General features: G+C 38.7%; 2 protein-coding genes across 2 annotated transcripts; one reads left to right on the forward strand and one right to left on the reverse strand.

Annotated features, from left to right (window-relative positions):
- Nucleotides 1-4116: 4116 nt before the first annotated feature.
- LOC145116649 (uncharacterized) lies at nucleotides 4117-6616 on the forward strand. The gene is made up of 3 exons (XM_079052971.1): nucleotides 4117-4424; nucleotides 4509-6292; nucleotides 6385-6616. Exons 1-3 carry the CDS (start codon nucleotides 4244-4246, stop codon nucleotides 6439-6441), a joined length of 2022 nt encoding a protein of 673 aa, XP_078909097.1. The 5' UTR covers nucleotides 4117-4243; the 3' UTR covers nucleotides 6442-6616.
- Nucleotides 6617-20091: 13475 nt separating this feature from the next.
- On the reverse strand, nucleotides 20092-22920 carry LOC145117113 (amino acid permease 6-like). The gene is made up of 7 exons (XM_079053421.1): nucleotides 22793-22920; nucleotides 22444-22677; nucleotides 21715-21808; nucleotides 21410-21624; nucleotides 20901-21043; nucleotides 20577-20804; nucleotides 20092-20502 (listed from the first exon to the last, which is right to left on the reverse strand). The coding sequence occupies exons 1-7, from the start codon at nucleotides 22872-22874 to the stop codon at nucleotides 20092-20094; spliced, it is 1407 nt and encodes a 468-aa protein (XP_078909547.1). The 5' UTR covers nucleotides 22875-22920.
- Nucleotides 22921-72089: the final 49169 nt, after the last annotated feature.

Below are 72089 nucleotides of genomic sequence, written 5' to 3' on the forward strand. Positions count from 1 at the left end.
TGGATAACATTTGTTACTGTCCCATTAATATAATACTTTATTTTTACTAAGTATTTTATCTATCTATAATATCTCTGTTTATATGTTATATGACAAATATATTGTATATATAATTTATATTTTATACATGTAATATAATTACAAACAAAGAAAAAAAAATATGAATTTGAAGTTTAGGCTTAGATCATTTAAAACATATTTTGATATATTAACATTATTTTTATATAGTTACACGTTTAAATTTATAATTATTTTATTTTACTAATTGAACTTTTAAAATTTCACACCTGATTTAGTAATATTTTTTAAATTTTTGAAAAATATCCATTTTTTTTGCATGCGTTATTATGATTTTTTTTCTTTAAATTAGAGAGTTCTTTATTTTTTATTGAGTAAATTGCAAAAATTGGTCCTTATGGTTTTTACCAAAAAACTACAGTTTTAGGCAAAAAAAAAAAATTCCATGCAAGGATGGTCCAAAATTGAAACTTCGATGCAAAATTGGTACCTTGAGTTAACTGGCCATCCAAAACATTTGTTAAGTCTCACATCTCTTTAAAAGTCAAGGCATTTTCGTTCTATCAGGTATTGTTCCTTTTTTTATTATTTTATTTTTTTAATTCTCACCCACATCCCTCTTTTATGAGACTCTTTCTCACTTTCTCTCACACACACACTGCTCTCTCTCTCTCTCTGTCTCTCTCTCTCTCTTCTCTATCTCTCTCTCTCTCGCTCTCTTCTCTCTTCACACTAAGTCGAAGTAATTCAAAGAAGGCAGAGCATTCTCCCTACAGAAGGAATCCGGTGGCTGAGATTGATACCAACATTGCTAGATCCGATCAACCAAAAAAAAGCCACAACCACCGCTATTGCTTCCAATGTGGCTACAACATCACCACCACTTGGGTTTTTCCCTTCCAGCTTGTGTCAGCAATACATGCTCCATTATTTAAGCTGTATTGGACCTCAATTATGCCAATAACTCTCGTGATCTTCAATGCAAGAAGAAAGACAAGCTTGTGGAGTCGGAGATGGTGGTTGATGTTGATGATGATCTGAGGAGCCAAGCTTGCCAATAACTGAGGAGCTCCAGCGAAAAGGTAGAGAGAGAGAGAGAGAGTAAGATAGAATGAGTGAGAGAGAGAGAGAGAGTCATAGAAGAGGGATATGGGGATTTCCTTTGTTGATGAGATTATCGAGTGGAACATTTTGGGTATTTCCTCTGTTTCTTCTTGAAACTGCATCAAAATGGAAAACCAGAACAATGATTTCTATGAAGAAAACGACTTTAAAACTCATTTTTATTGGATCTGAAATTTGAATAGGTATCGGTATGACTATGCTCATCTCCTACAACAACCATATAATGGTGTACCAGTTCGGTAGTGCGAGGAAACCCACTACTGGACCGCTACTCACCAGGTTGGCTTTACAAGCATTCCCACTTGTTATAAATATGTATTCGAATACATCGTACGAAAGCATCAGAATCGTATCCCAGAAAATATGCCAAATAGTACAAAGCAAATAAAATAAACAAGGAGAGGACAGGAAGTGCGACCGCTCGTAGACAGGGTAATGGGTTGAGGACCGGTCTAAGAAGTGGACTTTACTAACTACGGACAACCTATAAATATCGTCGGGAGGCATGCTAACTAGGTAAGTAAGAAGAACACATATTCCTTGACACAAAAGCAATACCAAAAGGTCGCAATCTAAATTAGGCGTCAGAGAGCTATACTGGGGTCCAACCCTCGGTATGGCTGTCTGACAAGTTCTTGTTATTCTTATGCATATTGAATTCTCGGATGCCTATACGACGATACCCTCCGGGATGAAAGAGCTCACCATCCGCCTGGAGTTTGCCATATTAATATTGGTGTCATCCGTATCATAAGTATTCCTAGGTGACAAAAGGAAATACCCGATAGCCAGATAGTCAAGCAACATAAATTAGCTACCCATTGCGGTTAATGGATACCGACAAACTACATAGTATATTTAATAAAGAAGCATATCATATTTCCCCACCTCCATGAAGATGGACCGGTAGTTATATATGGGCAAATATGTGACGTAGGCATTCATAGAATATACTGTGAAAGTGGGAGTTCGATCGAAATCATGTATGAACATTGCTTTTCACAACTACCGGAACAAATAAGGAAAAGGATGCAACAACCAGCAGGGAATATAACCTGCGGGACACTTTGTTTGGCCAAAAGGGATATTGTTCGTTCCATTAACTATAATGGATCAGGCAACATAAGCCAAAAATGCACAGACGATAACCTTCGCAATCGTACAATTAACATCACCATACAACATTATATTTGGAAGAAGTGCAATGAGAAAGTTCGATGCGATCGTGTCGCCAATCCACGGTATCGTTCGATTTCAAACGAAAAGCGGATTTGGAATGATCTACAGTAAATCACCAATGTGCCTACGGTATTTAAGGATTTGATGAATCAGGTGTGCAGGTCGATGCTCGATCGATCAGTTATTGTGTTCATTGATGATATCTTGGTGTATTCCAAGACCAGAGAGCAACACAAGGAGCACCTTCGAGAGCTTTTGGGAGTGTTGTGGTGAGAACGGTTGTATGCCAAGTTCTCGAAGTGTGAGTTTTGGTTACGAGAGGTCCAGTTCCTGGGACATCTCGTTAACCAAAATGGGATTTTCGTCGATCCGGCCAAGATCGAGTCCGTGATGCAGACGGAGGTTCCGAAATGTCCCTCTGGGATCAGGAGTTTTCTTGGTTTAGCGGGATATTATCGGAGATTTATCCAGGATATCTCCAAGATTGTTGTACCCCTCACTCGTCTGACGAGGAAGGGAGTGGATTTCCGATGGGGCCCTGAGCAGCAGACGACTTTTGAGACAATACGATAGAGGTTATGTGAGGCCCCGGTATTGACCCTTCCGGAGGATGTTGAGGATTTCGTGGTATTTTGCAGACACATATTACCGCACCATTTTTGCACCACGGTATGGTGTTATCGCATGCATACGATGTCACATGGCATTAACCACATCCTGTGATGTTGTCACCACACTTACATGTCTAAGATGAAAGATGGTTGCAATAAAAATTCACATAATTTATAAAGATTATCTAAATTTATTAATTAAATTAGTAAAATTCACACCCTATCAATTGTTAGAGATATAATATATTTGATTGAACATAAAATAATAAATAATAATAAAACAAAAAATAAGTGAATAGATTGCCATTTTCTTTTAAAAATACCTTAATAGTTAATGGTTGGCAAAATATATTTCATTGGACATATAATAATAAAGAGAAATTAAGTAATCTAACAACATTTTAACGTGTATTTAAAGAAAATAACCACAAAAAATTATTTTTAACAAAAATAACCATTTGGTCCGAAATAGTTATTCGGACCAAGGAAAACATATGGACAAAAAAGTATATTTCGGAATGATTTCGGACTGAAATTTCGGATTCGGAAAAAAACTCCAGAATTCATGAACAAGTCTGATATCCGACGAAGAATTCCGGAATTTCGAAAAAAAAATTATTTTTTGTATTTAAATGTAACAAAAAGTTACACAAACATAGTGATATGAAATATATACAATATTAATATATAAAATTAGAAATTTTATTGAAAACAATGATATTAAACTTTTCGAAATGTAACATTCAGAATCTAGAAAAAAATAGAAAGGTTCATTTGAAAAAAAAAACTCCAAAATATGAACATAATTACAATATTACAGAGAAAATGATTATTTTTAAAAAACTAAAAAAAATTATTTTCATCTCAAAAATCCATTTATAATATAATGGTTAGATAATTAGCTTACTTAAATTTCCAATAATAAATAAGCAAAACAAAAATAAGTAAATAAAAAGATTTTTAAAAAATTACCCTAACGGGTAATTACCGCTTGCCATTTTCACTTTACCGGTTGCCATTTTCACTCCTTTGACTCTTTCAAGAACGCACAACCAACGCAAGAACTGAGCAAAGAGAAAAGCTAAAACACAACGGCTACATCCCTTTTCCATTTCAATTTATAATAAACAATCATTTTAAATCCCAACGGTCAAAATTAAAACACCTTTAAAGCTCTTCAAATTCTCATCCCCTGTTTACGTTACAAACTCAAACTAATTCAAATTTACTCCTAAAATCAAGATTTCTTTCTCCAGCATTCTCTACTCATTTTTCTTCTCTCCCAAATTGGACAAGATTCATATACGTTAATGGCGAATTTCGCATCAAACAGATCTCCTTCCCCACTTTCAGCAAGGGGTTTCAGAAATTCGGAGACAAATACGACCACCAGAAGGAGCTTCAGTGGCAACCCCTTTACCAGACCCAATGCTGCGGTAAACCCTAGAAGCGTAAATCCACCTACCCCTGCAAACACCCCTGCTACAACAGGTATAAACGATCTTTGGTTTCATGATTTTGAGTTTTTGTTCTGTAAATTGGGTTTTTGATTTTTAGTTTTTTTTATGTTGTTAGATCATACGAAAAGAGGTTCAGTACTTCGCAAAAGCACTGGTAGTTCGATGTTTCAGGATGGAAAAGAGAATCACAAAGATATAGTTCGTTCACCTGCTAGATCATATGAAAAGAGTTTCATGGCACCAACGATCTCAGCTGCTTCAAAGTTCACTCCATCACCAAGAAAGAAAGTTCTTGGTGAAAAGAATGAGGTGGTAAGAACTTCGATCCAGTTCTTGGACAAAGATTTCGTAATGAAATCTGAAGCAAAACCGTTGGATCAACCTACCATGACTGAAGAGGATTCAAATGAATCGGTAACCCTTGAACAAAAAGAAGTTGTTCTCGAAACTCCTCCCGTTCGTAAGGTAACTTTCGTTTCGATTGATGATTCTACTGATGTTACTGAAGATTTTGATTTGGTAAAGGTTAGACCTTTCTGTTGTTCTCCACAAACTTCACCTATCATTGCCCCTTTTGATGCCGACCCTCTTCCTCCATATGATCCAAAAAAGAATTTTCTTTCCCCTAGACCTCAGTTTCTTCGTTACAAACCAAACCCAAGAATTGAACTTCTACTAAACAAAGTCGATGGGAATGATGGTTATGGAGAAGATGCTGTTATTGGTCTTGAAGATGACTTTAATCTTTCTGATACTTCATCAGACACCGAAAAAGAAGAAGCAAAACAAAAAGAGGAAGAAGAAGAAGAAGCAAAGCTAAAAGACCAAGAAGAAGAAGAAAAAGAAGAAGCAAAAGTCGAAGAAGAAGAAGAAGAAGAGAAACTAGAAGATCTAGGCCATGGTTCATCAGACAATTTGTCTAAAATCATTTTTGAAGAAAAACAGTCTGATTCCAAGCTAAAAACAACATCAAAACCAATGTTTTTCACAAGATCAAAGACTATATTGTGCATTTCTGTGATGTTCCTGGTAGCCTGTTTTTCAGTTTCTTTTACTGATTCACCACCCATGGATTTGCCAATCTATAAGGATGTAAGCTTCTCGGAGATTTATGATGAATCTTTGAAGTTGGCTGCATCTGTTAAAGTTTCTTTAGATGGTTTTGTTGAAAGTCTTGAGCAGTGGTCAAACATTTTCGTTTCTTACCTCTCCGGCCAGTTATCCCATTTTAGTTCAACCCATAGCTCCACACAGTTCTTTAACTTGACCCCATCTCCCATCCAAGAAGAATGGCAAATCGTGGCAGATTATGCAGATGTTGAAAATTTTGAAGAAATTCAAGAATTTGAGGAAGAAATGGAAGAAAACTTTGAGATGGTGGAAGAAGAAGCGTATGAAGAACTGGAAGTTGATGTACAAGATGAGATTTTGATGGAAGACCCAAATGAGATTCAACCCAATGATGTTATTTTGGAGAAAAGTTTGAATCTTGAAGATGGGTCGAGTGAAATGGCTGTGAATGATCTTAAAATCGAGTCTAGTTTAGCAGATGCTAGTGCTGAATCAGAAACTTTGACCGCTTCGTTGACCAGATCAGTCAACCCAATCTATATGACTGGTTTTTCCATAGTGATAGTTGCCATGGCAGCTATTTTTTACTTGATTAAAAGGAAATCTAGTGGTACAATTGCCACTGCACGTGTTACTAAGCTTGATGCAGATAATGATAAAGAGTTGCAAGAAGAAAGCTCGTGTTCTTCAGAGTCTAGCATTCAGAAGGGTTACAAGAAGAAACCTATCAACAACAAAAGAGACTCTTTGGCTTCTTCATCAGAATTCTCTATGGGTTCTGCTTCTTATGGGAGCTTCACTACGTTTGAAAAAATTCCCATTAAGCATGTGAGTGTTGAGAATTCCAATTTATAGCACATACTGGATTATGTTTATTTTATATAATACTTTATTAGACTTGATTTTGTTTTGTTTTGTAGAGAGATGAAGTGATTCTGACACCAATCAGAAGATCCAGCAGACTGGTGAAAAACTAAGTGACCTTCATGATGATCATCATCAATTGTTGCACCAATCTTGATGTGCTGGGATTGATTTCTAACTTCAGTTTTAGATTTGATTGCGTATTTGTAGGCTTAGAGTCATGTTGGTTTGAAATCATTTATCGATTCTTTCGAATTCTGCTTCTAATTCATATTTCTCTTTGAGTTATTGGTTTTTGCTGCATTTTCAGTACTCCTGGTTGTGGTCGACACAATAATCATAATTTTACACAAACTTTTTGGATATGTTTGATAAAAGAAAGCTTAATTGCATGGTTTAGTGAGACATTTGTTTAAAGCATACCATTTTGATGGCATATTAAAAAGGTAGTTAGTGTACAAAAGGATTCAAGACACACAATTGTGGATTACTTTCCTCTGTAATTGAAGGATTTTTCAAGATTCAAGATTTTGTGGATAACATACCATTTTGATGGCATATTATAAAGGGTGTACATTTGTTTTAAAACAATTAAGCATGGTTATCAAAGAAATTAAGCATGGTTATCAAAGAAATCAAGCATGGTTTAGTGAAACATTTGTTTAAAGCATAACCAGTATCAACATATTGGGAGGGTTGGGAATATAGAGTTTCCGTGTGTTATGTGTTGGCCAAATCTTTCTCAACAGATCTCTTGTTTGTTCAAAAATATTCTAAGGAAATTTTCTACTTTCAAAATCATTCTAGCCACCCACCACTTCCCGTATGAGAATAGTTAACCGTTGCATCTCTTAGGGTGATCGGAATCGTGACCACTCCCTCCTTAGTGGGTTGGGAGGGTTGGGAATATAGAGTTTCCGTGTGTTATGTGTTGGGAAAGATGGGAAAGAGAAAAATTGATGTAGAGCTGATATGAGAGTGGGTTGACTAGGTTGGGAAGGAAAGACTCTCTCCTCCGTTAAGGTCCATTTTATTTAGGTTTTCTTTACTTTGTTCTAGTACAACCACATAATATTGTACTGCTTGTCCATTTTTTGAAATGTGAGTTTTTCTTTAAAAGAAACAAATTTTTCTAGACCTTGTGTTTTGTGATGTTTGGGGACATGCTCCCATTAGATCCTCATTGTTACATTGTCTTATTTGTTGATCATTTTTTCTAACATGGATCATTATGGTTGAACGTCGAAATTTATATGTAGTAGAGACCGATCTCACTCTACTAGCCCACTATGGGCTCCTTAATGCTTTTGGCACTTTGCTTTTAAAAATGCAGTTTACCTCAAACCAAATTCCCTCTTTTATTTCTCAAAATCGTTCTCCATCCGAGTCTTTTTAATCTCTCTCCTGACTACCTTTTCCTAAAGGTATTCAATTGTCTTTGTTTTCTACATCCGTGACCCCATAATCTTCACAAAATGGATATTCGCTCCGATCCCTATGTCTTCCTAGGTTACGACCTTACACACCACGGTTATCGTTGTCTTGATCGAGAATGAAGACCTTCTTGAAGAAGTTTACATGGAACAATCGGAAGGTTTTGTTATGCCCGGTAATGAGCATACAATATGTAAACATGTCAAATCATTGTACAAGATGAAACAAGCACCCAAACAATTGTATCAAAAGTTTGATGGAGTTATTTTGTCATGTGGTTTCAAGTTGAACCAATCGGACAAATGTGTTTATATTTGGTTTAACTCATCTGGTACCAGTGTGATAATTTATTTGCCTTTTTATTGATGATATGTTGATTTTCGGTATTGATCAACTTCATGTTGATGAATTGAAAAGTTTGTTGTCATCAAGTTTTTCCCAAACACACTATGTTGAGAAATTTTTTGATAAGTTTAATTATAGTGAGTGTTCTCCCGTGAGAACTCATATGGATCCCAACGTGAAGTTAATGCCAAATAAAACCAAGGAAATATAATAATTAAAATAATCTGAAGTGATAGGCTACTTGATGTATGACATGACAAACACCCGCCCTGACATCATTTATGTAGTTGGGAGGTTGCATTGGTATACTAGCATTCTTAGTACTCTACAATGGCAAGCAACTCAAAGAGTGTTAAAGTACTTAAAGGGGACCATGAATTATAGACTATGTTATCTACGGTATCCTTCGGTTTTAGTAGAATATTCAAATGCATGTTGGATAACCCATCTTGAAGATCATCTTCAACAAGTGGTTGTGTATTCTTGCTTGGGGGATGTGCTATTTCACGGGTATCTAAGAAGAAAACATGCATAACAAACTTAAAAATGGAATCTGAATTTGGCGCGTTAGCCATAGCAGGTAAAAAGGCCAAATGGCTAAGGGATTAGGTTTATGAGATTTCTAGGCTAAGGCTTATAACTAAGTGTACAATGGGATGTCTAGACATTTGGGTGTTAGACATATTATGATTAGGGATTTAATCATGAATGGTGTCATTTTGATGATGTCTGAGAGGTCGCAACAAAATTTAGCGGACCATTTGACTAAAGGCAACTTTGTGATAACGATTAATTTAAAGTCTATTTAATTCGTTAGTGGTGAGACACTTAATTCCCCTCTAATATGACATTAGAAGTTGGATTTAACGAGTAAAACTCACACTTAAGGATTGGAACATACATTATATCATCCCAAGTTAGTGTGTTCAAACCTATAACGGGAAGGTTGAATGTATATTATTAATAATTCCTTTGACAAAATATAACCACATACATGAGGAAATGAATTACATGTATGATCGTGAAGTGTAGTCGGGCTTCAAGATGCCGAAACTTGGCTTTTATACGATCAGGAATGGATTGGGATACTCTGCTTAATAATAGTGTCAAGATATTTGTAAGTAGACAGTTTATTTAAGTTTATGTGTATGTTATCTTCAAGTACTCAAATGGGTTGAAGGGTTCAATTCTTATAATACCATGATTCTCGAATATTTTGACTATATAATATACTAATATAAAAATTCAATTGTTTCGATTTTTTCATGTATGCCTAAATTTGATCAATTCCAATTATTGTTTGTGTAGATTCATGGTTACACTAAAATAATGGAGGTTTGTTGGTGATTTTAATGTCACCATGTCATTTTAGTATAATAGAATTTACAGATTACCAATATAGTTCAATTATTGATTTCATTTACAAGTTAAGAGGTAAGCTTGTGTAAAACGAGTTTAATCTCAATACGACCAAATTGCGGCTCAAGGGGGTTGCACCCCCTTTGCGGGGTCCACGAGGCAACGTCCCTGGATGATAGTTTCTTATGTTTATTTTTGAAACCATCATACCTAAATTTAAAGAATAAAATAAAGGGGAATTGACTTTTTTGGTTGCTTTTTAAAAAAATAACATTTTTTTGGCAAAATGACCACTTGGTCCGGAATGAGTTGTTCCGGACCCGATTTCAAATTCGGTAAAACGGGTAGTAATTCCGACCAGGTAATCTGGTTCTCCTATAAATACCATTTAACCCGTTTCGGACTAGACTTCGATATCCCATTCTGGAAACCTCTACAACTGAAAATGTCTTTCGATAGCAGTGAAGAAATGCAGTTTTTATTTGTAAGTTTCAAATTTGTTTCTAATTAAATGCATTTATTTTTTATTATACGTTAAAAAATGTTTAGTTTACGCAATTATATAGGTATTATAGGGTTTTCTGTGAACTTTAATCTTGTTAAGACAATTATAGGATTACATAGACTTGTACATCTATACTACATGATACATCGTAATCAAAAACCCTATTTTTTGCTAGTCCGGAATGTGTCTGGAATCAGAAAATCAAGTCCGAAATACAAAAATCTTGTCCGGAATACAATGAACTGGGTCCAAAATTTTGGTTTGGAATTTATGGTCCGGAATGTCGTACCCGATTTTCGGATTCCGGAATATACATACAAAAATCCTAATTTCGGAATACAATAACAAACCCTACATCCAGAATACAATAAAAAACCCTAATTCCATTCCGGAACATACATACAAAAATCCCTAACTAATAACTATTTTGACTGTAGCACGATAGAATATACGCAACGATTGTTACTACAACCTGCAGACCTGAACTTGGGCGGGAAATCATGGTGCGCTTACAAAACCGACCAGTTTGTGCGACGATGTTTAGGCAATCATGTTTTGGTGATTACGTACACATGCCGACGGGTGTCGAATGTCACCCTTTACTATGTCACTATCTTATGTGCAAGAAAGCTACTACTTTTGATCCAGTTGACCTAGAAGAGCTTTTATTTCCGGTTGGCGACTATCGGGTTTGCTTTAATAGGAAAGCATTCTGCTTGGTCACTGGCTTGCGGTTCGGGGATTATTTCCATCCTAGTTCTGGTTTTGCAGCATTTAGAGAACGTGTCTTTCCATTTGTGCCACTTTCACGTTTGGTGAGTATGGATGACCTTACAAACGTATCCAATAACTCACTTCATCAATTAAGCAATGAAGACGTGGTGAGAGTCTCCTTACTATATATGCTAGAGCAAGGATTTTTGGGGGAAAACCCGTGACAGCCAGTTACTAATGAACGTATGACACTAGTCTCTAATTTACAGGAGTTTAACAGGTATAACAGTTTTTTACCCACATTATACAAAATGATACATATACTTATTAAGTGTAATTTTTTGACATAGGTACCCATGGGGTCGATTGGTATGGGATTTCACTTACAAACAACTGTGTACTGTGTTTGATATGATTGAGGACCATTTGAACCCAAATTCGGTAAGAATCGGCAGTAGACACACATATACTCTGCAGGGATTTGTCTATGCATTTAAGATATGTACACTATGTTTAATAAGAGTTTTTAAACAACAAGTATTGTAACTTTGTTAACTTGGTAAGTTGTCTGTCATCTTAATTTTGTAGATTTGGATCTTCGAGACATTTCCTAACAGTAGTATTGTTGGTTCCCCTATACCGGGTGTTATCCCTCGGGCAGTTGCATACCCTAGGATGAGGCGTTTGCATGCACTTGATTGTGAATGTATTCTTGATGTTACTAATGTATATAGTTTAGTCCACCTTATAATTTATAAGTTGATATGACATAAATAAGTTACGATTAATCTTTATATATTGTTTTTTTTATGCAACGTCCCCCCAACAAGTTGTTGCAGCCTACTGCGCATGAGCGTGTTGCTAGGTGGTGGATTGAGAGTGTCTAGTGGATAGATGTTGCATATTACGCTAATGTTTGAGTTATGGTTTTCTTTGTTAATGTTTTATAACAATTGTCTTTTGAAGATGTAACAAAAACAAGTTTATCCTTAAAACAGTATTATGATATCGTACATACATCACTACAGGTTTTTTAAATCAACAATATCATATTGTTGGCTACCTTTTTGACTAGTATGTCTACTCTTAGACTGAACATTATTTTTGCCACTTGACTTGGTCCTACTTGAAGATTCACTTTTTAATGAATCTGTGGGAAACGGAGCGTCAGAGTTTCTGCTTATGTGACCGATCCTTTGGCAACGACTACATTTTTCTGAATCGGACATTCACCTTGGGATGTGATACTCTTATGGTTTTTAGGTCACCCATCTTGTCGTTTGTCCATTAATGGTGGAAAAACAACCATGACTTCATCCGGTTCTTAGTATTCAGCTGGAACTGGAACAGGAAAGACAACCTCTGCATATGTTGAACGATATGTTTCCATTGTGAAGTACGATGACACCCATGCACTGCAATGTTGATATCTTAGTTCCTTGAATACCGCCATAGCATGAGTATAAGGTATACCCGACAATTGTCATTTCCCATACGTGCAGTGACGACTTTGCAAGCTTACTATACCATTCTTCATTTGGTCAGTCACCTTTTATCTACTTGGATCAATCTGGTATGCCCAAAAACCAGATGATTTGTTTATCCTCCTATCGACGACCTTCTCACCATAGTCAGTGACATCTTTTTTGCTTTCAGCTATAACAAACATTTACGTATACATTGTCATGCACAGTAAATTACACTACAATTATGATTGAATTATTACAATATAGGGAAACAATTACCTCCAGCATTACGTTGCTGGCACCACCATTGTTGCATAGTTGCTTGAAAGAAATCGATCAACATTGTTATCGGTAGTTTCCTTGCGTCTCTTGATAATGAATTGACGGAATTGACACTGTTTGATGTCATAATATTATACCGAACCACGGGGAAACATGACTTTGCCCATCTCTCATTACTGATTCTGTCTAGCCATGTTTGACAATCATCGTTTAGTGCACGACATAGCCTACTCAAGCTTTCCTTGAAGGTATGCCTTTGTAGTCTCCCAAAACAAAATCTCTGTTCTCTATTGCTGGCCGATCTTTGTTCTCATATTCATCAACAAATGGCGACAGCAGAGTTCGTGATATGCATTTAGGAACACGACTTGAATGGCTATTTCAATTGAATTGGCTCTATCTGATATAATAGCCAAAGATGGCATGTCACGAATACATTCTTTGAGTCTTGATAAAAACAAAATCCACGACTCTCCACTTTCAGTTTTCCCAACACCAAATGCAATTGGAAGGATTTGGTTCTTACCATCCATGCCTACTGCTAGGAAATTTGGTGCCCAAGTATTTCCCTTTAAGGTGTGCGCCATCAATGATAATAATAGGACACAAACATCTTTGAAACACTTGAACCTAAAAAGTAATTAAAAATCTAATTAAAGCAAACGCATGTGTATGGACATTAAATATAAAGAAGTAGGTATATAAAATATTTTACCGCACAACCTATAGCCATGAAAAAGTATTGAAATATGTTGTCATTACTTGTCTTTATATGTGCAACCGTCCCTGGATTCTTCTTCTCTAAGTTGCAACATTATATAGGTAGTCTAAGAAAGCTTTCTTCAGGGGTCCCTCTCAATAGATTTAGAGCATAAATTTTAACATTCCATGCTTGACTTTATGAAACATGTATACAGAGATGGTCATTTAAAGTTCGTTGAATCTGTTTTCCCCATAACATATTACTGGTACTATCAGCTAATATGTCATTCAAGAAGTGACCCCATACCTTTTTGTTGGCTTGTCGGTGATGGGGACATAGCTATGTGTTTGAGCAAGTGTGTTTCTCAGATAGTTTAACCACTTGAAATGAATCAGTAGTATTATGTTTTTTTGCCCTAATTGGCCAGTCACAATTATCCATATAGCAAACAGGTTCAAACATGTCTTTTGTTGATTTTTTCACTTTATATTGGAAACCTTCTCCAACACTTTTCAATCCTAAATTAAGCTTAAGTTCTTCTTTGTTTTTGAAGATTTGGAATAACTTAAGATGTGAATTATAGTTGTGTGTTGTGGCCCCTTTATGATTTTTTGAGCTAATTCGGGCAGTGGTAAAGGATCAGGCATACCCTAATGGTGGGCTGTGTTTCTTCAGAATCAAAAATATAATAAGGAAAATTTTCCTATTGTGCTTTTTGGGGTTGTGGTAAGGGATAGGTTTCCTCTTCTTCATCTTCATGACCATCCCCATCAAATTCAGTGTAACTATGAAAATGTTCCACTGGCTCTCCACGTGGAACTATATTACCATCATCAACCAACATCATTATTTTTGCCTCATCATTCACAGATTCATCAACATCAATAGTAATGTCATCCTGAACAACAGCCTTACCTTTAAACCTATAATCACCCCCATGTATAGGGTCCTTGTAAGAAGGAACATGGTTGGTTGTAATAGGTAATAAGTTACAAATTTGGTTACTTCCAGCACAGGAAGAACCATTTCCAAAACGATTTTCCCCGGAAAATAAATTAGTACCACTATCCATAACATAATTAACAACAAACAATTGTACTGTGTTGGGAGCCATAGTAGTAACAAAACTAAGAAAATATATAGCATCACTATCGTCCAGAATCTGTATAAGTATATTTGATCCAGGACATTAAAAAGATAGACGAATTTGATTTGTATGTAACCTGGACTTGGAAGCAACCAACGTAACTAACCCAACAGAGTTGATATCACCGGTTATATCTACACCAAAGCATGTGTAATCCGGAGTAAGATACTGCATACATCCGTCGATATGTTGTCATTGTCCTCCACTAGAAACTGAAACTCGGAAAAAACTCGTATACGTACTCATTCCGGAACTCTTTTCGAAAGTATTGAACACACAAATATATTAAAAACACAAATGTATTGCATATTTGGAACAAAAACATAGAAAAACTCTAATTCTATCTCTCCGGAATGCCACTCCGGAATGTATGGCCGTTCCGGACGTCAGTTCGAAATGCCCTTTTCCATTCCAGAAGGTACGGAGTGTCAGATTTCAGACCTAATCCCCACAAACCGGCAACCCCTCCGAAACAATATCATAAATACTATGAAATATCGTGTTCCGGAGCACACCTCCGGAACAAAACATCGTGCTCTGGAACACGATATTCCGGATCAAGTGGTCAATTTCCCAAAAAAAAATGTTGGTTCTTTTTGTTTAAATGGTTGTTTATAAAGTTTACATTACTCAATTTTCCATAAAATAAACATTTAATGTTGATTTGTTGTTATCTTTAGCAATTAGAAAAAACAATTCTTTGGTTTACGATTTCTTATTGTTCCTTAACGCCTTGTTCCCGAGTTTTTATATAAATTCATTAAAAGAAAGGGAGGGAAACTTTTGACAGAAAGAAAGGGAGGTGAAGGAAAATATTCATTATTCTGTGTTTATGAATTCAAAGGAAATGAAAGAAAAATTTTAAGTTTTTGTGTTCCCGAGTTAGGAGGAAAAAGAAAATAAAACTTAAAATTTTCCTTCCCTTCACTTTATTCTCAAATCCGCCCAATTTAGGAGGAAAATTTGAAAGGAAAATGTGGCTCCAAAATCCTTTCCCTCACCTAACTTTCCTTCTATTAATGAAACTCGGAACACGATTTTGCTTCGACACCCCTCACTTTCCCTCCGTATCTTCCCATTTCTCTCCTCCGTAAGTAGAACTCAAGATTATGCACATAATTTGGATTTCATATGACAAAGTCCTAATATCAGATTCCGAAAATGATCAAGTTACCCTTGAAAAACCTATGGATTTCAGAAATGGCACTATTGCTCCCAAACCCTAACATATATAAATTTGTTACTAGGAATCAAACAGGGTGATGAACTTCTTTACATGGAGGCAGTGGCGGATCCAGCCGGGAAGTCAAGTGGGGTGCACATTGACCGTTGGCTTCACCGTTTTGTCCATGTTATTCTGTTAACTGTATGTTATTTGTAACATCCCAAAAATACAGTCTAAAAAATTCGTTTTACTTTAATAATAAAACCATAGTCATCGAACATCATATAAAAATCATAAACAGTGTATCTCAAAATATCATAACAATTGTCAAAATATCAGAGTATAAACATCCCAGGCTGAACAGATGGTGTGTGCACTGCAATCTTCCCGAGCTCCTCTTTTGGAAACTGAGTACCAGAAACCAAAACTAAAACTGTAAGCACGAAGCTTAGTGAGCTCCCCCAAACTACCACATACCATACAATAACATATAAAGCACATACTGGGCCTTGCCCACTGCATCGGACCAAAGTCCGGAACTGACTTGGGCCTTGCCCACTGCATCGGACCGAAGTCCGGAACTAACTAGGGCCATGCCCACTGCATCGGACCGAAGTCCGGAACTAACTAGGGCCTTGCCCACTGCATCGGACCGAAGTCCGGAACTGACTAGGGTCATGCCCACTGCATCGGACCGAAGTCCGGAACTAACTAGGGCCTTGCCCACTGCATCGGACCGAAGTCCGGAACTGACTAGGGCCATGCCCACTGCATCAGACCGAAGTCCGGAACTAACTAGGGCCTTGCCCACTGCATCGGACGGAAGTCCGGAACTAACTGAAAATAGCATAACATAATCATAACATATAACATAAACACATATACTACATACTACATTGGACCGCAACCCGGACTAACTTGGGCCTTGCCCACTGTATCAGACCGGATTCCGGAATAACTGAACATATCATATACATAAACTTGTAACATAAACATATAACTACTATATCGGACCAAAGTCCGGAACACAAGGCATATAACATAAACATGCATGAATCACAAAGACATCAAGCATACACACTACTTCTCGGGACCACCCCGACATCGAACCGAAGTCTGGAAACATATAAACTGCATCGGGCTAACCTCGGCATCAGACCAAAGTCCGGAAATACTAACATCTAAACGGGTCGGCATTGTGGCCGTAGACTCGTTCCTACTGGAAGGAAACTCACCTCACACTGCTGAAGTCCCGCTGATAAAACCATAGCTGCTCGATGACAGATTCCCGATCTGTCAATATCAAAATAACACCCAATTAATAATTGGGTTCCACTACATAACTATAAATACATACTTTGGATAATTACTACATTACCCCTAGCTTGGCTTACCCAAGCCCAAGGCCCAATCCATAGGCCCAAAGTCAACTAGGGATCAAAGCCCAACATATGGCCCAACTTTCCAAATTGGGCCCAAACCTCTACATGGACTTCCCTTAAGGCCCAATTGTTCAGTCCAGTCCAACATGTCTCATTCTAAGGGACCAATATCATACAACCATCTAGGCCCAAACTATGGCCCATCAATGGCCTAATTTTCCAAATTGAGCCCAATCCTTCATATGGGCCTTACCCTAAAGCCCAACTAATTACTCTAGTCCATTTGGTTATTCTTGGATGGCCCATTAATAAACCAATTACCAAAACCCAATCGAAAGGCCCAACTCAAGACCCAAGTGAAACTAGGGTTTCACATAAAATGACGATTAGGGTTAAGTGTTTCTTACTTAACCCATTAAGGACTTAATCCATTAAGTCCTTTACTCTACTAGATCAATGATATGGAGAAATTGGGCTTAATACACAATCCAATCTCAATAGCCCAAAAGTGGGTCCAATAAGTCTAAGGCCCAATTACTCACAATTAGGGTTTTCTAAACCCTAATTAGGTTTTCCACTCAAACATGGCCCAATAAGCCCAAAATTAATCTTTAAGCCCATTAGGGTTTTGGCTAGGTCCATTAGGGTTTTGCTTGTGGGGCACGACCCACTACCACCTCGGGTAGTGGTGGTCAATGGCGGCTCACGGCGGCGGCCACCACCTTACGGTGGTGGTTATCATTATTTTTATTATTAACCAAAGCTAATTACAATTACAATGTTTAATCCAAACATAAACACACACACACACACACAACCACACCATGGTGGCCGGCGGTGGCTGTTCTCATTTTCCGGCTAAACAAACCACCACAACCTTATGAAAATCAAATACAACTGGTCTACTAGGTTACACACCCATACATCAACAGCCACCACCTCACGGTGGTGGCGAGTTTCCTTGAGTCTCGGCCTATCAACACACGACGCAAACGCAGCTGATCCGCCTTGGGGAGGAGGACTTCGACCGGAGCACTGATAAAGGAAGGTGGCGCGGCGGCTATCTGTCGTGGGACGGAGCGGCGACCGGAGATCGAAAAACAAGATGGCGGCAACGCACTTGATGAAGCAGTCGACTGGTGGAGGTTACAACGTCGAGGCCCGACATCAGCCTCTCGACTGGTCCTTCCCGAACACATTGTCGGTCTAAGCGACTCTTCTCGGCAACCCGACTTCTGGCTACAGCGGAGATGGTGGCGGCTGGACGTCCTCCGGTGATGGCGGCTATCGGAGGTGAAGGAGGAGGGTGGGGAAATGGCGACCAATGCTTAGGGGGGGTTGGCGGCTGTAACACATGCCCTAGGGTTAGGGTTTCATGAGTTATATACCCCAACCAAATAGAAACTTTCCCATAATTACAATTCCAGCCCCTCCTTCTCACATTCCTTTCAATCTAAGTTCCTACTTTACCTTTTTAACCCCATCTTCTGAAATTCTATACAAATAAACTCCTGAATTACCAATTAGCCCCTTAACCTCAAAAATCTTTTCAAAAGAAGTCCCATAAATTACCAATTAGTCCCTGCCTTCTTAAATACTTACAAAAATAATCTGAAACTCACACTTTTAACCCCCAACTTCTAATATTGTAACAATTAACTCCTCGAGACCAACTCTTATTATAAAATTATTGATTTTATGGCTACTATCCATTCATCAACTTTATCTACTTATTCATTTAATAAACGGGGTGTTACATTATTTGTTAATCTTAAAATCCGAGTTTCTACTGGAGAAACACCAAACACAAGAAACAAGAACAAACATGGGATGAGGAACATAATGGAAGGGTATTTTGGGAACTTTTTCTGTTGGGATTTTATTCAACTCAAAAAATTCATGGTAAATATAAAAAACAACTCCTATTTATACTAGAAAAGAAAAGCTAACTAACTATTATTATCTACTAATAAATTTGCAGGAAAACGATAATGAATCAAATGCAAAAACAGATATTTAAAGTTTGAAATTTCTGGATTATTCCAACATTATTCTCCTCTTTAAATAACATTCATAATAACATTTTGAAATGGTTCATACAAAACCATTACACAAATTAGAAAACCATTACACAAATTAGAGACAAATCATATTTCACAGTATAACATTCCAGATAACATTTTGTATCAACTCATCCCACCAAAAATCAGAAAAATCATATTTCAGAGTATAAAATAACATTATGATTTATGAATCAGTTTATACATATTATGATTTCTGAATCACAAGCAATCAATGGAATAAGTTCATAAATATTATGATTTCAATGGAATAAACGTACAAACTTTCCAGCGACGATGGTGTGTGTTAGGTTCGAGCAATTCCTTCATTTGTTTAATTATTTGTATTAATGGTTTCTATTATTTCCTTCATGAGTTCTTGCAATTGGTAGCTGGGTAAAAAAACACGGGAGAAAAGAGTCACACTAGAGAGAAAGAAATGTTTGATAACAGTGGGGAGTAAGTATTTTGAAGAGGGACCAACCATTAATAAATAATAATATCATTTTTTTAGATATATATATATATATTACTGATAGGAATTTTTTTTTAATGTGGGGGCCATGCACCCCACTAGTTGCTAATTGAATCCGCCATGGAGGAACGGCAACTTTTTCAGTTATAAGATTCTTAATATTGAAGTGGATGCCATTTTTGTGTACACGAAGCAAGGACAAAATGATGTCACTTTTGTTTCGTAACCAGTCCAAGTGCCCAAACCTCCGATATTTCCGTTCACAAACGAAAAAGCACAAGAATGGCTTCGCGTTGGCGGCGGTAAATGCGTACTAATGACCCCAAGTTAAAATGATCCAATGAAGGTTTTTCTATTCTCAATTTCGTGTTTAGATTATGTTCTTGATTAGAACGATGCTTGGATTATCTTATAACGAATTAAGATGATTAAGTTTTATTATTACATTTTAACATCCGATACACGTATGAGATTTCGTGGTAATATATTTAATTTTTTTTTATCTAACTTGAAACTCAAAATTCATTATGGAACCGGGGAAACATAATCTTTTTGATTGTTAGTTCTGTTATCTATCCCTCTCATTGTCTTGTTGATCCGTGCACACAACCTGTTTGACAAAATGCCAACACAACTGTATCTTCACAGTTTTACAATTAATAATACAATTCTACTTTACCTTGTAGATTCACTAAACAGTCACAGAGTAAAACTAAACACAGAGCTCTAAGACATTGAATGAAAGAGCTCAAAATCAGAAACAGACACAGCAAGACCTCGAATAGATCCAGCTGCAGCAAGAAGTGCAACAATCAAGCATGTCAAGCTCAATATCTTCAACCATATCCAAGTAAAAGAACCCCTTTGAATCTTTGCCTGTGAAATGTACATTTCTATTGGAAAATACACAGTCAATGGCCAGTATGTTGCAGCACCAATAAGTCCCAGAAAACTGTTGAAGAAAGGGAAGATCATGGCGACTATTGTTACTAGTATCACATACAATGTCCTCCATGTTAACCTGAACAGATTCAAACTGTAGCTACCGATGTAATATTCCTTCTCTATAAATCTGCTTTCTGGCCACTTCTTATGACTCCAATCCTCCACAAATGCAAAAAATGGCTGAATAAGCACCTAAAGAAGAGATGAACACAGGTTGATTAGGTTAGATAATAAGAGATGAAATATGATATATTTGTATATTGTACCTGGTATGCTCCAAGAAGATGAAGAACAACACACATGTTTCCAATGTCAATGAGCCAAAATGGTTCATAGAAACCGAATCCTGTCAAGTAATTCCCAGATGCATCATTGCCAAATGCTGCATACCCAAGTACTCCACATAGGGTGTACAATAAGGTGGATACTGCAACTCCAATGGTGGAAGCCTTTTTCATGACTTTGATTTCTGAAGGACTTGATTTCAATGTGTCCTACATTTGCATAAGTATTCAATATCAGATATACGTACATAAGTTTGTGTATATCTATAAAGAGAGTAAATGTATATATAAAGAAGATTTAATTACCTGTATTTCAAGGAGGACTAGACTGAAAGAATATGCAAAAGCAATATCTCCAATGGCAGAGAAGATGTTCCACATTTTCTCCATGCCTGACATGTCTGGACCAACTGGTACACCTGTTAGGCTTGTTTTCGAGTGTGTGCCTCCTTCAGACCCCCAAAAAACCATTCGAAAAGGAATTAAAAAAATCTCAACAAAAGTTAATTACCCGAAGCTTTGTATGAAAATAGGTGTATCATGTACACATAATACATGTTACATGCAAGCTTTGTAGGGTTATTTGCAAAGATGAGGCCATTCATATCTTTTGCATAGACAAGAAACCAAGAAACCAAGAATGACATGTGTCCCACCTTTTTTAGAGTAACAAAAAGATGTAGTTTTTGTTTCATTGACATCTGTCCCGAGTCCAATTAATGCATGTCAAACAAAGTACATATAATGTTATGATTGTCTTGTTATGAAAACGTGCAATATATTTCATATCCTTTTTGAATGATTAATTTAATTACCTGCGATTTTGGCAATTGAGAGAGCAATGCCAATGCTAGAATAACCGAAAGACATGATGGTTGCAAAAATGGATACGAATGTGAGCTTGTGAAACTTCGGGATTTGGCTCAAAACAATCTCTATAGATGCAAAGATCAGTAGATAGGAATTGTTCAATGTGTGACAACCGTTGTTGTGCCCGTGCTTATGAAAACAGTTTGATCTTTTAACCGCACTGGTTAAACACAAGAACCAAAATTAGGTGCATATTCACACACATAAACAAAAATGAAACAATAAGTTTTCAAGTCTTTTTAGCACTTACGCCATACTAATGGCCGAAGTAATGGTATACCCGATGGTTGCACCAACTTGAGTCCCATATTGAGATATTCCACATAGTTTGTAACTAAACCCTCCTGTTCCCACAATATTATAAAAGATTTTTTAGCAAACCATCTATAGTGAGATAGTCCATACACATATATGCCTAAAAAAGAAAACTATATATAAAATGATTCAAACTCCCAAATAAAAGACTGTTTGCCATGCTGGATAAAACAGAACACAACAACCATATAGTGTGTTTGACATTTGTTGGAATGGGACAAACGAGATATAGGAGTTGCATTTTTCCTCTAGTGTGTTTGACCTTCTTTATCATCATCATGGTAAATAGCCTTAGAAAGGTTATACCATCTAGTTTGGTCTGGTCTAGTCCTAGCAAAAAAAAAGTGAAATGACATTGATACAATGGGACTAAAGAGCTAGAAAAGGTGGAATAGGCTAGAACAATGCCTATTTCGTATGGACAAATTAAAGATAAAGACGTAAATTCACATCATCGTTATGTTAAATAACATTAACAAATGTAGGAAGAGAAAGTGAAATGGCATTACAATTTGGACAAACGAAGATAGTAGCCATAATTAATTGCCATTTAATGCAGGATGACACCTCAGGGTGAGGTGGCTAGTAATGCATGGGTTACACCATGATCAAGAACATGCATAAATTAATGTTGATTCAGAATGAGCAGCATAAATTTACGTACCAAGATTAACTTTGACCGCTTGCATGTAACTGTAGTTTCTGGTGCCAATGACAGGATCAGGATACCTGTAGCAGTCTGTAAGCAAGAGGCAAGTGAACCAAGTGATGATCGCAAAGACTGCAAGCAAAAGAGTCCCCGTAATCCAACCCAACTGCGCAAAACACCATGCCAATGACAACACTCCTGATCCTATCACCGCTGTTATGATATGTGCGCTTGCACTCATCAACGTCCCTAATTCAAAAAATAACCCAACACTTCACGTCAAAATTTCACAAAAAAACCCTAAAAAGAACACGAGAATGGGTTTTCTGTATCACAATTCACACATGCATGAGTGAACTCATACCTGTTCTTCTGATTCTGCCATCATCATCGAAATAGCCACTGACTGAACTTTCCAAAGAAAAGCTTGAACCTTTCTGCATCATTTTCTCTGCCTGTGTCTGTCTCAAAATCTACAGGATTGTGATGAAGGTTGCTGAGATTTGAAGCGATTAAATAGTGGTGACCGAAGAACTCATTTGTTGAATTTAATGAAGGAATCAGTTACTCCACTTTGGTTTGTTGCTAGTAGTGGATTGTGTGTATTTGCGTACGTAGTGCCACCGGGCTTTTTGACTTATTGGCAACAATGTTTGTTGGAAAGTGTTAAAACTTCTTTAATAGCATTTACTCTCTTCTCATCGTGGTTGACTCTCTTTCTTGGTGCATATATTCTTTGTACGTACTCTTTTGTTCGTAATCAAGTGTATATATATATATATATATATATATATATATATATATATATATATATATATATATATATATATATATATATATATATATATATATATATATATATATATATTCTACGTACGTTTAAGAATGAATTATAAAAAATTGGACTTGAAGTTTACCTCAGTTTCTCTTTAATTAAGTTATTCCTTGTATATATGGATTTTGGTTAACATTTTTGATTTTATTTGATTACTTTACGTATTCCTCGTCACCGCAGAATCCCATCGCCGTAGTTTAATATTTCACTTGTATGTTGTTTTCTTGTTGACCTACTATCCATTAGTTTAAGCACTACACCAGAATAATAATGATACTTTACTTAATTTAAATATATAGTCATCGAATTTGACTCAATAGTGTGTTTATAAGTCATTTTAAAAAGTTATAGATTAAAAAAAACAAACGGCCATGCATCGTTAGACCATTCACATTAATGAAAGGACAATTTTTTTTTTTTTTTAATTAGTGTAAAGTTAATTATTACTGGAAAAGGAGGAAAAGAGTGGAGCAAGAAGTACTGGAGTTCAATGACTTGGTTCAAAGACGTATAAATACAGAATACATCAATACAAGGGGTTTGACCTAATGGACTTATAACAATACAATGCATGGGCTAAATAAATACATGGCCTAAATACATGGCCTAAATATTGGCCACACCCATGTGTTCAGCTTCCACGGTGTTCAGCTTCCACGCTTGACCGAGAGACAGTAGCTTGGCATAGTGGAGTGATGAGAAGCGGGGCACACCCACCCAATCGACATCAGAGTAAGTAGTAAGGCTCGTAGTGGAGAAGGAATGAATTTGCAAGCCGTGATCAAGAGTACCCTGAATATATCAAAGAATGCACTTGAACGCATGTAGGTGTGGCTTCCGAGGGTTATGCATGTAAAGACAAATCTACTGCATGGCAAATTCAATATCATGTCGAGTAAAAGTCAACTACTACAGCCCACCTGCAACGCTACGGTAAAGAGTTCGATCCTTAATGGGAGTGCTAGTATGATCCAACTTCTTTTGAGTGTCAACATGTAACATCCCAAAAATACCAAGAAAAATTTCCAATTGTTAAAGTAAACAAAGCCATTCCATAAACTTCACAAGTCAAGTAATCCAAAACATGAGTATATTGTTTTCATAAAAATATCAGAGTAATCCCAAAACCTTGTAGTGCGAAAATCATCGGTGGATGCAACGCAATCAAGTTGACTCCTTTTCCTTGGTATTTGAAACTTTTAAACTTAAACCTTAAGCACAAAGCTTAATGAGTTCCCCAAAATACCACATACCATACATAACAATGGGCCCTTCCATGGGGTGTATTTCAACCCGTGTACATGATATGATCCCACCATAGTCTTATAGTCACTTCCGTTGCTACAACCCCGCTGCAGTCTTTCCCTTCATGCTCCCACCATGGTCTTCCCTGCAAGTGTTGTGATCCAACCATAGTCTTTCATACAAGTGTTCTGCTCCTACCACACTCCTTCATTCAAAAGTTACACAGACAATCTAACATATCACGACACCTAGTGTCATACATAGTATAATGAGAAAACTCACCTTGCAAATCAAGATAGACTACACCTCGGCTCGTACGAAAGTAAAGGCTGGTACTACACACCACCTAGATACAAATCACAATTCGAACCTCATCTTAACATATAAAGCTATCAATTTGACCACATGTCAACCTAGTCAAAAAGTCGACGATCAACGGTTAAATTCAACAGTCAATGGTCAACAGTCATCCACCATACCATGGCTAACCAGTGACCGCGCTGTGGCAGTTAGACAAAAAACAGTTGTGAGAAACCTTCCACCATGTCGTGACGATCATCAAGCCACGTCATGGTCACGTTGGGACAAAAAAGATGCGTTGCAACAAGCCACCACGCCGTGGACCCTCCTTGGGCACACCATGGTTTTTTGTTAGAAGATTCATTTCCTCCTTAAGAGCTTAATCCCTTAAGACATTCCTTTATACTTTCCAAAAAGCTTATTTGCATCACAAATGACCATAAAATTCGTAACTTTATGGGCATGCATGTCCTCCTTCAAACTTATTTAAAAAAGGTAAAATGGGGTCAAAACCCCATGCATGGCATCAAACAAGTGAACCATTTTAGATCGAGAACATATGAAACTCTCGGGGACTCAAGGAATGATAAAGTTGCCAAATTTATCAAAAATAACCAGTTATATGAACCCATCAAGAAGAACTAAATCCAAAAACCTTGATCTAGAAGGAAACAAACATAAAGATGATGGTTTGAGGGACTTACAAAGGTCTAGAATATACACAAAAGCTGGAGGTAATGATTCCTTGATCTACAAGATCCTCATTCTCCTTCCAAAGACTACAAATCACCAAAAACGAGTTCCAAATGATCGTAAGAGGCTAGGGTTTGCTTGAGAGCTCTTCTAAGGAAATGGGGGTTGAGGGTGGTCGAAACCCTAGCCATCATATCCTTTATATAGGGCCAAAGCCCAAAACTTAGGGTTTTGTACGGAAAGCGACGCCACACCCTGGTAATTAAATCAACACGCCGTGGTGAGGATGACACTACCATGCCATGGCACTCTAAATACCACGTTGTGGTAAGGTCAAAGTCCACATTTCAAATTTAATCATAAAGGAAGCTTTAAATAATAGTACTTTAAAATATGGATGTTACAACTCTCCCACACTTGAATCAAATTTTATCCTCGAAATCCGCTGCTGCAAATAACTCAGGGTAATGCTCTCTCATCTCCTCATTGGGTTCCGAAGTCCATTCAGAATCCTTCATGTGTTGCCAATGCACCTTAACCAAGTCCACTAACTTGTTGCACAAGGTCTTCGTCTTCCTATCAAGGATAACAATCGATCACTCCACATAATTGTGAGGCTAATCAATATGGATATTATCCAACGAAACCACTACGGAATCATCAGCTAAACACTTTCGAAATCGGGAAACATGAAAGGTGTTGTGGATCTGGCTAAGCTCCACTGGAAGATTCAACCGGTAGGTAACTTTGCCCACCCGAGCAACCACTCTGAATGGACCAATATATCTGGGACTCAAATTCCCAAGCTTCCGGAACCGAATGATACCCTTCCATGGTGACACCTTCAAAAGCACAAAATCCCCAACCTAGAACTCGAGATCTATTTGACACCGGTCAGCACAAATCTTCTGTCTACTCAGTGCGGTCCACAGTCTACCACACACCTTCTGGATAAACTTTGTAGTCTTGAGCACTACCTTAGTGCTCCCCATCACTCACTATCCAACCTCACCCCAGAAAATTAGGGTTCGACATTTCCTCCCGTAGAGAAACTCGAAGGGAGGCATACTAATACTGGTGTGATAACTTTTTTTGTAGGAGAACTCAACTAAAAGAAGGTAGGTATCCCAGCTTCCACCAAAATCCGAAACATACGCCCTAAGCATATCCTCAAGAGTCTGAATGATCTACTCGCTCTAACAACTGGTCTGTGGGTGGTAAGCTATACTGAAATGTAACCGGGTACCCAAATCCTCGTGGAACTTCCTCTAGAACCTGGAAATAAAATGGATATCACGGTAAAAAACAACAGAAATCGGCACCCTATGTCGTGCAACTACCTCCTTGATGTAGATCTCGACTAACTTCTCGACGAATGAACTCTCCTGAATCGGGTTGAAGCGAGCACTCTTTGTCAATTTCTCAATAATAACCCAGATTTAATCAACTCCACGTGTCATCGATGGCAACTTGATAATGAAATCCATAGTCGTCTGCTCCCATTTCCACATGGGAATGTCCAAGTGCTGCATCTTGCCATAGGATCTCTGTAGTTTATCCTTGACTTTCCGGCAATTCAAGCACCGCTCTACATACCAAGCTATATCCTTCTTCATAAAGGGCCACCAGTAGCTAAGTCTCAGATCCATGTACATTTTCGTAGCTCCCAGATGGATCGAAAACTTTGACTTGTACGCTTCCTCCAATAATGTTTGCCAAACCCCACTAGAAACGGGAACCCACACCATGCCACACTGAGTCAACAAACCTCGACTATCAGTGACAAAGGTAGAAGTTTGACCCCTGATCTTATCCTTCTTTTGATTCTCTTCCTTTATCAGCTCAATTCATGCCTTTTTGATCAAGTCCAACAGTGGTGAAGTGATGATCATCCTCAAACATAGGTCTCTGATAGGAGCGCTAGTCGCCTTGCGACCCAAGGCATCGACCATTATATTGGCCTTACCCGGATGATACATGATCTCACAGTCATAATATTTCACCACATTAATCCATCTGTGTTGCCTCATGTTCAGGTTCGCTGATCCATCAAATATCTCAAACTCTTGTGGTCTGTGTAAATGGTACACCGAACCCCATACAATTAGTGCCTCAAAATCTTGAGGGAAAACCATTGCCCCCAGCTCCAAGTTATGAGTAGGATAATTTACCTCATGAAGCTTCAATTGCCTCGAAGCATACGTGATCACATGGCCCCTCTGCATAAGTACTGCACCCAATCCCAAAATCGATGCATTACAGTAAACCACAAAATTATTTACACCCTCGAGAAGGGTCGATATTGAATCCTCGCACAACTTCTATCTCAGTGTCTCAAATGCTTCCCGTTGCTCAGGCCCCCACTGGAAAAGTAACATTCTTCTTCGTCAAACGGGTCAAAGGAACTGCAATCTTGGAGAAATCCTGAATGAATCTCCGATAATACCATGCTAAACCAAGGAAGCTCTGAATCTCATATGGAGACCTCGGGACCTCCCACTGCATCACGACCTTAATCTTGGCAGGGTCGAGAAAGTTACCATTCTGGTTGACGAGGTGACCCGAGAACTACACCTCGCGTATCCAAAACTCATATTTGGAGAATTTAGCATAAAACCTCTCCCTCATCAAACTCTTAAGAACCTCTCGTAGTTTCTCCTCGTGTTGCTCCTTGGTCTTAGAATAGACCAAGATATTGTCAATAAACACACTCACCAATCGATCCAACATTGGCTTGCAAACTCGATTCATGAGAACGTGAGAGCTTCTGATGCATTGGTGAGCCCAAATGGCATCACCACAAACTCATAATGTTTGTAGCGGGTCCTGAAGGTCGTCTTCTGAATATCCCCACCCCGAACCTCATCTGATGATAACCCGATCTGAAATTAATCTTGGAAAACCAAGATACACCCTGAAGCTGATCAAATAAATCGTCGATCCTCGAGAGTAGATAACGGTTCTTAACCGTCAGCTTATTCAGCTCCGTATAGTCGATGCACATCTGGTGGGATACGTATTTCTTCTTCCCAAACAAAATAGGAGCCCCATATGGAGAATTTCTCAACCTAATGAACCCTTTGTCCAGCATCTCCTGAAGTTGTGTGGACAACTTTGCATCTCAGGAGGTGCAAGACGATAAGGTGCCTTGGCTATCAGAGCCGCACCCAGAACTAGATCAGCCCGAAACTCCACCTGCCTCACATGAGGCACTCCTGACAAATTCTCAAGAAACATGTCAGAAAAATCCCGAACAATAGGTACATCCTTAATAGACTTCCTCCCCTCGACCCGAGTATCAACAATATAAGCAAAAAACCATGAACATCCGTGCTGCAAGTATCTCCTAGCTCTCACAACTAAAATATATCTGGACCGCCCCGTGTTCCCTCACCATGAATGGTTAGTTCTCCCCCACTTGGGGTTCGAAACCGCACTAACTTATGTTCGCATTCGATCATATCCCCAAACCGACTCAACCAATCCATGACCATAATGATCCTTGTCCACCCTCATTGAAATAGGAATGAGATCAAAAGGAATCCAAACCCAAAACATCTCCAATACACAATCCCGATGAACCTTCAAAGCACTCACATTGCGGCCGTCAGTGATTTCTACCTCCAAAGGGAAATCCAGCATCCCCGGAACAACATCGAACTTCTTGCTAAGGGAAAGATACACAAATGATCGAGTAGCACTCGAATCAAAAAGGACAAGAGTAGGCATACCTTTGACTAGGAAAACCCTAATCACACCATGTACAAACATAAGCATAAATAATGAAACAACAATAAATAAATGGAAATACATACTGGTGATAACATTCGACACTACTCTGACCTCCTCAGTTGTCAACTGAAAAGGTTTGCTCTTCACCATGGGAGCCTACGCCTTGCCCTGGCAGCCGTCAATGATCCTCAATGTAGCTGGAGCGGGTGCCCTCACCGCTCCACTTCGTAAAATCAGATAATCGGCCTTCTTGTGGCCGACTTGATTGAAATGAAGCATACCAGTTCCCCACAAGTGTAATCTCTGCTGAAATGCCCTATCTGGCCGCATTTGAAGTATCCAGAACCATCCGCACGACAAAATCCCCCGTGTGACTTGTCGCACTTTCCACAACGGTCCCGAACCTACTAGCCTATATATCGAATATCACTAGTCTTGGACTTTTTTCCTGGAACCACTGCTATTTGAACCTGTGCCGGCTTCCGCTTCTATCAAGGCTTGACTTAATGTCCTGCTCTCGGGCTCGGTCAATGATCTTCTCCAGTGTCTAGCAACTCGAGACACTGAAAAAATCCCTAATGTCATCCCTCAACATGCCATGGTACCTAGTCTTCTTCATCTCCTCATCTGTAGCGTATTGCGGTAAAAGCAAAGCTCTCTCTCTGAACTTGGTGATGATCTTCGCCATGGTCTTTGTCGTCTAATGGAAGTCCTAAAACTCCCTAGCCAAATGTTGTGCCTCGATAGTAGACACAAACTCTGATATGAATCTTGTAACAAAATATGCCCAATTCCCAACTTTAATGGACTCGAATCCCAGAGCACGACCCGCCTCCTCCCACTAGTCACAAGCTCCATCTCTCAACAAACATGCAAAAAACTGGTCTTCTACCCTTCAGGGCACAAGCTAGTCTGAAAAGCACACTTGATATCTATAACCCAACGCATGCTAGAAATGGGGTCCTTCTTCCCAAAGAACTCAGGAGCCCCACAAGCATGGAAATTCCAAAAAGTGAGAGTATGTGCCCTAAACTGACCGACGGCCAGGTCTGCACGAAGAGCCTACATGTGATCATCCATCAACTCAATTATCTCATCCTTGATCGTACCAAACATGATAGGTGTCTCCTCCAAGATAGCTCACAAAATCTTTGCTGCAATAAACTCGCATAACTTAGCATCACTCAATCCAGCGCCAGAGCCTGAACCGAAACCAAAACCAGAACCTCCTCCATGATGAGTCATCACCATTCTGAAAGGATAACAGAAAGGTCAAAAACAAACTCATAGAGTCTCTCATACTACAAGCTCCTTAGAATCTTTGTGACTTTCCTTGATTCGAGTACGGATCCTGTGCTTCCAGTAGTACGGGCCCATACTACGTTCCATACCTATCTTACTTTCCTCAAGAACATCCCAAATTTCCTAAGTTACTCCCCTATAGCCACATACTTAAACTCTCTCATAATAGCGCACCAATTCCCTAATAAACTTCCTAGACTTCCCAGGATTCCACTTCCCACACATGCTAGAAGATCTCTACTGACACCGATAAATCATCCCACGAATGCAGGTCGTACATAGTCAAAATAAAATAGATTTTCGAAGAAATGTCTCTACCCTAAGACCTTCATCAAACAAGAACAAACAATAAGGTTGAATCAAACATTCTAAGGCTATCTAGTCTTAATTATGTACCACCATAATGCATTCATCAAGTAATTTACTAGCATCAACACAAATCCTAAAACATTTCTCTATCAACACATAACATGGATAAAAGGCATCTATCCTAAATAGGCATTCTAGCATGCAAACCTAAGCAGATCCTTAGCCTATCACTATCATGCAAATTATATCATATCATGCTAAAACATAACAGTCATGTATGGGTATTCTTGGAATTATTTACTTGAGCTTGGCTGATTGCATGCATCGCACCCGTTTTCTTTTTTAAAACCATTTTAGGAAACATTTTCTTGTGAAAAGATTTTATTAATCCTCAATTTGAGTCTAGGCGCACCCTATGCTATCATTGATCCTTCAAACCAAGGTTCCGATACCAACTTGTAACATCCCAAAAAAAATATAGGAAAATTTTTCAATTTTTAAAGTAGATAAAACTATTACATAAACTTCACAAGTCAAGTAATAAAAAACATGAGTATATTGTTTTCATAAAAATATTAGAGTAATCCCTAAATCTTGTAATACGTAAATCATCAGTGGATGCAACGTAATTAGGCTAGCTCCTTTCCCTTGCTACTAGAAGTACCTAAACCATTTAAACTTAAACCATACACACAAATCTGAGTGAGCCCACCAAATTTTCACATACCATACATAACAATGGGCGCTACCCTACAGTGTATTTCAACCCGTGTGCATGTTATGATCGTACCATAGTCTTACAGCCACTTCCGTTGCTACAACCCCGTTGCAATCTCTCCCGCCATGGTCCTACCATTGTCTTCTATGCAAGTGATGTGATCTAATCACAATCTTTCATATAAATGTTGTGATCCCACCACAATCTTTCATCTAAATGTCACACAGACAATCTAGCATACGACGACACCTATTGTCCTACATAGTATACTGAGAACACTCACATCGCAAATTAGGATAGACTACACCTCGGATCGAATGAAAGTAAAGGTTGGAACTACACACAACCTAGATACAAATCACAATTCGAAACTCAATATAACCTATAAAGCTATCAATTTGACCACAAGTCAACATGGTAAAAAAGTCAATGGTCAACAGTCAGCCACCGGGCCATAGCCAACCACTGACCGCGCTGTGGCAGTCAGACAAAAAAGCAGCCGTAGAGAAAGCCTCCACCACGCCGTTGAGATCATCAATCCACATCGTGGTCACGTCCTGACAAAAGATATGTGTTGCAACGCGTCACCATGCCGTGGGCCCTCCTTGGCCACACCGTGGTTTTCGGTCGGAAGATTCATTTCCTCATTAAGAGCTTAATCCCTTAAGACATTACTTTATACTTGTTGGGTTTTTATTTAAAAATTATTTCATAAACACAAAGATAGAAACGAAAGACTTTAACTTTGAACAAAATAAAACTAGTTTAATTCCCAGCAAAAAATCGTTTTGCAAGAAATTAGAAAAATTAAACATAACCAAAGAGAAAGAAAGTGAAACAACATTTAAAGACTTTGATTCCTTTTGGAAATTAGGAAGTTGATGAAGATGAATTTGAGTTCCAAGGAAGAAACTCTCTAGAAGTATCCACCAACATTTAGCCAACTTGATAAGATGTTAGTCTTCATCTTGTAATAAAAACAAAACAAAGCCTTTTTTTTAAAGGAGAGTTCAAGTAAAGTATCAAATTCTTCCTACTTTGATCTTAACAATTTAAGAAACAAAAGCTATAAAGAATATACAGATAAGAAGTCATAATTTTCGTGGTTTTTGACTAGTAAAAGAAGAGATACATGCAAGCCTTTTAATCATCTTAATCTAAGTCCTTACCCATTGAGTCTAGATACTTTAATACACCATGCATCTAGCAACAAAAGGATACAAGTGTAAGAACATGACTTTATGATTAAATAAATGCAAGCATGTCTTCTTTTCCCTTTATGGCCTCCTTGAATATATTATATAAAAAGAAGAAACTAGTTTTTCTATAAAAACTCTTCTAATTTTATAATTTATATAAATCCATATAAAACAAAAACTCATTTTGGTCCAAAAAGATGTACATGACATAATAAATCATACCATATGATATATTATGCTATATTTTGATACTTAGCATTGAAAATTAAATAAATAATTTCTAATTAATTACAAGATATATATATATATATATATATATATATATATATATATATATATATATATATATATAGGTAGGTTCATATGTGGATGAACAATTATTGTGTGAATATAGGGATTAATACAGACCAATCATTTCAAAATCATAGATATGAGTAAATTTGTAATCTTAACTATTAACTAATTTTGGTAATTAAAGAATTAAATCCTTAATCCCTTTAATTTATGCAAATTAGTTTAATGCTTTAAAACCCTACCCACCACCACTTCGACCTTGACCCAATTTCTTCCTGGAAGATTTCCACCGTCACCCACTTCTTCATCTTCCCTCTCCACCGTCGGCCATTTCTACATCTTTCATACCACTGTCATTCATCGGCCACTTCTGCCTCCTTCCTGCCACTTTCGATCTCTCTCCGCCTATCTATGTCTCTCTTTTTAATTCGAAGTTTACAAACTGGTTTGTATTTTACAGCAACAACCCTGCAACCGTAACAATCCAATAGGTAATATTTCATATTTTGGGTTGATTTATGCAGTAAACTGATTTGAAGTTTGATTTAATTGTTAAGGTTTGTTAAAAAAATCTCAAGAGAAGTAAGTATCACTTTCTTTCAGTTATTAACTCTCCGTTTTAATTTCTTGAGAATTTATATTAATAAATGCTATTGAATCATTTTTCCTACATGGTTTTTTGTTAGTTTCGTGTTCATGATTAGAACTAAATTAGTCATATACTCTTGCTAATTGTGAAATTGAGATTTTGTTTTAGATTTTTTCGTTTAAATGTTGACTTACTCAAAATTCCAGTATATTTGTGTAATTTTAGATTCTTTGGAAAAAATTTCAATGATGTATACATCCTCATTTTCGATGAAACTAAAGCTTTTACTTTTTGTGTAATGGCATATACGAACCTTTATATAAAAAACATACACACGTGTAAGATAATTTTTTATGTTTCTAGTTATAATTTTTTAGGTTTAAGATATTGATTATGATTGGAACTTGGAATTATTTTTGTTTGTTACAAAATATGATAGTAACTTTTTAATTAGGAAACCAAGTAAATTATCTCAACCCTATTTGTTTTCATAAATTTACATGATGTGGCTACTGATCACCATGTGTTTGTTAATTTGCTTCAATGAATACAAATATCTTGTGCTTTACCATTTTCATATTAGTCTTTTAACATTTTAAAATATTATTGTGTTTTTCACCAACTTTTGAACCCAACAAAGAAAATTTCTTCATTTTTTATATTTCTATGCGAGGGGGTCATTCTGCCATAATTGAATCCAGTTCTGTCGGAATGGAATTACGAATTTCAATTCTGTCGAAATGGAATCATGATATTTCATTACTAATTTGTGTATTTTCTACAATTATTGGTTATGGATTTTGGTGCAATTCACAGGTCTTCATATGCTTGAAGATCGGACCGCAAAATTGAAAGTGATTCTTAGCAACAATATTCTTTTTAAAATGTATTAGTGTCTTTCGTTAAATTTTGAAGTTTTTTTTTTCAATTTTTAACCGTTCTTAGTTTTATTCTTTAACAATAAATGTAATTCTTAGCAATTGTTACTCATATTCTTTAAGAATTAGTGTAATTTTTTTTTTATTCTTCAATTGATGGTTTAAGAATTTTTTATTCTTCAAGAAGTTAATTCTATCAAAATATGTATTCTGTCGGAATATTTATTCTTTTATGGTTCAAGAATGTTTCAAGATACTCATAAACATATTCTGTTAGAATGACCCGAAATAAAAGAATTATTATCTATTAAAATCAGATGTTTTAAAATTAAGAGAAATAATTATCCCTAAAAATCCGAAATTTCCTTTTTTAAATGTAGTTTAATTGACTTAAATACCCTTATACTAAAATTTCTGTGATTATATACTACATGATATCTCATAGTAATATCATAGACCCTCAACTCATGACCATTCATTCTATTCATCTATTGGTCCAGAATTATCCTTACGACCACACAATAGATGTCATCCACATTATAACCTAGCCCTATATATATATATATATATATATATATATATATATATATATATATATATATATATAAAGTATCAAATTCTTATAAATAATATATTTTCATAAAGTTGTTATTAGTGTGACTCGTCATATATTAATATAGACAATGGTGAACATCTAGCAATATTTCACTGCCCCCAGTAATATATGACTTAGTGTCATTCTATCAACATCCATTTTCTGAAAGCTCAAAGCCTCAATTGACATATAAGGTAAGTTTATTAATTATCCCTTTGTCAAAGATATCCTGTTGAACGTGTGACTTGGATCGCGTCAATCTTATTTGGAGTTCAACTTTGGGTAATGTGCGTTCTATGTCTAGCTGTCAACACATAAGAGGAACAAATCTCATCTTGACTATATAAGCCTCTTGAATAGTTCACACCATACCTGAAAATGGTTTTTATAACTATGCGGTTAAGATCAACATTTGACCATATCTAAGCACAACATTCCCTAAAATTAAGTCCCATTATTCTCTAGTGTTAAGGATACAAAGATAGTACCTTTTAATCAAGTATCACTCATAATAGCGATCTACGAGGTGATCTTGAAGCGGGTCTGTTTAGTACTAGTTCTTTGACAAGTACCTATGAAACTTGGTTATAGCCACTTGCCTACTTTCATCTAGTGAGAGTCAACCAATCCAATTCATATTAGTCTTAGTTCATAATTTCTCCCACAATTATAATCGACTATGAAATTTTAGAATAATAAGATTGTTCATGGATTAAACATGTTAATATAGAACACAGTAAGTATTGATGTGATGAACATGTCCCAATATATCAAAACCACTGTTGTAAAAATCCCGACTAGGTCCCGATTAATCTCCGATTAATCCCTTGGCGCTACTCGAGCGATTAATCCCTGCATACATAGTGAGTGAAACATTATAAAACGATGAAATTTTAACATTTTGAAGAAGTTTTATCTCAATGGAAAGTATTTGAGGCATGATTAGTGTTGTATTAATCATATTAACCTATATTGTTATCATATTAGTGGTATTTACGAACTTTGATATGATATTCGTCATATTTAATTTTTTTAAATTCAACAAATTAGCAATTAATGGTCCCCGATTAATCTCCGCCTAGCCGATTAATCGCTTAACCCCAGTCCACCGACTAGCTAACGTCGAACGTTTTTTACAACCTTGATCAAAACAATATAATAGTCGTTGTCTTAATGTTCAAATATCCAAATACTAAATTCAAATCAAAATACCATTTCTAGAGTAATGAAGTCTAATTGCTAAAGTGTGACCACTCATACTTAGCTTAAAAGGAAGGAGTTTATTAATGGGTTCAACTAAATTTAATTTGTGTGAATTCTATGAATACTATCATCTCCATATGCGACTTTACTCTAAGTATGGTTAAATATCTTGGAGAATATGATTGGTGTTGTTTCGTGACATAGATTCTCTTAACTTGATTAAGTATACTCTATAAGTCACAAAGATTTATATGTGATCCTTGAATGATAGAAATCAACATAGTTTTTCAATGAACTCATTCATCCAATCATATTTGATTTGAACTTTAGAAGTAGTAATGTATTCTTATTTAGTAGATTGTGAAATTATGTTTTGCTTAGACATCATACCCAAAACTTACTCTTCATTCCATAATGAAGTCATAATCCTATTATAAATCATAATTATATATATATATATATATATATATATATATATATATATATATATATATATATATATATATATATATGTTTTGAAGTTAGCATCTTATGTATCTGTTTACATAGAGATCTTTTTCTAAACTAGTTATCTCATATATATTCTCTTAGTTCTTCTTAAGTACTCTTAGAATGTTCTCAAAATCAACCAGTGACTTACCTATGTATGCAATTGGTGTCTCATGATATGTTCATATCGTAATCATATACCTAGTCTTGTACATAATATGACATAACAGATAGATTCATTTGCCAAGGAAATAGAATATTAATCATTTCATCTAGCTTAAACCTATGTGCTAGATCCTTTTAAGACATACTCAAAAATGGTGTCATGTGACAATGCCAAGAATCCTCCAAAGGAATCTTGTATCTTGATCGCTTTCAAGATATTATCAATGTGTCCAAAAGATATTAAAATTTTTAAAGATTCATCTACATCTATCTCTGTACATTTTACATTCCAAGAATGTATCTTGTCATTCCTAAGTCTTTCATTTTAGAAATATTTTCCTAGTCAAGGAGAAAAAAACCTTGCATAATCGGAATGTAATTTCAAATGGTTAAGTATTTCTCATTCATAATAGATTAGGAATATCAGTATCCTCCCACTAGTTCTTAGTAAACACACATTTTGTTTTCATTTTAATATAAAAGCATACCTTGTATCTTTATATTAAAATGACTATTCCAACCTTGAGATGTTTGCTTTATATCCATAAATGGATCTTAAGCATTACATATTTTGTTAGGATAACATAGATTAAGAAAACCTCTAGGCTAAGCTACATAGATATCTTCAAGTAGATGTTTGTTAAGAAAAGCAGGTCTTTCTTGAAATTTATTTGCTATATATCATATTAAAAATATGTAGTGATAGCAAATAATATCCATGTTGATCTAATCATAGCTACTTGTGAAAAGGTTTGATCATAGTCAATGTTGTGAGTATGATAAGGACCATAGTCAATGACACGGGTATGAGAAAATCCTTTTATAACAAGCCTTGATAAGTGTGCATGATATCCATATAAGTATTCTTTCTAAAAAAATCTCTTACTCCTTTTAGCCTTGCTATAGGGAGGAAGATTAATCAAGATCATACTTGATTATTAGATATGAATTACATCTTAATGTTCAAGACTCTAAGACATTTATCAGATTCAAGATTTGATATAACATTTTGGTAGTTGATGGATTTTCTAGAAACCTTCAGGAAGAACTCATCAATGAGAGATTCCACATTTCTCAAGTCAAAGATGATTTCTACCATTAATGCAAACAGTTTGTGTTTGTGAATAACTATTACTCAAGTTCAACAATTCCTTGTTGAAACTAGTGCCAACAATTTCTATATTAACGTATGGTTCTTGAACTGCTTCAAGTTCAATGTGCCTCTGACTTGCTTTGTTATTAGAAGCTTGCTTTCTATTAACTCAGTATTTAGAGGAATAAAAGAACTTATTCTTGGTGGGTTTGTATATAATAATCTAAAGTCCCTTTTATAATATTCTACAGACACATAATTTGTTGGTGTTCGTATTCAAGATACGATTAATAGTGATTAAAATATAATCACAAAAAGATTAAAGGGGGATATTTCTACTGATTAGAAAGTAAACAATATCAAGTAAAGTTTAATTTAGCCTTTATTATCACTAAAGCTTTAGATAGTATTAGTGGCTTGTATTTCAACTTTATATTTGATAACTTCAACAAAGGTTTCACAATTATGTTTTAACATGTAAAATATAACTATATCGACTACAATTATTAATAAAGTTGATTTGATATCTTGTGCTTAATCTTAGACATTCATTAGAAAGGAATTTATAAACCATAGTGTTTAGTTCCTTAATAATTATTTTCTCTACAGTTTAGGTCAAAAAGGTAAAAATAGGGTTAAAAACCCTTGCATGGCATCAAAAAAGTGAACCAGTTTAGGTCTAGCACATATACAACTCTTGGGACCTCAAGGAATGATAATGTTGCCAATTTTATCGAAACTAACCATTTATATGAACCCATCAAGAAGAACTAAACAGAAAAACCTATATCTAGAAAGAAACAAACATATAGATGATGGTTTGAGGGACTTACAATGGTCCAAAATATGCATAAAAGCTAGAGATGAGCTAGCTTGATGATTCCTTTATCTATAAGATCCTCCTTCTCCTTACAAAGACCACAAATCACCAAAAACGAGTTCCAAATGATCACAAGAGGCTAGGGTTTGCTTGGGAGCTCTTCTAGAGAAGTGGGGGTTGAGGGTGGATGAAAACCTAGCCCTCATATCCGTTATATAGGGCCCAATGCCTGAAACTTAGGGTTTTGTGTGGAGAGAAATGCCATGCTGTGCTAATTAAGTTACCATGTCATGGTGAAGATGGAACTACCATGCCGTTGTAAGGTCAAAGTCCAAATTTAAAATTTAATCACAAGGGAAGCTTTAAATAATAGTACCTCAAAATTCGGATGTTACATAACAGGTGTACAATAGTGTAACATCCGGATTTCCAGACATATTGTTGTGAGGGTAGTTCTGAGATTTATGGAGCGACTCGATGAGTTGTGAGTCCAACTCGTCGAGTAGAGTCGAGTATCCGCATGAGTTTAATGATTGGACTCGACAAGTCAGAGAGCCGACTCGCCGAGTAGGTGCTGGGCAGAAAAACCCTAGATTCTCGGGGTTGGGTCCTATTTAAAGGACCTTAAGCCGCCTCACCACCCTCCTTACTTCCAGAGAGAAACCCTAATCGCTTAGAGGCAGCTAAAAGAGAGAAGAAACATAATTTTGGGCATGTTGTGACCTTTTGGAGGAAAAAATGGAGAGCATCAAAGCTTGGATCAAGAGGAGGATTTTGGATCCAGAGATTCTTCAGAGTTTTGCATCAGTTGGAGGTAAAAAGATGCTAGCTCGATCATTTCCTTATGAGATCTTGTTTAGAGGATCCTTAGGGTTTTCTTCCATCTATCATGTGTCATAGAGTGATTGGTGCATGGTTTGAGGTTGGAACCTCAGATCTGGACTATAAGTGGCCTTGTGAGTCCAAAGACTCGAGCTTTATTGAGCTGGAGGCAAGCTCTTGTGCATCTAGCCCTTGTTGGTGCATGTGTTGGCATTATGAGCCATAAATGCCATGTATGAACGTAAAGCTTGAAGCTTTACGTGCTATTCGAGCCTTGGGCGGATTGATCTGGAGTGTCGGGTTGTAGATCCGCTTAGAATAGTCTGAATGAGAAATCAGATCGAAGGGACTCGTCGAGTCCATGGCCTGACTCGACGAGGCGGTGAGGGTTTGTCCCGATGAGATTGATCGTGTGATAACTCGGCGAGTTGGGGGTCAACTCGACGAGTTGAGCTGGACCTTCATGAGACTTATGAGGAAATGAGTGGACTTGACGAGTCACATAGGTGCACTCGGCGAGTCGGGTCAAACATGGACTGTTGACTTGAGTTTGACTTCTGTTGACTTTAGGGTTGGTTCAATCATGAGTAGTGGAGGCCATGGAGGGGTAAAATGGTCTTTTATCCACTTCAAGAGTTAGACAGAGAAAAAGAATAGCCTTTGGTGTATTTGAGTATGAATAGAGTATTAATTAGAGATGTTATCCTATGTGTTAGGCGGAGGCTAGTTCGATATTTCTGAGTACGAGACTGTTACTCGTTAGCGTGCGAGGTGAGTCTTCTCACTATACTTTGCCTAGAGTGGTATCTATGTGTGACCAGAGGGTCTTATATGCTATGTGTATTCAGAGTTTACAGAGTTAGGACCGGAGGGTCCACAGAGTTATGACCGGAGGGTCCATCAGAGTTGTGGGACTGGAGGGTCCCACTGAGACACATTGACCGGAGGGTCTTACAGAGTTATAGCCTCGAGTGGCTAGTGTGCTATATGTGGTATTTTGGGGAACTCACTAAGCTTCGTGCTTACCGTGATATGTCTTATGTGTTTCAGGTTTTCGCAGGATCGCGGAAAGGCACCGGCTTGATTGTATACACCAGTGAAGAGTTATGTTTTGAAGATCCTGGATTTTAATCAAACAATTATGGAATTGCGATTTGTAAATTAAATAAATGAGATTTTTGTGAAATATGTTATGAGAAATATGCTATTTTAAATGAAAAAAATTTATTTGAAAATTTACGGTGTTACAGATAGGGTTACACGACGACATGTGAGCACAATCAAAAAGATCCAACGTATATTTACGTTGTGATAGAAATAAGCATAAGTGGCCCTGTATAGCAAAAATGTCTAGAAAATATGAAAAGTCACCTAGATCCGTCATGGCGAACTCGGTGTAAAGGAGAGACATGATTGTAACATCCCGATGTTTTGGTATTTCCAAATTCAACCATATAATTTTATTATATGACATTTTGGTCCCTAAGTCCAAGAGAAAGTGCCTTGAAGCCCTAGTGGCAATATTGTAATTTTGGGTAGGAGGAGTACGCTAAGCGTACATGAGGGTACGCGGAGCGTACTAGGGCGTGCCCTAGTACGCTGGGCGTACTAGGGCGTACCCTAGTACGCTGGGCGTACTAATGTCAGGAGGAAACCCTAAATTTTAGGGTTTGGGTGGTATTTAAGTATCCTTATGGCTCATTTTCTCCACTTTTTCAGCCACCACATCCTTTGAGACGTTTTTGCAAAACCCTAGCCCCTTAGTCTGTGTTTTGAGCTCAAGAGTGTGTTTTTGGTGTATTAAAGGAAGAAGAAGTTGCATCAAGAAGCCTTGAAGTGGAAGCAAGCTTGTGGATCTAGGATCTTTGCCTTCTTGTGAAGCTCCAGAAGGTATAAAGTCTATACCTTGATGTCTTGGTTGTTAGATCCCATTTTTGGGTGTTTTATGTTGCTTTTCTTGTCCCAAAGGCCCCATTTTGTGCATGTCTGGTTATTTTCGTTTTGAGATGTCCTTCCAGACCCTAGGAAGGGTCCTAAACCATAAAAATGAGGTCCCGATGGCTAGAATTGCCTCATGAATCTTGTAGAAGGTCTTAATGGATCAAGACCTTGTGTTAAGGACTTTATGGACGTGTAAAGTCATAAAGTTGGAGACTTTATGACTCTAGGGTGCATTTAAACCGTACATCTGAAGTATGGGTTTGAGTGCTTAAGCCATTAAGCACTTAATGAAGTTTTGGGGTTTGCGTGGTTACGCTCCGCGTAGGTGGGAGTACGCCCCGCGTACTCGGACAGCCACCCCGTAAGCTGGTCAATCCGAGGCTTCGCGTACGCTAAGCGTACCTCTGGGTTACGCCTCGCGTACTCGCATGAGTCAGCCCTTGTTGAGTTGACTCGGCTGGGTTGACTCAGTTGGTTAAGTGGGTTTGACCAGTTGACTTTGAGTTTGACTAAGTTTAACTTTGAGGGCATTTTGGGCATTTTGGGATTTTGATGGAATTGGTCACTTGGTGGATATATGTATTGTGTAGAGAGTTGAGATCTGGAGTCGGACCTCATCAGTTATGTTCAACTGCGAGATGAGTTTTCCTCACTGTACTTACGGGTCGAAGGCACCAAGGCCGGCCCATTGGTTTGATAACCTGATATATGTTGGTATGCTAAGTATGGATAAATATGCATGCTATTTCTGATATGCTAGTTAGTAGATTTGTAGGACTAACTGTGATATTATTTTTATGATTATTTGTATATGCTATTATCTGTCATATGTCGACATATTGTGTGGGTTGGGTCGAGGTTGTACAGCTCTGTGCGGTAGCCAACAAACCCTGGAGTAATCCATATATGAGCTGAGGGCCGGGTAGGGCAATATCAGACTCGTACTGAGGGCTTGGTGGTATTTAGTTCGGTGACTGATCTTGTCGGGGAGCAAGCCAGACATAAGTTGTGGGCCCCAAGGGAAATCCAGACTTATGTTGTGGGCTCAGGGGTAATCCAGTCTTTTAGCTATGGACCCATTGCATGCTGTTATTGTATATGTGTTATTTGTTTATGTGTTGGTATTTTGGGGGAACTCACTAAGCATTGGGCTACAGTTTTGGGTTATGTTTCAGGTACCTTAGATGATCGCGGGAGGGCGAAGGCGTGATCGTGCACCTCCGCGTGTTTTGACTTATGTTTTGGGAATACTCTGATATTAAACATGTTTTGAAAACTATATTGTAAAAAATTCTGATTTTTAATTGGATTTAAAAGTTTAAATTTTTCATGATTTTTATGGATGTTACAATGATACATGAAATCAAATCAACCAAAGAAGCCGTAAGGATGATATCATCAACGTAAAGTTGCAGGAAAGTGGTGAGAGTGCCACTATTGTAGGTGAATAAGGATGAGTCGGACCTGCTATGAAGAAATACGAACTGAGTGATGAATTCCGTGAACCTATGAAACCAAGTTTTTCGGGCTTGTTTTAAGCCGAATAGAGACTTTTGGAGGAGACAAACATAATATGGGTGATACGGATAATGAAATCTTAGAGGTTTATTCATATAAACAGTTATGTTAAGATGGTTGTGTAAGAATGCATTCTTGACATCCAACTAACGAATGGGGCACTGACGAGATGTGGAAATGCTCAAAATGGAAGGTATGGTGGCCGGTTTGACAACCAGACTAAAAGTCTCATAATAATCGACACCGGGTCTCTAACTTTTCCTATTTGCAACTAATCATGATTTATACCTATCTAAGGATCCATCCTCCTTCCATTTCTTTTTAAATGAACATATAGAATGCACAATATTGGCCCCTTTGGGCTTCAGGAGGAGTTTCTAAGTTCCATTAGAAATAAGAGCATCAAACTCATCTTGCATGACAATAGTCCAATTAGGGTCATGCAGAGCATGGATATAGGAGATAGGAATGGGAGAATCTATAGTGTGTGAAGGTTGAGATGATAGATAGGTTTGAGGATTCCACGTTTGGCACGGGTCACCATGGGGTGAGTAAGAAGAAGTACCAGAGAAGGGTGAGTGGTATCCGGCAGAGAGGGAGGGGTGTCGGTTAACATAGTAGGGTCGTAAGTGGTAGTGGAAGTAGTATTAGGGTAGGTGCTTTGAAGGAGATGGGATATAATGGGTAGGAGAGGGATCATCAAGGAAGGAATATGAAATAGGGTGATCTAGAGTACAAAAATAAAGGGGGGATGTATCGTCAAAGGTGAACTGCCGAGAAATGATGATATTATGAGTAGACAGATCAAGACATCAATAGCCCCGATGACTAGTAGGGTAGCCGAGAAAAACGCATGGTATCGAGCATGAAGCAAGCTTTTTAAGAAGGGGTGATGTAGGCATACCACGTGCACCCAAACACACGAAGGTGGGAATAAGAGGGAGTTTTGTGAAAGAGTTTTGTAAACATGGTTCAAGATGAATAAATGAGGAGGGTCTAAGGTTGAGAAGACGTGAGGTTATATGAAGAGCTTCTACACAATATTTGGAAGGTATGTGAGCTTGAAATAAGATGGTGCAAATAAGTTTATTTAACGTGTGAATAATATGTTCATACATCTCATTTTGTTGGGATGTTTTGGGACAAGAGAAATGAAAGATGATGCAATTTTGGTCAAATAAAGAGTGAATTTCGCTGTTATCGAACTCACTCCATGATCACATTGAAATGATTATATTTCAATATTAAATTGGGTTTTGACATACGCACGTAAATGTAAGAATTTAGAGATGATTTCCGATTTGTTACGTAATGGATATACATAAATAAAATACGAGTAATGATCTAAAAATAAGGCATAATATTTTATCCTAGAAATACTCGAAATAAGAGATGTCCAAATATCATAATGAACAATATCAAAAGCACTACAAACAACAGAAATAGCGGAAATAAAAGTAAACCTAACATGCTTGCCAAGGTGGAAAGAATTACATGTAAACGAGCTAATGTTTTTACTACATGAAATAAATTTATTTGAATGTAAATGGAACTAAACGAGATCATGGGTGGTGTAACACATGAATCCTGGTATAAACTTATATATTGAGTATTAAGTTAAAGAGTTGAATTTAGTCCTTTGGCCCATACCACGACATGATGATAGGTTTACCACGGTGTGGTGAGTGCCTTGTCACCTTGATGTGGAGTCCATTTATGCCGTGATGTGGCACCGTCATGGGCTCAAAAACCTGGGCTCGGATCTTGATCCCTATTTAAGGAATGATGGGACTAGGGTTTCCTTCAACCCCAACCTCCATCCTCCAGAAGTATTCTCCCAAAACCCTAGCCTCCCTTCTCTTCTCTAAGCCTCTTTGTGTGTTTGGTTACATTCTTGAATGAAGAGTATCATCCTTTGGAGCTTGAGAGAGATTACTGAAGAAGTCCAACACCTTGTTCATCTCTTGGGCCCTGTGAGTATTCAAGTTTCTATCTTGATGGTTTAACTTCACGCATGTTGTATATTTAAGGATTTTTGGTCCCTTTCTATGGGTTTAATGGATATGGAGAAAAGAACTCCAGGATAAATCTTGCAACTTTGTCAATCCTATGAGTCCCTGGAGTGTTTCGTCTTTTGGATCTAAAGCCTAAGTGTGTTTTAGTGCTATACATTGAATCAAGGGCACATTTTGCCCTTTTTAACCTAAAATGGAGTAGAACTTGCATGGTGTGTGTAAGCTCATAAAGTTATGATTTTTATGACCCATCTTAGTGAGATTTATCCTTCTGGAAAGTTTAAGGATGTTCATAATGGATTAAAGGCTTAATATAAAGTTGAACATTCCAGGTGGACCACGGCGTGGCCAGGGGCTGACCATGGCATGGTGAGATTTTAAATCGGTGATTAACCAGTCCCTTACCATGACACGGAAAGGAGTTGGCCATGGCGTGGAAAACATGATGCTCAAAACTAATCTATTTTAGACCATGGCATGACAGGGGTTTTACCACGGTGTGGTGGTTTGCCGAGTTAACTATTGATCGTCCATTTTTTACTAAGTTTGACCTTGGGTCAAATTATAGGGGTTTTAGGTCATAAGTTGAGATTTAACCTTTTGCAACTTGATTAGGTGACTGTTGCACCCGCCAACGTGTATGCTGAGCTAGATAGATTTTTTCTTTTGTCTGTGAGGTGAGTTTTCTCACTGTATTATGTATGACAAGGTGCTTGTGTTATGATGGTATGATAAACTAGCTGAGTATTAGTTGATACTTGTATGTATTCATGTTCTATCGAGTATTTACGAACTCGGGGTTGATGTGGACTAGAGGATGATTCAAACTTGTTTGGTTGAAACACACCGTTGAATCAATGTGAACTCAGATTCGATGTGGACATGGGGTTGATAGGGACCCAAGATTGTTACAGACCCGTAGCTGTTTTAAATGTTTATATGTGATGTATGTGATACTTTAGGGAACTCATTAAGCTTTGGCTTACAATTATGGATTTAAATGTTCTAGGTACATCTGTGGACCGGGGAAAGGCAAAGGCGTAACTGCACACATTATCCAGTAGATTCCAAGATTTGAGAGATGATATGATTTGATACTCTGATTTTGATTCCACTTTGTGAAACTATTATTTTTATGATGTTTGACTTTTATGAAATGGTTTTGAATTCTGTTTAAAGTTTGAAAAATTTTACCTTGGTTTTTAGGACATAACAAGTTGGTATTAGAGCAGTGTTTTGGGGGATTATGATGAACACTCGTGTGATTCTAAAATCAAACTAAGGATTGTCGTAAAATTTTACAACTATTTTCTTAAAATAACCTTAAGAAGAAGGAAGAGGATGTGATGTGTACAGTCAGCCAGAGCTCAAGGGAAAGTGATCCCCTAAAATATCCATACTTGTTATTTGTTGTTATGTGAATTTCTAGAACTACATGCTAGTGAATAGGCTAAGGATCCTCGCGAATTGCATGATAGAATTGCCTGATGATTGTGATGTCTGGTAGCCTAGGGGATTGCTTACTGCTGCTATTTGGGACGGACGCTATTGCTGTTAGTAGTATTTTGTATGCCCCATAGTTGTATATAATTAGGATTTTATAGACTTAGAATACTTGATTTAGCCTTACTTCTTGTTCCTTCTTTGGTTGTGGGATTTGGGTAGAATCATTAATTCGATGAACTGTGGGATCCTATATTATGTACGATTACTATGCACAAGGCGACCAACAGTGATATTGGAGGTTCCTTGTGGCATATGGACGTGGCTGAGAGAGTCCTAGAATGAGGAACTAGTATTTAATAGATGGTACTTCGGAGTGTATAAGTGTGTGTTAGTATGCCTAGCCATAGTTGAGTCTAGTGACTTAGAATTCAGGATGATTCTTGAGACAAATGCGGATAGCTGTGGAAGGTAGTATGGGCCTATACTACCGGAAGAACAGGACCCTTACGAGTGTCAAGGGAACTCTCTAGATTCTAAGGAGTGGGTAGCTAAATGTATAGTGTATTAGTTCATAAATTTGATTTTTGACCCATTTCCTGGAAATTTTTAGCATGGTGATAACAAAAGGATCCGGTTTAGGCATGGGTGGCCCTAAGAGGTCTGGGATGAGTAAGATAAGATCTGAGATTTAATCTCCACTCAGGTAACCATATCAGTCAAAGATGCGATTCCAAAGCACCCAGAGTTTGACGTAGTTAAGGACCAGATCGTTTCATGTGTTGGATGTCAAACGTTGAGGGATGTTTCTATACACGTTCTTGCCCGGAGAACCTGAAGGTCAGATTTGCGTTGAACCTTCTTCGATTAGGGGTGAAGTATTGATGGAAGTTAGCTACCTAGACGTTTTCTCTTGTGGAGCGGTCTGCAGTGACCTAGGAACAGTTCTCAGGAGATGTTCCGGACCAAGTATTTCTCACTGGTAGAGAGAGAGAGAGAGAGAGGTTAGCTCAGGAGTATCTGTCGCTCAAGCAGATAATAGATTCGGCGATGGAGATTACCAATATGTTTACTGAGAGGGCCTTATTTTGTCCTAAGTATGCCGCCTCGGAGCAGGTGCGTATGTTATGATACTTGAGCATGCTCAAGACTGAGATTCAAGAGTTCGTGTTGACCACCTAGTATCAGACCTTAGCAGAGTTACAGTCACATGCCCGGAGGAGGGAGACAGAGTTAGAGACACAGAGGAAGGAAAAGAGGCAGACCACAGTTCAGTATCATCCAACAGCTAAGCGGTTCAAGCCCACTAATGATTGATCTAGAGGCTCGAGGGCCCACACTTGCAGTAAATGCGGGAAGGTTCATGCAGGGTGGGCTTTGGGTGTTTCAAGTGTGGGAAGGAGGGCCATCAGTCGAAGGATTATCCGTAGGGTATGAAGGTTTGTTTCAGTTGTGATCAAGTGGGCCATGTGAAGGCCAATTGTCCATTTCTTACTGTAAGACCAGTGCAGACACAGGCTCATATGACTTTGTAGATCACAGATGGCTGCCAGGGGAGAGCTGAGGCCCCGAAGGCCTAGGGTCAAGCTAATCAGCTGACAACGGAGGTGGCCAGGGTGGCACTTAATGTCGTTACTGTTGGGTTTCCCTCATAACCAGAAATAACTATGATATTAGGAAAGAGATAAAATGATTTGTTAAATTATTATAGGATTAATAAGTTAATTATAAATAGTTGGAATTGATTAATTATTAATCATAATTAATCTAGAATTAATTCGGGATTAATTGGAATTAACAAAAGATCTAGGGTTGAATTGCAATTATTCATAATTAAGCAAGAAAGGAAATTTTAGATGCTTCCGAAGCATGGACATTTTTGAGAACGACTTCTAGTGTTTCTGGAAGCCTCCTGGTAGCTGATAAGGAAATGATTTGAACTGGGGATTAAAATTAACATTTAATTGTTCAAAATCTGCATTTATCTGCAAGTTACCTTAACTATAAATAGGACCCCTTGGGCTCATATTTTCGTGATTCTTTATTCTCACATGGTGGATAACTAAATTCTCTCTCTCTCTCTCTCTCTCTCTCTCTCTCTCTCTCTTTCTCGCTCTCTCCTCTTGATATTTAGTGTTCTTGGGTTTTGGGTGTGAACCATTAAAGGCATCCATAGTATCATTAGTTTCTTTCCAATGAAGAATTCAAGAGGATTGTTTGCATCATTCGATTATAATAAAAGGTATGTATACTAATCCTTGTGAATTTTGATTACAAGTAAGTTAGTTTGATTGTTTCATAAGTGTGTTGCTATAACTTGAGAAAATGCCATAGACTTCGAGGTTGCATGTACCCATGATTTGATTATGTTTCTATTAGTTCAAGAACGATATCCAAGATATCTAGGACAAGGTTTGAAAACTAAAACCTTAATGGAGGATGATAATATTTCCAGTCAAGCTTTGAAGATAAGAAATCAACAAAGTATTCAAGATAATAAATGTAGTAATAAAAGTATGAGTATGAGTAAGAACAAGGAGAACGAGAGAAAAAGATTAACTGATGATTCTTAATTTTGATACTTTCAAAGTAGAAAAATGGAGAAAAAGGTTATGGAATTACATGAGGTGATGGTACTATTTATACAAACATAGGACTAATCACATAAGGAGACAAATGTACTAAAAGCTAATTGCATATCAACCATCTGAAACATCGGTGTGGTTGACCTTTGTGTCCTACATGTGCTACTGTAAAACAAGACAAAATACAACAAGACCAAACAGTACAATTATCTGATCACTCAGTCTTCATACTTTAGAATATAAAACACTTCGGACTCCTGTCAACTCGGATGCTCAACAAGCTCGGAAACATACACAACTCAAATAGTCTAATGGATCACTTTATTGTACTATCAACCTCCCCCTAAGTGACCTTAGATATCCTTTACATCCTCAATCCGATTTGTCAAAGGCGAACAAGTAAGCCTTCTGCATCCAGCTTCAAGCTTCGATCCACCAGGAGATTTGTTCAATGAGCCTTCTTGGCGTCTTCCAAGGCTTGTGAATTTTATGATCTTGAAATGAACTTTTGGAGCACATTGGTTTGAACCAAGTGATTTTTCCTGACTCGGAAGAACCATTTATTAATTGAGTTATTCTCCTGGAATACATATACAAGTTCCGGATCTTTGAAAGGACCTTCATCAAGAAGATCTACTTCTTCCAATTCAGTGTTGGTCGGAGCAAGGAGCTTGTCTGTTCTGAAAAGAGAAGCAAACTCAATATTAGCTCTACAGAATTCAACAACATAGTCTTTCAGAATATTGAGAGTAAAGGCATATGCTCTAATTGCAACATCTGAATCTTGCCTGGTTCTAAGATGAGCTACAATTACAAGAACGTCATTCAAATTGATGGATGGATAATTAGCATCCAAGATCTTGATGAATTTTTTAGAGTTACGAGTTGCATTGACATAATGGAGCATGCAGTTGAGTCCGAATTTGTTTACAACAAGCATTCCACAACCACTGATGTTTGTGATTCTTCGCTTTGACCATGCTTCTTTGATCGATCGAGCATTAATGGTGTAGAATGTTCTAAGTCTTTCCCTTTTACTTAGAATTTAAATTTCTCTATCATCAAAAGGATGAAGAGGAGGAAATTTGACATAGAATCTGCCATACAGAGAGATGAACAAGTCCAGTTGACTCAAATCGGAGGCAGTGAGAGCATAGATCATGAATGGAACAAAATAATGTTCGTGCAGTCTTCCATAAGGATGGAGAGGTAGGATTCTTGACAAAGGATTTGCATTATCCATTTCCACTTATAGGCGAATACTTTCTTCAAGTGCCCTGTTGAGTTCATCTTGAGACCAACCCTCAGACTTTTTCAACGACTTCATTGGGTTGATTCTTCATAATTAAATTGCTTTCTTTTTTATTTGACATGAGCATGTGGAATGACAGTTCATATGAGTTGTTAAGCAGTAAGAGTGATGAATACCTTGGAAATGGGCAATGTTAGCTCTAGGGCCGGTAAATCATCATCTTTTTCTATCGGAGAACCTTCATCAATGAGCTCTATTATGGGAGTGATTTTTAGAGGAGAACTAGAATGAGAAGATCTGGATGTGTCGACAGTGAGCTTTGTCTTAATTTTGGCTAATTTCGAGTTTCGCTTCACTTGATCAACTAGCATAGATGGCCATTTGATCCATTTCAAATTTTCTTCTTCATAGATGATTTATGTGAAAGAGGCTTGCTCTTTCTGAGCTTGGAGAGCTAGGATCACTTTGAAACCATCAAGCATGTCATCATCCTCTTCATCAATCTTTTCTTTATTGGTGGATTCATCTTTGAGCTGGAAGATTTGACTTGTTTGCCATTGTCTCAGTTTCCAACCATTGGAACTAGCTCCTTATCCCCCTCTTGCAACCAAGGGCCTAGTTGTGGATGCAAGCACAAATTCTTCCTTGAGATCTACGAGTTTGGAAAAGACTTTTTCAAAACTTGGATTGACAATCTTGGTGAGATTGTCATAATCATCGATGTTCGGAGCTTTGGCTTCAAGGGTTTTAAGAACATCCCAAAAAATACTCAGAATTTCATCAATGTTGTAATTCAAAGTGTCCACAAAGTGTTGGGAAGATCGAATCACCTTTATTAACACTTGCTGCATGATTAGATTCATGCCATCTTTGGATCATATGTCCTTTTCAAGACGTTGGATCTGTTTCTCATGACAAACATGGGCATGTTTGATAAGTTATTTGTGGCAGACACCAAGTCGTCATGGACTTTCAACATTTTTTTCATGGTTTCAACGTGAGTATCAAGATGTTCGGATTATTGTCGGTCGGATTCCTCAAGAGCACGTTTGAGATGTAGAGATATGAGTAGATCCACCTATTTCTCTCTTTCTTGAATGGAAGGAGTGACGGTCTTGACCTCCGAAATGGACTTCATAACTTAATCCGATTTTGAGTCAAGAGCTTCGAATTGAGCATTCACACTATCAATCTTGGAATCAACTCTGACTATTTGGTCATACATCTCAAACAGAGCAAATGGGTCTGCTACATTTTCATCAGAAGATCCAGTATCCGAACTAGATTCATCTTTCGAGTCCTTCTCAACATCAGAATCGTCAGCACCATCATTACCATCTTTGTTATCATCACCACCATTATCACCATCATCACCACCTCCAGCATCCATATCATCTGAGGAGGATGGTAGATCAAAATCATTTGTATGATTGGAGGAAGAGGGTTTCAAAAACTGATACATTGGCTGTAATGGTATTTTAACAACTGTGGTGTTATCACCATCAAACGCATACCAACAACAACAAAATCGTCATTTACACCTTGAGGAGGATCATTTGAACCAGTACTGGAGTCAAGAACATCTTCAGTAGCTTCTTCATTAGTCCGAGGAGGCTCATCCGAAAGAGAGTTTGGTCGGGCACACATCCACTCGGATTCTTCTCTGCAACATTGGTCGATGGATCATCCATGCTAACGGGAACATCATCGATAGTGCGGTCGATGAAAGCAGGTAGAAGGGCATCTGTAACGCCCCGATTCTCAGGTATTGTTTAAATAAGAATTTAATTGGTTTCAAGGCCTACTCGACGAGTTGGTTGCCCTACTCGTCGAGTAGCAGCGGGTTGGTTCGCGTATTTAGTGACCTACTCGCCGAGTCCATGAAGGGACTCGACGAGTGGGAGCTGGTAGAGGAAACCCTAAATCCCGGGGTTTTGCACCCTATTTAAGGAAGCATAAGCCTCCTTTGGCCTCTTTGCAGTCCTTTGAGAGCTCAGAAAACCCTAATTCGTGTGGTGTTTCATTCTTGTGTGTGTAAATCTTTGGAGAGGAGATCTTTTGAGAAAAAGAGCTTGGGGAACAAAAGGCTAGGAGCAAGGAAGTGTGGGAAATCAGAAATCTACCTCAGATAGCATCATTTGGAGGTATCAAGTCGTCACCTTTTCTCCGTTTTCTTTCTAGACCTCTTTTGGTTGAGATCTAGGGTTTTTATGGGTTGGTTGAGATGGTAATGTGGGATATGAGCTAGATCTGAAGTTGTAACTTCAAATCTGTACCCTTCTTGAGTTCTAGAGTCATAAAGCTCCGAATTTGGTCATGTATCAAGTCTCTTTGAGTATGAAACCCCCATTGTGAGCTTGGATTTGACATTAAGAGCCCTTGTAGCTATGCATGCACGTAAAGTTTGCAACTTTACGTGAAAAGCATTCCTTAGAAGCTTGGATCTGTAGTTTGGAGCCGCTGCATGGCTCAAATGAGTCTGTATGGCAAAAAGGACTGAAGGGACTCGGCGAGTCGCATGGTCGGCTCGGCGAGTCACATGAAGATAGGCAAGAACTCGGCGAGTTGGAAGAACAACTCGGCGAGTCGGAAGAACAACTCGGCGAGTCCGATGAAGATTGTCGTAGACTCGACGAGTGTATGAACAACTCGGCGAGTCGGATGAGGTTGCCCCAAATTATGTATGCGCAGGTAACTGTCGAGTTGCAAGAAGGAAGCTCGACGAGTGGCCTTAGGGTCTCGATCGTAAACCAAAGGAACTCGACGAGTCACTTAGGTGACTCGGCGAGTGGGTTAGTACTTCAAGGAACTCGGCGAGTAGCCGGGGGTAGTCGGCAAGTCAAGGTCCACATGGACTGTTGACATTGACTGATGACTTTGACTTTGACCAGGGTTTGATTAGTTGGCTTATGGGGTAGCCTGAAGGGTTGGGAACTTATGGGTATGATTATACTATGGTAATAGGTGGTGGAGTTTGTGGCAGTGATCCGAGGGTTGAAGTTTATCTACCGAGTCGACATCTGCAAGGTGAGTTATCCTCACTATATCGATAGGGTCTAAGGCACCAAGGCCGGCCCTTTAGTTGTTATCGTTATGGTATGTTACATGTGGATATGATCTGTTAGATCAGAATCAGGATAGACAGTATGTTATGCTCTTATGATCTATAGGGATTGATATGTTAGTGACTTGCTAGGTCAGTGCTCTAGTTATGAGAGATTGCTATGTTTGGTAATCAGTGAGATAGATATGTTCGATGTTTGTATATGCCAGTAAATGTTAGTTATGCACACATGGTTATTTGCTTGTTGCTTGGGTTGAGGCGGTCCTGGTTTGTGCTGAAGGCCAACACACCCTATGAGCGGTCCGGGAAGACTGTAGGCCCACGTGGCGGAGCAGTCATGCCGAAGGCTCGGTATAGATTCAGTTGGACTGTAGGCCCTGTAGGGCGGTCCAGTCAGGCCGATGGCCCAGTATGCATGTTGATTGATTGATTATTACAGATATGGTATTATCAGTGTGGTATTGGTATTTTGGGGGTAGCTCACTAAGCCCTCGGGCTTACAGTTTTCAGTTTATTGTTTCAGGTACTTCAGGAGTTCATGGCAAGGCGAAGGCGTGACCGTACCGCTCCTCATCCTTATGATCTGGCTTTTGGGACACTCTGATTGAATAATGAATTGAAAACATTTTTGTAAACAATACTATTGGGTTTTATTTATGCTTGAAAAGTTTAAATTTGGCGTAAAATTTTTGGATGTTACAAGTTGGTATCAGAGCCTTGGTTTGAGCGAATTGGGGGAAACACACGTGTGAACCCAGTCTCAAATCAAGGAAATTTTTGGTATAAATTCTAAAATGGTTTTCAAAAAATTATGGATGGAGGATGCAGAGGGCACGATCAGCCGGAGCCTGTAAGTAAACCCCAAAATACCATACAGTTATTATGATATGTTAGAACAACATGCTAGTGCTAGGCTAGGGATCTTCAGGAATCGCATGATAGACTTGCCTGATTATATGATGCCTAGTAGCCTAGGGTTTCTTGTATATGGAATTGACATCATTACTGTAGTCGTTAGTGTAGGCGTCACGGCTGTGCGTAATCAAGATCTTAAAGCCTGAGAATGTTTGATCCAGTCTACGGATAGGATTGGATATTCTAAAGTCTATTGGGTCTAGTGCTATGTGCGACTAGCCTGCACTAGCACTGCAGGGGTTGATGAAAGTTACATGGATGTGTGGGTTGTGAGGAGCTGTGAGATCAGTTGTGGGATAGGCGATGTTTCCTTAGGAATAAGGGCTGAGTGCATATTATGTTGATGATAGTGTTAGGGTGTTGTGGTGATACTTGAGACAAATATGGGTAGGTGTGGAAGGTAGTATGGGCCCGTATTACTGAAAGCACAGGACCCATACGCGTAGCAAGGAAGTCACAACCCCTAGGGTTTGTGGGTTTTGGTCTCCCGATATTATGTTATCTATCTGATGACTTGAATATATATTTCAGTATGGTGGTGACGAGACGTGTTACTAATGGATCCGGGTCAGGATCAGGATCAGGATCAGGATTAGGAGACGGAGGGTCGGAGGTGCCGATAGCACCTGAGCCTGTGGTACAGATAGGGACAGAGGAGTTGGATGCCAGGATCCGGGAGATTATGCACGACGAGATTGTTGCAGCGTTCCGAGCGCAGCTGACAGAGATGTTTGGGTCGATTAAGACCGCGATGGTTGAGTACTTTGATGAGCGATATGCAACTCTAGCAGAGACAGCTGCCGCTGCATCCACATCAGCTGTAACTGCGGCAAGGGTTGGAGGAGGAGCCGACAGGGCTTTCCAGTACCAGGACTTCAATAACACGAAGCCCCCGACGTTTGATGGTACTCAGGATGCGATTAGGGCTATGAGGTGGTTATCTGACGTGGAGGGATGTTTCTTCACATGTTCATGCCCTACTGACCAGAAGGTCAGGTGTGCCCTGAACCTGCTGAGGCTTGGGGCAAAGGACTGGTGGAGATTGACGACAGGGACGTACACGGATGATCAGCGAGCTGCTGTTACTTAGGAGCAGTTCCGGGATATGTTCCACACCCGCTACGTTCCACACATTGAGCGGGAGCGGCTTGCTCAGGAGTTTTTGACATTGAAACAGGATGGGGAGTCAGTGATGGAGATCACTCGTATGTTCACGGAGAGGGCTATGTTCTGCCCGTAGTTTGCTTCAGAGCAGTCTCAGATGACTCGTTATCTGAGTATGCTCAAGAATGATATTCGACAGTTTGTTGCTACGCAACGTTGTGAGACTCTTTTGGATCTTCAGGAAGCCGCGAGGCGGCACGAGTTGGAGATAGAGCTGCAGTTGAAGGAGCAGCGTCAGGTTCCGGCACAGTCTCAGCCGGCACCTAAGCGGTCCAAGACCGCTGATACTCGGACCAGGGGTCAGCAGAGCCACACTTGTGGAAAGTGTGGCAGGGGTCATTCTGGGATTTGTCGAGCAGGAGGTGGTTGCCACAAATGTGGCAAGGAGGGGCACTATGCCAGGGACTGTCGCCAGTCCGCCCCTCCAGCAGATATGAGGATTTGTTATCATTGTCATCAGGTTCGTCACGTGAAGACCAACTGCCCGCAGCTCGCCTCCAAGCCGGCGCAGGGATCCGCACCTGCTACTTTGAAGATTGGGGATGGGAGGCCAGTCAAGGCGGAGCCTCCGAAGGCTCAGGGGCGCGCCTTCCAGCTCACGGCCGAGGAGGCCAAGGCAGCACCGGATGTGGTTGCTGGTATGTTTCTATTTTCTGTTTCAGTCATTTTATCGATGTTGTGTTTATCGTTGGTACCTGTGTTTAGGTACGTTTTTAGTAAACTCTTTTCCTCCATTGGTTTTATTTGACTCGGGGGCGAGTCGGTCGTTTGTATCTCAGACTTTCAGTAGAGAGTTCAGTGTGTCGATAGATGAGCTTGAGTGTCCGTTGCGAGTTTCGATCGCCAACGAGCACGAGATTTCTGCTTCCTCGGTTTACCGGGGATGCGAGCTGGAGATTTTCGGGGTATCATTCCCGATAGACTTGATTCCTATTCCCATGGGGGAAGTATGTGTGATCGTAGGGATGGATTGGCTCAGCCCGTTTGGCTCCATGATCGACTGTGAGGGACAGCGAGTAGTAGTTCGAACCCCAAGTGGGGGAGAACTGGTGGTATATGGTGAGGGCACCAGAGTAGGATCAGGGTTTTGTTCGGCCGCCAGGGCTCGGCAGTATATTCAGCATGGATGTGCAGGTTATTTAGCATGTGTGGTGGACACACGGGTCAGGGATCAGACTTCAGTTTCAGAGGTCCCGGTGGTTAGAGAGTTTGCAGACGTGTTTCCAGAGGAGTTACCTGGAGTGCCTCCGGAGAGGCAGGTGGAGTTCAAGATTGATCTGGTGGCGGGTGCGGCCCCTATCGCTAAGGTGCCGTACCGACTGGCACCGCCAGAGATGCAGGAGTTGTCATCTCAGTTGCAGGAGCTGCTGGGTAAGCAGTTTATTCGTCCGAGTAGTTCCCCATGGGGAGCACCGATCCTCTTCGTTAGGAAGAAGGACGGTTCGCACAAGATGTACATCGACTACAGGGAGTTGAACAAGCTAACGGTGAAGAACCGTTATCCACTCCCAAGGATAGATGATCTTTTCGATCAGCCGCAGGGTTCATCTTGGTTTTCCAAGATCGGCTTGAGATCCGGGTATCACCAGGTCAGGGTGAGGGAGGAAGACGTGGAGAAGACCGCGTTTCGGACTCGCTATGGTCATTACGAGTTCATGGTGATGCCGTTTGGGCTCACCAACACGCCGACAGTATTCATGGATTTGATGAATCGGGTCTGCAGACCGATGCTCGATCGCTCGGTCATTGTGTTCATAGATGATATCTTGGTGTATTCCAAGACCCGAGAGCAGCATGAGGACCACCTCAGGGAGCTGCTGGAGGTTCTGCGACGAGAACGGCTGTATGCCAAGTTCTCGAAGTGTGAGTTTTGGTTACGAGAGGTCCAGTTTCTCAGACATCTCGTTAACCAGGAGGGGATTTTGGTCGACCCAGCCAAAGTCGAGGCAGTTATGCAGTGGGAGATTCCAAAATCTCCCTCAGACATCAGGAGTTTCTTGGGATTAGCAGGGTACTACCGGAGATTTATTCGAGATTTTTCCAAGGTTGCAGTACCCCTCACTCGTCTAACGAGGAAGGGGGTGGATTTCCGGTGGGGCCCTGAGCAGCAGAGGGCGTTTGAGACCCTCCGACGATGTTTATGTGAGGCGCCAGTGTTGACGCTCCCCGAGGGAGTCGAGGATTTCGTAGTATTTTGTGATGCGTCCATCACAGGTCTGGGGGTGGTCCTCATGCAGAGGGGACGGGTGATAGCCTATGCATCGCGGCAGCTGAAGCCGCATGAGACAAGATACCCTACGCACGATCTTGAGTTGGGAGCGGTGGTATTCGCTCTCAAGATTTGGAGGCATTACCTGTACGGGGTCCGATGTACTATATACACGAATCACAAGAGTTTGAGGCACATCATGGATCAGCCGAACCTGAATATGAGGCAACGCAGGTGGCTGGATGTAGTCAAGGACTATGATTGTGAGATCCTTTACCATCCTGGTAAAGCGAATGTGGTTGCGGACGCTTTGAGCCGCAAGTCAGCTGGGTCTTCTACACCGGCAAGGTGTATGAGGATAGCGGTGAATTCTTCGCTTGTGAGCTTGATTAGGGATGCTCAGGTCGAGGGCATGAGACCAGAGAACTAGAAGATGGAGCGGATTAAGGGCGAGAACGCCCGGTTTGTTCAGGATAGCCGCAGATTATTGACCGACACGGTCGGGTTTAGGTTCTGATGTCCGGAGGGGTCCGGCAGATAGTGATGGAGGAGGCTCATAAGTCTCACTTTTCTATACACCCGGGGGCCACCAAGATGTATCGGGATTTGAGTTTGAGCTATTGGTGGCCGTGCATGAAGTGAGAAATCGCTTGGTACGTCGAGAGGTGCTTGACTTGTAGGATGGTCAAGGCCGAGCATCAGAGGCCGCATGGTAAACTGCAGCCCCTGGAGATTCCCATGTGGAAATGGGAACAAATCACGATGGACTTTATTACCAAGTTGCCGAGAACGGCGAAGGGGCTTGATGCTATATGGGTCATCGTGGATCGATTGACCAAGAGTGCCTATTTCTTGGCTATACGGGAGAGTTCGTCGGCCGAGAGATTGGCCGATATGTACGTCAGCGAGATTGTCTCTCGCCATGGGGTTCCGGTCTCCATTGTCTCCGATCGGGATGTCAGGTTTACTTCCCGTTTTTGGCAGAAGTTCCACGAGGAACTGGGTACACGGCTGCACTTTAGTACATCATTCCATCCGCAGACCGATGATCAGAGCGAGCAGACCATTCAGAACCTCGAGGATATGTTGAGGGCGTGTGTTATTGATTTCGGTGGGAGCTGGGATTCTCACCTACCGCTGGCAGAGTTCGCCTACAACAACAACTATCATTCCAGTAATGGCGCCGCGCCTTTTGAGCTATTGTATGGTCGGAGATGTAGAACCCCGGTATGTTGGGGTGAAGTTGGACACAAAGTGATGGGTCGGACGGAGGTAGTCTTGCAGACTACCGAAAAGATCCAACAAATCAGACAGCGGCTGCAGACCGCTCAGAGTCGGCAAAAGAGTTACACCGGTAGACGCCGATCAGATTTAGAGTTTCAGGTTGGTGACATGGTACTTCTGAAGGTCTCGCCCTGGAAAGGTGTGATCTGCTTCAGGAAGAGGGGAAAATTGGGTCCCCGTTATATTGGGCCATTCAGGATTATTGCCAGGGTTGGCAGAGTGGCTTATAGGCTAGAGCTACCTGAGGAGCTCAGCCGAATTCGTAGCACGTTCCATGTTTCTCAATTGCGGAAGTGTATTATGGATCAGGAGGCAGTAGTATCGCTGGATGATATTCAGGTCGATGAACGCCTGAATTACGTGGAGAGGCCTGTAGCCATCTTGGAAAGGAAGAAGAAGATTTTGCGGAACAAAGAAATACCTTTGGTAAAAGTGCAGTGGGAGCATCGGAGAGGATCCGAGTGGACGTGGGAGCCGGAGGCGGAAATGCGAGAGCATTACCCGGCGTTGTTTATTCCAGCAGACTTTGAGGGCGAAATCTAGTTCAAGTGGGGGAGAATTGTAATGCCCCAATTCTCAAGTATTGTTTAAATAAGAATTTAATTGGTTTCAAGGCCTACTCGACGAGTTGGTTGCCCTACTCATCGAGTAGCAGCAGGTTGGTTCGCGTATTTAGTGACCTACTCTCCGAGTTAATGAAAGGACTCGACGAGTAGGAGCTGGCAGAGGAAACCCTAAATCCCGGGGTTTTGCACCCTATTTAAGGAAGCATAAGCCTCCTTTGGCCTCTTTGCAGTCCTTTGAGAGCTCAGAAAACCCTAATCCGTGTGGTGTTTCATTCGTATGTGTGTAAAGCTTTGGAGAGGAGATCTTTTGAGAAGAAGAGCTTGGGGAACAAAAGGCTAGGAGCAAGGAAGTGTGGGAAATCAGAAATCTACCTCAGATAGCATCATTTGGAGGTATCAAGTCATCACCTTTTCTCCTTTTTCTTTCTAGACCTCTTTTGGTTGAGATCTAGGGTTTTTATGGGTTGGTTGAGATGGTAATGTGGGATATGAGCTAGATCTGAAGTTGTAACTTCAGATTTTTACCCTTCTTGAGTTCTAGAGTCATAAAGCTCCGAATTTGGTCATGTATGAAGTCTCTTTGAGTATGAAACCCCCATTGTGAGCTTGGATTTGACATTAAGAGCCCTTGTAGCTATGCATGCACGTAAAGTTTGCAACTTTACGTGAAAAGCATGCCTTAGAAGCTTGGATCTGTAGTTTGGAGCCGCTGCATGGCTCAAATGAGTCTGTATGGCAAAAAGGACTGAAGGGACTCGGCGAGTCGCATGGTCGGCTCGGTGAGTCACATGAAGATAGGGATGAACTCGGCGAGTTGGAAGAACAACTCGGCGAGTCCGATGAAGATTGTCATAGACTCGACGAGTGTATGAACAACTCGGCGAGTCGGATGAGGTTGCCCCAAATTATGTATGCGCGGGTAACTGTCGAGTTGCAAGAAGGAAGCTCGACGAGTGGCCTTAGGGTCTCGATCGTAAACCAAAGGAACTCGACGAGTCACTTAGGTGACTCGGCGAGTGGGTTAGTACTTCAAGGAACTCGGCGAGTAGCCGGGGGTAGTCGGCAAGTCAAGGTCAACATGGACTGTTGACATTGACTGATGACTTTGACTTTGACCAGGGTTTGATTAGTTGGCTTATGGGGTAGCCTGAAGGGTTGGGAACTTATGGGTATGATTATACTATGGTAATAGGTGGTGGAGTTTGTGGCAGTGATCCGAGGGTTGAAGTTTATCTACCGAGTCGACATCTGCAAGGTGAGTTATCCTCACTATATCGATAGGGTCTAAGGCACCAAGGCCGGCCCTTTAGTTGTTATCGTTATGGTATGCTACATGTGGATATGATCTGTTAGATCAGAATCAGGATAGACAGTATGTTATGCTCTTATGATCCGTATGGAATTATATGTTAGTGACCTGCTAGGTCAGTGTTCTAGTTATGAGAGATTGCTATGTTTGGTAATCAGTGAGATAGATATGTTCGATGTTTGTATATACCAGTAAATGTTAGTTATGCGCACATGGTTATTTGCTTGTTGCTTGGGTTGAGGCGGTCTTGCTTTGAGCTGAAGGCCAACACACCCTATGAGCGGTCCGGGAAGATTGTAGGCCCACTTGGCGGACCGGTCATGCCAAAGGCTCGGTATAGATTCAGTTGGACTGTAGGCCCTGTAGGGCGGTCCAGTCAGGCCGATGGCCCAGTATGCATGCTGATTGATTGATTATTACAGATATGGTATTATCAGTGTGGTATTGGTATTTTGGGGGTAGCTCACTAAGCCCTCGAGCTTACAGTTTTCAGTTTATTGTTTCAGGTACTTCAGGAGTTCATGGCAAGGCGAAGGCGTGACCGTACCGCTCCTCATCCTTATGATCTGGCTTTTGGGACGCTCTGATTGAATAATGAATTGAAAACATTTTTGTAAACAATACTGTTGGGTTTTTGAGCATTCTAACACTCCTAAGTGTACATGCAACCCTAAATACCTTGGATCTATGTTTTCTCTATTATACATGCAAATATGAATATTCCAAGGTATTACCCTATGTAGCATACAATCCTTGATACTTGGGTAATATAACAAGTTAGAATACATACCTTTTAATGAAGCTTGAAGTCTTGAACTTTAAGAGCTTAGCCCCAATAGTGTGGAAGCCTCAAGTGGAATCACAAATCATCAAAACACCTTGGAAAACCTTTAGAGAATATGGATACTTGGCTCACACTTATGAAATCGGTTATTGCCCTCTTTAGTGTATCCATACTAGCCACTAGCCTAATTTCATGAACCATAAGACCCTTTATATAGTGTGGAGGATTAGGGTTAAACCCTAATACCCATGACCTTTCATTTCCTAGGATCCATGGGTTAAAGCTCCATGGACTATCCATGAAGACTTAGCCCAACCTAAATGAACTTGGCCCACTACACATATATATCTAAGAGTCCATATTTAATTAGTTCATTTTGATCACTTAATTAATTATAAATTAATTCTTGATCAATACTAATTAAATAATATGATTATATATTAATATATTAGAACTTATAATATATTAATATAAATCATAAATATACTATTCTCAAAAGACTATCCATATAAATTGTGCCAGTGAAGTGCAACCCAAATGGACCATGCCGGGTCGGGTCAAGTACATACCAAATATAGTTATGGACTTAGACATTAATCCAACAGTCTCCCACTTAGATAAGTCTAAAACTATTATTGAGTATGACTTCAAAAACCAACTGGCAATCGTAGCTCTTAAAGCCGCTGTCGAACTCTGATCTTATCAACGAACTCTGACCTTTGTCAATGACTTGTACATTAGATAAGGGATCATATATTCCTCCATTCTAGATATCATATGGACTGAGACATGGATTATCAATCATTCTCTCTGTCCATTTGTTGTTTCCCGATTTCCGATTTATGATGACTGACTGATTGAACAAATCAAATCAGTCCTGGCTTGGCCAAGCACTCACATGTGTCATCACTAAATCATCGAGGGGCCCACAGATATCGCTTTTATCCCGAAGGTAAAAGGAATGGATAAACTTCGACTCATATGGCTTGTTCTACTACTTGTTGAATCATACACAAAGGCATGTTTTATAACATCGAGTTACCGAATGCGTTTTCGTGCAATCAATGTACAACCAACTCATAGTAATAACTCATATCTCTAGGTTTGAAGAATATAAGATATTATCATCTCATGATCACTCGTGATAAAATCCATGAAGTGATTCAAATAAGCGCGGGTTGAATCCAATACTCAGAACTTATGAGCACTCATGAGTGTTGTAGCACAACTTTGTCCACCAACTTGGACCTCTACAAGCCAACCCATGACAGTCTTGATTCATATCTACTTCCAACATATGGCCGACTGTGGATGGTTTGAATAACTTAGTCATTCCGGAAGAATAACCTAGTTATTATGGAAGTCAAAACATGCAAAGTGAAACACAAGAATAAATGAATCAAATATGGTATCAAACCCTATGAATATAAATAGACCACTTTTATTTATCACCATACTGATTACTCATTATTCATTGTTTCGGTTTTATCAACTTTATACCTGAATTAAAAACACTAGTTGTCCCATGCTCCAAGCATGTACACTATGTTTTTCTAAACAATAGCTTTGCCATACACCAAGTATGCACTCTATGTTTGTCTATGATCCTTTTCTTTGTGAACTAGATCAATTGAACATAATTTCAATGATTCTCTTTTCACACTCCCAAATCCTTGTCGTAAATGTAAGAATTCCTAACATTTATCGAAATCTGTTTAGATTTTAAACTTATATGCACTGTTCCTCTTGTAATGATTATGCACAAAGCCATGAAGACTTGGCAACAATCATTACAGAGTATTCCAATGGAGAGCAATTCCATGGAAACGATGTCTCAAATTCAAAGCGCATTGCTTTGAACATGCTTCTTGCATTAAGCTTCTTTAACCTTACACAAATTGCTTCCACTTATGAAGACAACTCTATATTCCCATTTTGACTACCACTTCTGAACAAGCGTTGCCTCTTTTCAGACTATGTCAATATGGTCCTTCCAATATTAACAGTATACTTCCCATTGTCCTTGAGCAACCAATCTTTGGTAAACCATAGATTGTCCTCGACAATTGTTTAATCACTTTAGTCATATCCAATTGTAGACATTGTTCCCCTTAATGCCCCAAGGCATTTGGAAAATTCAGAAAGGATAAATATTATAGCACATGTAATCGATCTTGTACCCAAAGTAAATGGGACACGATTCATGATGTTTCACATAAAGACATGGTTCTAAACTAGTCTTTTTCCATAATAATTTTTTGTTTGCCATATTCTCAAAATTTGACTATGAAAAGGGATGCCGTAATCATAATCGAATTTTGAGAACGCAATATATAGAATTTTCTTAAGTTGAACCAATCCAACATGAAATTCATATATATATTCTTGACTAAAGGTGATTAAAATCTCAATATAAGCTCTTTAGAATGATTATAAACTCAATCTAAGCTTTTTAGAATTGAAATTAAGTATAATTTCCTCTCCCTTAATTATAGCAAAACAACTTTTTCAACCCCTGCAACCTCATGAATTGAAACTTTTGTTTTCTATAATTAACATTGCTAACTTGCAATACTTATCATAATTATCATGCTCCCACTAACATGATGATTATTAGCATAACACTTATGCTCCCACTAGCTTTGACATGTATCCAGGAAACAGCTGGACCTCTAGAAGTCAATACTTTATTGACATTCTTACCAAAGTTCAGATTTCTGATACTAGATTGCTTTGATAAGACTTTATCAAAATCATACACCTTATCTTAGATAGATCACAGGTGTGTCTAAAGAATTTCAGAACTATGAACAGGGATGCCATAATCATAGTCTCAATTGTTTAGACCTTTTGCCATTTCTCATAAGTCCATGTTAGTGTGCCGGTTAACCACGCACGCTCCACTAACGACTTTGAGAACTGCAAATATCACAATTGCTATCTACTTAAAATCTACTTAGTGAAAGAATTTCCTCACCATCAATTTCATGAATCTAAGAGAAACCTTATGACACTTAGATTTTATGGTGTATGTGTTCTTATCCATGTGAATTTGTCAAACCATAATCACAAGACTAGGTTAGTGACAAATCCTAACTCATATGGATTGAACTTGTGCAATCTTAACTTCTTGCCACCTGGCAGCTCAAGGGCCTGCCATTGCTTCCAAGTAGCTATGCAAACAATTGAGAACATGTAGAACTCAAATGTATAGCCAACTTAACTGGAATGGGCACAGAAATGTCAACACGATAGGTTATAAATCTCTAGTTGTGTGCTAGTGATGAAATACAGGTTTTATTCTTGATTACTTCTTGACACCCTTTCAGGATCTTTTAGACTCCCACTGTCTCCTTGACCTATAAGACTTTCTTGCCAAATATTCAAGAGATAGTGTGGATTCTAATCACAAAAAACACTTAACACAATTGGCCTAAGTTGGTCTCTGTTTTATCCAAAACATCACAACTTACCAAATTCAAATGTACAAGAGTAGAAAACCTTTTACTCTTACATTTCACTACTGTTAATAAACCTTCTTTAAGATGTGTCACTCAAGTTACATTTGTGGTGGGCTTGATCAGTGCACAATAATGTGTACTCGATCCCTTAGTCCTTTACTTGACTCATACATCCATGTGAACAAGTAATTAGTCTTAATTTTCCAATGCTTGAAAATTCTCATTCATCATACTATACAACTTGCATGATTCCAAGTTTCTATCCAACTGAAACTTGGGTGATGAAAATCTTTCGTTATTTGGAAAATTTAGACACTACCACAAATGGAAGAATCAAATTCATATTTCCACTCTTGCTATTAATGGAATCATATAAGCAACAATTTTTTTCCTTTTCACAAATGCCATTGTAAGGATATTTTAAAATAAATAAAATCAAATTGTTTTTCCTTTTATTTTAAAAACTTTGTGGAAAAAACTATCCTTACAGTGCAAAAGCACATGAAAAACTTTGTTGTTATCTATTCCTAAGCAATATATCATAACTCCTAAGCAACAGCTCAAAATTCTGATCACAGAACCATGTGATCGAGATCCATCTTCGCTATCAGAATCAGCATATACTTCCTTTAAGTTTCTTCACTTTTCTTTGATTCTTAAAACATCAACATGTGACCCAGTCACATCATGTAACAAGAATCTCAGAATAGAAATTTAACAGAGTTAGATAGTGGACTTTACCTGAAGTAGAGTCAATCTTCTTGACTTGATCAACCTTATGATCTTTCAGGTAAATAGGCTGCTTCGCAATCAATGCCCCTTCCTTTGGCAAGAGAAACATAGGGACTCTTTGGGAATGGTACATGGGACTATCGCAGACTTAGCCTTTCTCTTTACCATTTGGTCAACCTATTTGACTATGGTCAATCCCTTTCCTTGGGAAGAGAAGGCTTTTCTAGATATCCAATGTTACCATTGTTAATGTCCATGGTAGCTTAATAAGTTGATATACTAATCAAATTTGCTCTCCCAGTGCTCCAAATTATTGCTGATTCAGCAGCACCAAGCAAATAGATAAGATCATTAAGGGTCATGTCATAGTCTGTTTCATAGTAGTCCCAAAGGAATTCACTATGTGACTAAGAAAGTGATTGAACCACCAACTTTCTCAAGAGTTTGACACCCAACTCTCCCGGCTTGTCAATATGTGACTTCATCTCCAAGATGCGATCACACATAGACCTTGCTTGCCAATAGGGCTTGAGTGACCTTGAACTTGTGGGTTAGGGAGAATAATTGGAGGAGGTGGAGGAAGTGAAGTTCCAAGAGATTTGGGAGGATCATAGATGTCTGAACCAGACATCTTTTTGGGAGATATTCAAGATAGTTGATCTAAAGTCCTTAATATAACACCCAGTATGAAATATTAAGGCTAGGACCCAACAAACTATTTTATAACTTGGAAGAGGGATGCCGTAATCCAAGCTATAAAATATTTGAAGGTAGGTGAATGACGATTCACCAATTTCCACCAAGATAAACGAAATGTATTATTAGGTTTTAATTGGTTTTGAAACTCCTAGATTCTTTTGAGATTCATTGAACTTTTCAAAGGCACGTTTCAATCTCGAGTATGCCCTTCAGGTTTTGTGACTGGGATGCCGAGGATCACAAAACAAGGTGTGAATAACCATGCAAATATACTTGGTACCCTTAATATTTACCCCTCAATCGATGTGCCGGTTAACCACACACGCTCCACCGATACTATGATAAACATTAAGTTACCCTTTGCCTACCTTGTTAAATCAAGCTAGTGTGTCGGTTAACCACACACGCTCCACTAACTGACTTAAGCAAAGTGCAAAGTGTAATTTCATGGGTTAACACCAAATTCACATTTTCCTAAGTAACTAAGATTGGGTACTATTAAGAGTTTAGTTACTTAGTATTTATCATTAATACATTTAATGAATGGAGAAATATAGTCCTTGTCCTAACCGTTCGGCTAACGACCCTCCACCGGTCAAGGAAGCGGTAGGTGAGAGTGGACACCCGTTAAACTGCCATTTTATAGGCAGTAACCTTATACCCCCCTTATAGACCGTCTTCGTGAATGAGGCCTACTAATGGTAAGACGACTTTACTCTTATACATATATATATATATATATATATATATATATATATATATATATATATATATATATATATAAATATTATAAAGTATAAGGGTTGAATTTTAACTTTTAAAATTCTAAGGGCTTAACTTGGAATTAAAGTATTCATAAGTGAAAACTTTACAAATTCCAAAACTTGAGGGCAAGTTTTTGAAACTATTCAAAACTTTTTATTTCATAACTTATGAGTTTAATGGTTCATTAAAATGAAGACTCTTCATTTTTTATGTAACCTCTTATTCTTTAATAACACTTTTAAAGAAGTGACTCTTAAACATCCATAACTTGAGGACAAGTTATGGAGTAATAATACTATTTAATGAAAAAGACTCTTCATTTTTTTTATGTAACCTATGTCACTTTTATGAGTTTTAAGATTCATAAATGTGACCTTTTATGTAACTTGAGGACAAGTTACAAAAACACATTTTATGAACTACCTCTAGATTAATTAAGATTGAAAACAACTAGAACACAATTTTTTTTTCCATTAATCTAAACTAACTCATAAATCAAGGAAACATAAACACTTTTGGTAATCCATAACTTATGGAGTTAAATGCTTGTTTTATGATGAAACTTTTCATGTTCCACAACTTAAGAATAAGTTATGGAATTCTTTAAAACATTAACACCAAATTTTGTAACTCCATAAAAACTTTGAATCAATTTTTTTTAAAACCTTTTCATATCCATAACTTATGGAGGTTTCAAAACACTTAAGATCACAACTTTAAAAAACTTTTGATCTCCAAAATTTTATGTCAAAATTTGTAACTCCTTAAAACATTTAGATCAAACTTTTAAAACTAATAAAATAATCATATCATTTTATCTTTTACTAAATTTGACATAATTCAACTCATATAACAAATGATTCAAATTTTACAAATAATTAGTTTTTCACAAAACAAGTAATTATCTTAAATTTTGACAAACTTCATGTTTTTTTTTTCTTTTTTTTTTCAACTTTGAAAATCAAACATTTGCATGAATATAACATAAAACAACCCATGGCTCTGATACCACTGTTGAATTTTTGAGCATTCTAACACTCCTAAGTGTACATGCAACCCTAAATACCTTGGATCTATATTTTCTCTATTATACATGCAAATATGAATATTCCAAGGTATTACCCTATGTAGCATACAATCCTTGATACTTGGGTAATATAACAAGTTAGAATACATACCTTTTAATGAAGCTTGAAGTCTTGAACTTTAAGAGCTTAGCCCTAATAGTGTGGAAGCCTCAAGTGGAATCACAAATCACCAAAACACCTTGGAAAACCTTTAGAGAATATGGATACTTGGCTCACACTTATGAAATCGGTTATTGCCCTCTTTAGTGTATCCACACTAGCCACTAGCCTAATTTCATGAACCATAAGACCCTTTATATAGTGTGGAGGATTAGGTTTAAACCCTAATACCCATGACCTTTCATTTCCTAGGATCCATGGGTTAAAGCTCCATGGACTATCCATGAAGACTTAGCCCAACCTAAATGAACTTGGCCCACTACACATATATATATCTAAGAGTCCATATTTAATTAGTTCCTTTTGATCACTTAATTAATTATAAATTAATTCTTGATCAATACTAATTAAATAATATGATTATATATTAATATATTAGAACTTATAATATCTTAATATAAATCATAAATATACTATTCTCAAAAGACTATCCATATAAATTGTGCCGGTGAAGTGCAACCCAAATGGACCATGCCGGGTCGGGTCAAGTACATACCAAATATAGTTATGGACTTAGACATTAATCCAACAAATACTATTGGGTTTTATTTATGCTTGAAAAGTTTAAATTTGGCGTAAAATTTTTTGGATGTTACAACATCAATTTCTGTAACATACGATGTTAAGGTACTTCTAAGCGTAATAAGGCACACTTTAGTATGCCAAGCGTAAACTTCATACGCAAGTCGTACGTGGATTGCATGCAAATCCCAAATTTAGGATTTGGCTCATATTTAAGCAACCTTATGAACTCATATCCTCTTCTTATCCATCCTCCTTATATGATTTCGACCCTCAAGCAACCCTAGAGCAAGAGGGAGAAACTTTTTAGCCTTTAAGAGAGTTTTGGAGTGGTTTTGAAGAGAGAAGAAGGTGGTGTGAAGATCTTGGAGTTGAGAGCACTTTGGATCTGGGATTTTTTTCTTGGTTCACAATATCTTGAAGGTATAAAGCTTGCATCTTTTCCACTCCATCTTATAGATCTAGGTTTTTGCTCTTTTAAGTCAGTTTTTGGTCCCAAAAGGATGATTCATGAACATAGCATGTTCTTGACCCATTAAGCTGTCCTTTCAGACCCTTGGAAGGGTTTCGAGTCATAAAAATGGGTTACAAATGGTTGGTTTTGCTACATGCATCATTTAGAAGGTCTTAATGGATTAAGAAGTTCAGTTAAGCACTTAATGGACATGCAAAGTCACAAAGTTGGAAACTTTATGACTCTTGAGGGTATTTTAGCCATGGATCTGAAAAATAGACGTGAGTGCTTAAGCCATTAAGCACTTATTGAGTTTTGGGACTTCTGGGAGTACGCCCCACGTACTTGGAGTACGCCCAGCGTACGGGGTCAACCACCCCGATGGTGGTCAACATGGGAGTAGAGTACGCCCTACGTATTCACTTTAAGTTAACTCGACTGAGTTGACTCGGATGGGTTGACTCGGATGGGTTGACTTAGTTGATTTAACCAGTTTGAATTTGACTTTGACCAAGTTTGACTAAAGGTTATTTTGGGATTTGATTAAGATTGGTCATTTGGTTGGAATAGAGGACGGTTAGAGCTGAGATTCGGAGTCGACACCTCATCAGCTTTTGGCCAGTCTATGAGGTGAGTTTTCCTCATTGTACTTACGGGTCGAGGACACCAAGGCCGGCCCATTGGTTTGATATCCTGCTATTCACTGATATGTCGAGTATGGAATAGATATGCATGATTATGCTAGTTGTCGATATGCTAGTTTGGTAGATCTGTAGGACTGCCTGTGATTATGTCTGCATGATATTCTATATATGTTTGTTATCTGTTATATATAGACATATTGTGGTGGGTTGAGGTTGTACTGCTTCGTGCGGCAGCTAAAAACCCTTGGAGCATTCTAGATATGAGCTGAGGGCCGGGTAGGGCATTCCAAACTCATACTGAGGGCTCAGGAGCATTCCAGATACAATCTGAGGACTGGGTGTATGCCAGACTCGTACTGAGGGCTTTATGGTATTTCAATCCGATGACTAATTTGGTTAGGGAGCAAGCCAGGCATAAGCTGTGGGCCACGAGGGCAAGCGAGACTTATTCTATGGGCTCAAGGGTAATCCAGTCTTTTAGCTGTGGACCGAGTACATATTTTTACTGTATATGTTATCTGTTTATGTGTTGGTACTTTGGGGGAACTCACTAAGCGTTGGATTACAGTTTTGGGTTATGTTTCAGGTACTTCGGATGACCGCGGGAAGGAGAAGGCGTGACCGTACACATCCTCTTATTATGACTTATGATTTTGGGAGACTCTGATGTTCGGAAAAATGTTTTGAAAACTATGATTTGTAAACAATTTATGAAACCGTGTTGATTTTAAAAGCTTAAATTTCTTGTGATTTTTATGGGTGTTACAATTTTAGAATCAGTGGGACGCTTCAGTGGAAGATTGCTTCGAAGTGCTCGGTGTCGCATGACAATGATGACATATTCGATTTTTTATCTACGCAGTTCAGGGTGTCTGAGTTGAGCCTGTTAAGAAAATTATCCTATTCTTCTTTAATAACCCCCGAATGTCCAGTGCCCGTGGTGGGTATGGGTTTATTTGTGGCTTCCAAGCATGGAGGGATTGCTCCTTGTTTGGAAAGCATAGGATCTATGGAAAGGGCCACATATCGTGGTTGTGAAGAAGAAATTGGTTTACTAAAGACTCGTGGTGTGTTCTAGGGGGCTCCAAGGAACTTTGTTCAATACCATCACCACCTTGTTGGGAGGGTGGGGGTAGACTATGTGTAGTCTCCCCATGTGTGTGCGAGTGATTTTGAGACGTCGATGGGTAAATTGAACAAATGGATAGGTGGGGTTGGATGAGACCCAAATTTAGGTCTGTAACCGATCTGTGAATCCTATTGATAGGATTCACCAGTTTTGGTTCTCTTTATGGTTTTGACTTTAACAAGGGAAGAGGATGGGTGCTTCTTTGATTTGATCTTAAGACGACATCCTTTCCTTTATGATTTCTCTCATTATGAGGGAGTAACATCCGATGTCTGGGTACGAATTAAGGGGTCGACTAGTTCCAAAACCTCGATATGTTTTACTTAAAAGGGAGAGTCAGAACAGAGAGAGTCTAACGTATGTGGTGGAAGACGTCATATGGGACCAAAAGAAATCTTACTTGGTAAACAGTAAGATTTAATAGTTTTAAAAAGAACAGTATACCTCATGAGAGTCCGACGTCAAGGGAACTAGTTTACCTCTGTCCAAATAAATTTGTTGAAGTGTGAGTGCCCAGAATCTCAGACTTGAGATCTCATTTGTTTTCTGACGTATGGAGAACTTTCGAAAGTATTGCTACAAGACTTCAGGCAAGTCAACAACATTGGATCATCCTGTGAAGATGTTGTAAACCAGGTATAACCAGTCCTTGCTCATGGAGTCAGAGCCTCCATGGTA

This window comes from Lactuca virosa, chromosome 5, assembly GCF_052849685.1.
Source record: "Lactuca virosa cultivar CGN04683 chromosome 5, Lactuca_virosa_CGN04683_v6, whole genome shotgun sequence".
Taxonomy (NCBI): Eukaryota; Viridiplantae; Streptophyta; class Magnoliopsida; order Asterales; family Asteraceae; genus Lactuca; species Lactuca virosa.

Bases quoted from the DNA above. Each gene is read 5' to 3' on its own strand.
- LOC145117113 (XM_079053421.1), bottom strand. From the start codon at position 22,874: ATGATGCAGAAAGGTTCAAGCTTTTCTTTGGAAAGTTCAGTCAGTGGC. The intron at 21,044-21,409 runs GTAATTAAATTA...GGGGGTCTGAAG, and splicing joins CTCAATTGCCAAAATCGCAG to GAGGCACACACTCGAAAACA. The intron at 20,503-20,576 runs GTACAATATACA...TCTCTTCTTTAG, and splicing joins ATCTTCTTGGAGCATACCAG to GTGCTTATTCAGCCATTTTT.
- LOC145116649 (XM_079052971.1), top strand. From the start codon at position 4,244: ATGGCGAATTTCGCATCAAACAGATCTCCTTCCCCACTTTCAGCAAGG. The intron at 4,425-4,508 runs GTATAAACGATC...TTATGTTGTTAG, and splicing joins AAACACCCCTGCTACAACAG to ATCATACGAAAAGAGGTTCA. The intron at 6,293-6,384 runs GTGAGTGTTGAG...TTTGTTTTGTAG, and splicing joins AAAAAATTCCCATTAAGCAT to AGAGATGAAGTGATTCTGAC.